At 32.3% G+C, this 72,089-nt stretch overlaps 7 protein-coding genes, 1 long non-coding RNA gene and 1 pseudogene across 9 annotated transcripts in view; 5 read left to right on the top strand and 4 right to left on the bottom strand.

Annotated features, from left to right (window-relative positions):
• Positions 1-3,898: 3,898 nt before the first annotated feature.
• On the bottom strand, positions 3,899-4,767 carry LOC146941085 (E3 ubiquitin-protein ligase RING1-like). Its single transcript, XM_085754873.1, has one exon. It carries the CDS (start codon positions 4,600-4,602, stop codon positions 4,123-4,125), a length of 480 nt encoding a protein of 159 aa, XP_085610999.1. The 5' UTR covers positions 4,603-4,767; the 3' UTR covers positions 3,899-4,122.
• Positions 4,768-17,568: 12,801 nt separating this feature from the next.
• Positions 17,569-38,601, top strand: LOC146941083 (uncharacterized). Its single transcript, XR_015032251.1, has 2 exons — positions 17,569-17,744; positions 38,179-38,601. It is a non-coding gene; the product is annotated as an uncharacterized LOC146941083 (long non-coding RNA).
• Positions 34,019-36,029, top strand: LOC146941084 (uncharacterized). Its single transcript, XM_085754872.1, has 3 exons — positions 34,019-34,118; positions 34,814-35,218; positions 35,311-36,029. The coding sequence occupies exons 2-3, from the start codon at positions 34,831-34,833 to the stop codon at positions 35,892-35,894; spliced, it is 972 nt and encodes a 323-aa protein (XP_085610998.1). The 5' UTR covers positions 34,019-34,118; positions 34,814-34,830; the 3' UTR covers positions 35,895-36,029.
• Positions 38,602-41,984: 3,383 nt separating the features above from the next.
• LOC146941082 (uncharacterized) lies at positions 41,985-45,539 on the top strand (annotated as a pseudogene). Its single transcript, XR_015032247.1, has 3 exons — positions 41,985-42,461; positions 43,068-43,227; positions 44,962-45,539. The product of XR_015032247.1 is annotated as an uncharacterized LOC146941082 (transcript).
• Positions 45,540-46,560: 1,021 nt separating this feature from the next.
• LOC146941081 (short-chain dehydrogenase RED1-like) lies at positions 46,561-48,457 on the top strand. Its single transcript, XM_085754870.1, has 3 exons — positions 46,561-47,155; positions 47,678-47,837; positions 48,058-48,457. The coding sequence occupies exons 1-3, from the start codon at positions 46,798-46,800 to the stop codon at positions 48,389-48,391; spliced, it is 852 nt and encodes a 283-aa protein (XP_085610996.1). The 5' UTR covers positions 46,561-46,797; the 3' UTR covers positions 48,392-48,457.
• Positions 48,458-49,669: 1,212 nt separating this feature from the next.
• On the bottom strand, positions 49,670-54,014 carry LOC146941080 (uncharacterized). The gene is made up of 7 exons (XM_085754869.1): positions 53,706-54,014; positions 52,644-52,891; positions 52,249-52,428; positions 51,955-52,111; positions 51,726-51,868; positions 51,571-51,606; positions 49,670-50,926 (listed from the first exon to the last, which is right to left on the bottom strand). The coding sequence occupies exons 1-7, from the start codon at positions 53,785-53,787 to the stop codon at positions 50,171-50,173; spliced, it is 1,602 nt and encodes a 533-aa protein (XP_085610995.1). The 5' UTR covers positions 53,788-54,014; the 3' UTR covers positions 49,670-50,170.
• A 1,482-nt stretch (positions 54,015-55,496) lies between these two features.
• Positions 55,497-59,286, bottom strand: LOC146941078 (uncharacterized). Its single transcript, XM_085754868.1, has 5 exons — positions 58,902-59,286; positions 57,230-58,610; positions 56,931-57,125; positions 56,349-56,500; positions 55,497-56,233 (listed from the first exon to the last, which is right to left on the bottom strand). The coding sequence occupies exons 2-5, from the start codon at positions 57,435-57,437 to the stop codon at positions 55,775-55,777; spliced, it is 1,014 nt and encodes a 337-aa protein (XP_085610994.1). The 5' UTR covers positions 57,438-58,610; positions 58,902-59,286; the 3' UTR covers positions 55,497-55,774.
• LOC146941079 (uncharacterized) lies at positions 57,512-58,572 on the bottom strand. The gene is made up of 2 exons (XM_085749926.1): positions 58,342-58,572; positions 57,512-58,237 (listed from the first exon to the last, which is right to left on the bottom strand). Exons 1-2 carry the CDS (start codon positions 58,570-58,572, stop codon positions 57,512-57,514), a joined length of 957 nt encoding a protein of 318 aa, XP_085606052.1.
• A 12,763-nt stretch (positions 59,287-72,049) lies between the features above and the next one.
• The window catches only part of CSI1 (binding protein), a 10,908-nt gene continuing 10,868 nt past the window's right edge, over positions 72,050-72,089 (top strand). The window contains 1 exon segment of the mRNA XM_085754867.1: positions 72,050-72,089. This exon segment is cut by the window's right edge and continues 148 nt beyond it. The gene's annotated coding sequence lies outside the window, so the exon portion shown is untranslated.

The raw sequence follows: 72,089 nt of genomic DNA, 5'->3' as shown, positions 1-72,089 counted from the left end.
AATTAAGCCTACTTTAAACTATGGCATGAGCCCGTATATTAAATTAATAGTTTAATTATGTGTGTTAAAATATGTATTTGATTTAATTAAATTAATTAACTGCGTTTTATAAAAGGTATTGATTTTAAATACTAGTTTGTTTTGAATGATAATTTTAAATAGTTTTAGTCTTTCAAAGTTCAATGTAATACTATTATAAAAAAGTTTAATGTAATACTCCATCCGTTTCAAAATATAAACAAAAGTGCGTCAAATAAAAATTGATGTATTTGGTTCAAAATTTAGTCCAAATACATCAATTTTTCTTCGACTCGGTTTTACTTAAATTTTGTGCAATGAAGTATTAACTTTTAAATTGTTGATAAAACTTTTAATATAATGACAACCTAACACCATGTGTGATCTCTGATGAATTCAAACCATGACTCTTTAGTGTATGTTTAAAATATCGGTAGATGTGACAAAAATGGATCGACAGAGACTTGGTTTGAAAAAATTAAATTACCGTCATGGAAATGGTTATTTAACAAGCTGCAAAGGTTCATCTACACTTTCAATCAATGGTCTTTAAACCCCTGGAATGTTTGGGAATAAAGATGGCATAATGGGGGAGCCTTGGTATCGGAAAAAGTAGAAAATGTTGCATCGAAGTTGTCTTGGTGGGAGCTGGTGCTTGGATTTCTTATTTCACATATTGGTAGTTCATCATGAGAGGCATTTTTTTTTGTTCATCGCCGAATCGGTGTTAATCAATCTACATCACGGTTGGGCTTGAATTGTGAATTAAGCATTGTTTTTGTGTGTTCTATGTGTGCTTCGGGTGCAGAGTTATTGGCTTGGGCATTTGTTAATTTAGCGACGGGGGTGACTGATTTTTGAGTAATATTACTTCATTACCTCAATCTCAAATTCATTTGTGCTTTTTCATCATTTTATCATCAATTGTGATTCGTTTATTAGCAAGAGTTGAGCATTTTGTTAGGTATTTTTGAGGGCGAATTATGAGTAGTAGTAATAGTTCATTGTCATATATCTTAAGCTATCTTTGTTCTGTTTGTTTAACTTTGGGTGTAACTAGCCTCAAATGTATAGGTTGTTGGTGTGGTTGTAAGTGGAGTTTGGGTGATTGGTGCCTCAAACATTTTCACTTAGCTTTGTAATTCATTTTGGTGGTACCGATGATACCTTGTCATCATAATAAAAACTTGCTTGGCTCTTTTTTTTGGTAGAATGTGTGAAATTTATAGTGACACGGCCGCAAATCTCACTCCACGCTTTCAATCGTATGCAAAATGGGCATGTACCGTGGTCCCAATTTCCAACATAAATTCCTTAAAAAATATCAACAATCAATAAAAAACCACCGATGTATCGTTTCAATGCACATGACTACGACATATGTGACCATGAATTAAAACGGGAACATATTCTTTGAGTAGGTTAAAAAACACGTTCCTTCCTTATTATATTACCGAGTAAGGATATTTGTACAACGATTTTTTGACAACTTTTAAGACAATTTTTTTCTTATAGATAGAGAAAATAAAGTGGGAGAGTAAGAACATAATGTGAGTCAATAATTATGTTGTCAATGGTTGTGTTTGCAACACAACTCTCTCTCGAAAAAGAATTCAAATTTGAAATCATTTGTTTGAGAAGTAAAAAATATCATATGTTCTGCCATCATCGACTTGAGTATTAGTTTAAAATTGTATGCCGTAATAATATTTTGGCATGTTTATTGAAGATCAAAGATCCTAATTACGGTGGATTTGAAAGAAAAAAATATAATATTTTGGCATGTTTATTGAAGATCAAAGATCCTAATTACGGTGTATTTGAAAGAAAAAAATATATTTGAAATATTTTTCTATCTCATATTATTTGTCACTTTTAAATATTGATACATTATCTTTTTTTAATAATACTTTCATTTATTTTAAATTGTTTTTTCATCTATTGACTACACTCTAGTGAATTTTTTTCTCTTGCATTTTTATAGGTGTGATTTAATCTTAACACATTTTTTTGTTTTAGAATTTAACATAATGAAGGCAAAATTACATAAATAGTCCCTTAACTTAATTTCAGTATAATGTTTTAGTCATTTATTTTTTTGTCCCATTTTCGTCCTTTATCTTTTTAAAACATTACACATTTAACCTTTAAGTGATTTACGTTACATGTTCCGTTAAAAAAACCCACTCGTTATCTTTTTCCATCTTCTTCATCCTTCATCCTCCAAGCACGAACTTGTAACGGAAAACTCAAACTCGAAAATTGCAATCAATGGCTCCATCACGCACACGAACTCACACACCCAATCTTTTTCCGGTTCCTTTGTCTCCGGCCAACGTGAATGTTTAAAAATCTATAGTTAGAACGATGACGAGAATGAGTCACGGTAAAGGAAGAAATTTTGGGTTGTAGCAATTTTTCCAAATGAAAAAATCAATTTCAATTTGATCTCGATTTTGTTCATAATTCCATCTAATTCGATGGATAAAAACAACAAAACTTTCAACCGTAAAAGATTCAGCCATTTGGGTCGGTGTTGGTGGCAGCATCTCGCCTCCTTCGCCGGAGGATGACCGACGCCGCATGTACAAGATTCTTTAGAGATGAAATAGTAAACAATAATGAGAAAAAAATTGAAATGAAATCAAAATCTTATCGAAATAATACAAATTGTATTGAATTTCTTGGTATTCTTGTCACCACTTATGGTTGTTTGCAAGCAAAATCAAAATCTACCATTTTTATAAAAAAATTGAAATCTGCAATTTTTTAATTAAAGAAAGTCATAATCTTCAATCATTTTCCAGTGAAGTTTTGTTTAAAAGAATAATATGAATTGGTGTTTTTGTTAACGAAGTGTAACAGAAAACAAACGTTGAAACAATTTAAAAAGATAAAGGATGAAAAACAATTTAAAAAGATAAAGGATGAAAACGGGACAAAAAAAAACATAAAGGACTAAAACGTTACTTAAAATTAAGTTAAGGGACTGTTTATGTAATTTTGCCCATAATTAACCATTTAAATATCACTTATAGTTAAACAAGAAATACCACATTGTGTCTATAGATTGTCGAATATACGTCCTCGTGAGCTTAATTCGGTTGGAAGAAACAATGCATAAAATATGTAAGATCCAGAGTTCGAACCCCGGCCACCACAAAAAAAAAAAGATCGTCGAATATACATGTTGGACACATTTATCCTTTGAGCTAACTTAATTTAACAAGTCATATATCAATAACAAAAATATTTTATGGACACCACATTTTCATAATTCTTCGGTTGTGGCAAATGGTTAATTGCATACAAAAGTATGATTGTTTCGGTTAAGAGTATATGGTTAATTCAATTCATGTAGTTTTTTTTTACCAGCATTAAATTTATGCAGTTGAATTAAGCACGGTCCTCATGAGCTTAAATTCGGTTGGTAGGGACAATGTATAATATATGTAAGGTCCCGGTTCAAACCTCGACCACCACAAAAAAAACACAATTTTGGGTGTGAATTGAATTATGAAGTATTATTTTTTGTCAAATAGTCTACCGACTAAAATTCACCTTTTTAGATGAATAAATGAGGTGTACCGAGGATTAAATCCCGGTCTCTACATATTACAATGTATTGTTCATGCAAACTGATTCTCATAGGAACAATTGAATTAACAATTTACTCAACTGAATTAATTATATTTTTTAGCATGATTAATCAGGTATCGTATGTATGGTATGTATGATTTATATACAAAAGGGGATGACCATGTATCATTGCTATATCAATAAACACATGCTTATATAACATTAACAGTGAAAGATACGGTCAGATCCGTAATAATTTAAATACTTGTTTTATGATATTTCTCTTTAGAAGAATGCTCTGTTCTACAAAATAATGTTCCTTAATTAATTAATAAAGATATATTGTATCATCATCCTATATAGGTACAAAAAGAACAGGGAATTGAACCCAGAAAAAGGAAGAACAAGCCCCATTTTACAAAAAAAAAAAAAAAAAAGAATAGAACTAATTGTAGAGAGAAAACTAACAAATTTTTTACATAACTAGCTAGCTACATAAATCTTAATCAGAGACAAATTTGAATTTCAGACATATCTACGCAAGTGACTGTTATTACCACCACGTAACAAGAACAACACATAAGGAAGATTTTCATCATTCCCTTCAATATTACTCTGTTGATTTCGTTGCTGACGATGTTTTAACACAACATTATCTGGTAAAACTTGTTCCCTACAAAGTGGACATGTAGCAAAATAATCTTGCAACCATTTATCCAAACAATCCTTATGAAATGTGTGTTTGCATTTCAACCTCCGAACCTTCTCTCCTTCTTCGAATTCGCATAAGCAAACACTACAATCCCCGTGGGAATTCAACTTTTTGTTGTAACGAATCGTAGGGTTCTTTTCTTCGATGAATTTGATGTATTGGCGAGTTGTGATTGATTGTGTATCTGATGTTAGTTTCCAAATGAAGATGATAAGTTCTACTAACACGAATATTAGCAAGACTGCAATTTTGTTGCATAGTTTTTGGAAGACCTTGGAGATATCAACTGTCATGGTAGCTATGCCTAATATGAGAGATCTCAATTATTCAATCTTTATATATTATTATTATTATATAATAATATATATAATCTAACATACCATGTGTTTAGGTGCAGCCTAACAATGTACTATATATATATGTAGTGAAGTGGATGGAAAACTAAGGAAAATGATGTTTTTGCCTTGGCTGCTTCAAAATGTACAAGACCTACCAATTGCGTTGATTTATATGATTACCAAATTTCTTTTTTCCTCTTAATTAACTTTGGAATTTTTCTGATAAATGTAATATGCACGGTTCATGCATCCCCACAATAATTAAAAAACTAAAACACACGTTGGTTTGTGGTAGTATATAATTAATACGGTAAAAAATTCCATATACATGCAAATATTCAACCATATATATCATCATATAAATATATGTATAGGTTTTTAAATTATTATAAAGACAATGACCGTTTAGAAAATATTTGCTAAAGTACGATAATATTTGCTAAAGCACGATGGCTGTTCAACCAAATTGTGAAGTAGGCAAATATTGTACACTAGTGTAGTCAATAGTGTAGTCAGTCAAAGGAAGTGGACGGTATTATATTGGAAGAATATGCGCTCTTTGCTGATGGCCAACTTTGACTAAGAAAAACGAAACATCGAGGATCATGATTCATGATTCATGTACGCTATTTCTATTTTTTATAACTAATTCCCGATGCTTGAATAAATACAAAATTTTCAAGAGGAGTATTTAATAGACAACTTATAGGACAACCATAATCTATTAAGAAAAAGTAGGTATTTGCACGAAAACTAAAGCGATAGAGAGATAAAATAAAATATAATATGAATATGAGAGAGAAAGTTGTCCAAAAGTTGTCATAAAATGGATGTTCAAATATTATTTCTCAATTTTCAATGGTTAAAATTTTAGAATTTCAAAATACTTAACGTAGGAGGGCTGCAGGGGTACGATGATAGGACTAACACAAATAAAAATCACAATTTTTAAAAACCTTGAAAAACACAAAACACTTGTAGACAATATTTAAAAGAAATTGTGCCTGCAATTTGCATCCGGTGTTCCACCTTGAAAAAATGAATAAACCAATGAATAAGTTACTCTTCCTAAATACACACCCCATATATATCACTTTAAACATACCAATGAATAACTTAAATCGTTGGGAATTTTAATTATCTATCATTGATATTTAAAAAATATTTATTGAGACAAATCAAACAACATTTATTAAATTTAGAGTGTGATCCTTCTCAAAGTCTCATGTTTGATTCTTCTTCGGTGTCAATTTATGCGAGTTTGTTTATCTTCTTCTTCAAAAAAAAAGTAAAAATAGATTGTTTGAATAACATACTTGTAAAATTGTGGCATATGTTTAGAAACGAGAGAGTATCACACTATACATGGTGAAACTACCGGGAGAGTATCACAATATTACTTCATCTCCACTTTAGTCGTTAAACTATAAAATATAATGTGATCGCTAAAGTCGGTCTTAAGATTTTTTACGTTCGAATGAGTTAATAAAGTCGTGTCTTTTAATTATTCGAATATTATTGTTATTGTATCTTTTGTTGCAAAAGATTCATTCATAATCAAAGGTTCTTTAAAAATATTTTCAATCAAAACGAGTTAATTTTTATTTATTTATATAGTACTAACTAGTAATTAAAAAATAATTTTGGTGTCCTACTTAAAAGAAATTTGTGTCTGCATTATGCATTCAACTATACTACTAATAAAACAATATTTAAAAGAAATTGTGCCTGCATTATTATGCATTAAGTGTTGCTCCTTACCCGAAAGATAATAAACCATTAATTTAGTGTTTGTTGGATAAATGCGTGTGTAAGAGTTTCATATTAAATGGAAAAATGAAAGTTAAACTTTATACGAGTAAGAGAATCCATAAAGTTTATATTTTAAGTTAAGAAGTTGCGTCAAATTCTCTTTTATTTGGTTACTTTTGACCCAATGCAATGATCCTCCGATCCTCTTTTATGATTCAATAGTGGTATCAAAGTCCGGTTGGTTCGATTTGTGCATTTTAAATGGAGGAAAATGAAGAGAGAAGTATGATTAAGCTCAATTCTACTAATAAACACTCTGGAAGACTCTCATGGAAGAATTGTTAAATACTTGTATGATCTTATTTAGGGGGAACAACTAAACCCAATCATAAGTTTGATGCCGACTAGAAGAAGATGAATAGAATGACGATTGCTATTTTCAGACACTCGTTGAATTAAAGTGTGTGTGTTCACATTCAAAAAGTTGGAATAACATCTTTTTAGTGCTTTGACTCTTCACTATCATTGATCATCACATACTCATGTGGAGGATATATCAGATAAACTTGGAGCCTCTTTAACTGAATCATCATGATGAGGTACATGGTTATTAGATACATTTTTGTCATCTAAATGTATGCCTCCGATCGATTAAAGTTTCCTTAGGAGGTTTAGACACTCAATTTAACTTCTAACATTAGATGTTAGTTTGTCAACTTCATCAAAATCTTTAATTGTTTGGTTAATTTTCAAAAAATACCACATCACAACTTTTGATAAATTATTATTGATCATTAAGCAAATATTTATAAATAATTTTTTTTAAGAAAGTAAGCTAAATTAGTCCATCCAAATTGACACCGTAAGGAATTGAACCCGGAACCTTAAAGAGGAGCACACTTCCAAGTCCCAAGCCAAATACCACCAGGCATTAGATTTTGTATTATGTGTTAAATAACAAATTTGTCATTCTTTTGTAAAAAAAAAATTATCATATTTAAGCTATTATTGTAAAAAAAAAAATTTAATTATATATCATTCTCGTGAAAAAGATATCATATGAAATCATATTTTCATTTTATTAGTCTATTATTTTATTTTTTAAAAGGGAAAAGAGAATTTTTTACTAATATATATAGTCTCCATGGTAATTATTTTAATTAGAAATATGTGCAACATTGCCTATGACAATGCTAGGGTGTTCAAATAGTTTTTAAAACTGAATCATACTGTATTAAACTATATTTTAAACTGAACAATATAGCTTTGAACTAAATCATGCTTTTCAAAAACAATTTTAAGATTGGACTAAATCACTATAACCAAACTTCAAAACCACATTTTATTTCGAAACTAAATGCCAATCCCCAATCACAATTAAGAATTCTACATCCCTAACCTTAGAAACAAAGAACCCTAAACCAAATTTTCAATGGAGATAGGAGGGGGATAGAGATGGGAGGAAGAGAGGCTGGCAATTTTTGAAAAACCAAAAAATAAATTTTAAAGCCAATTTTAAAACTCATTCATGATATTAAATCAATTTATAAATGTAAATCGGTTTTGAACCATTTTTAAATTGCATTGTAATTGATTAAAAAGTCTTATCCTTTGTGCACACCCTAAGTTGACTTGATTTCCTAGTCTTTAGCGTGACAATGACATAAAATATATACTATCCAATCAAATCTTAGATAAGTTGCCCTAGTAGGGATATCCATTGTTGTAGAATTCATTTATAATGGCCATATCTTTATATAATACAAAAGGATACTTCTATGAGCATAAGTACACGTGGCGCCTCATTTTGCTTCTACCATTTAATGCTCCTCAAACAAATTTTTTGCAATGCATTAGACCTTTGATCAAGAAAGTTGACTTAATTGTGTATTATGTATCCATTGCATTTAATATTTTTATCAACCAATTAGAATGGATCATGACTCATAATTTTTTTCTTAACCAATCAAAATAGATCATGACTCATTTATATTTTATGAGCCAATCAAAATTGATCTTGACATGATTTTTTTCCTATATATAGACAATTTTTTTTTCATTATCTTCATCTACCATCTTCCTCTCATAAAATAAAAGACATTTTGTGTCCATAGTTTAGGTTTCGAGTATACTTTTTATGATTGCTTTTCATTCTGGTTGTATTTATGTGCTTTTTGTTATAACATGTTGGTGTGAAAATTTTGTATTTAGTTTTCCTTCATTTTTTTTATCCAGTTCCTTTTTTTTCTCTTCTTCTAATTAACTATTTGCATTTTCGGGGTAACAAAATTCATGCTATTGTATGAAGAAATATGATCTATAAATTTGAGATGGATTTGAAGGAAGGAAGGGTCTACTTTGATATTGCGCTACAAATCTTGGATCTTATCAAACAACGAAACATGACTACAAACAAAATTTTTAGTTTAACACAAAAATGAAATTATGCGGAGTGAATAGTGTACCTTCGGATATTTCGGTTCGTATATTGATTTGGTGTTTCTTATTATGTCATTTATATGTATAATACTTTTATTTTGTTCGGATTAGTTTGTTCATCACAACATTATTTTCGATCTTAAAGAGGTATCTTTATATAATACAAAAGGATACTTCTATGAGCATAAGTACACGTGGCGCCTCATTTTGCTTCCACCATTTAATGCTCCTCAAACAAATTTTTTGCAATGCATTAGACCTTTGATCAAGAAAGTTGACTTAATTGTGTATTATGTATCCATTGCATTTAATATTTTTATCAACCAATTAGAATGGATCATGACTCATAATTTTTTTTCTTAACCAATCAAAATAGATCATGACTCATTTATATTTTATGAGCCAATCAAAATTGATCTTGACATGATTTTTTTCCTATATATAGACAATTTTTTTTTTCATTATCTTCATCTACCATCTTCCTCTCATAAAATAAAAGACATTTTGTGTCCATAATTTAGGTTTCGAGTATACTTTTTATGATTGTTTTTCATTCTGGTTGTATTTATGTGCTTTTTGTTATAACATGTTGGTGTGAAAATTTTGTATTTAGTTTTCCTTCATTTTTTTTATCCAGCTCCTTTTTTTTTTCTCTTCTTCTAATTAACTATTTGCATTTTCGGGGTAACAAAATTCATGCTATTGTATGAAGAAATATGATCTATAAATTTGAGAAGGATTTGAAGGAAGGAAAGGTCTACTTTGATATTGCGCTACAAATCTTGGATCTTATCAAACAACGAAACATGACTACAAACAAAATTTTTAGTTTAACACAAAAATGAAATTATGCGGAGTGAATAGTGTACCTTCGTATATTTCGGTTCGAGATATTGATTTGGTGTTTCTTATTATGTCATTTATATGTATAATACTTTTATTTTGTTCGGATTAGTTTTTTCATCACAACATTATTTTCGATCTTAAAGAGGTAGTACAATCTATTTGGAGGCTTTGATAAACTTTTTTTTTTAAAGAATGAGGCTTTGATAAACTTGATCATTTGTTATTTACACAAGTACAAAAAAGAAACCATTTTTAGAAAACTCCAATATTGTTTTAAACAATTATAAATTTGAAACAATTAATTGGACTCAAAGTGGTTAATGAGTTCTACTAAAGGATGAATTATTTAAGAAAAATAACTTTTGTTAAGACTTTAATTTCCTCTTTGCTCGAATTACCCGGGTCCTTTTCCTCTGGGACCGGAGGGTTAACCCCAACAACAAAAAAAAAAATTAGATTTTTTCCACTATATTTTTAAACAAGTCTATGAATAACAAGATAAATGATACACATAAATGTATCAATTAATCATGCAAGATAAATGTCTTTTGTTACTAAATGATTAATGATACACATAAATGCATCAATCATGCAAGATAAATATGGAAGCTATTTGTTTGACCAAATAAATGAAGGATATTATTATGAATGTGTTATGAATAATTGAAAAAGACATTTGTACACCCTCCGGTCACTAATATAAGCAAAAGTTTGATTTTTAGATTCATTCATTAAATGATGTATGTAGTCTTTATTATAGACTACATACGTCATTTAATGAATTAATCTAAAAATTAAACCTTTGTTTATATTAGTGACCGGAGGGTGTACTTTATATGTGTCATCACTTATATTATAAGTCATTCAAATGTTAACATATGTCAATGATAATTTCCAAGCCAAACAGATTCAAACACTTTAAAAAGGAACAGGATGTAAAAAAAAAAATTAGCATTTATCTACAATATTCTTTTCTTTTTTTTTTCGAATATTACAAGTTTTTTTTATGGTATATCAATGTATGCAACAAAATAATAGTAAATGCAAAAAAAATTATATATATAATCAAAACCGTGTATATTAATGTATATGCTCTTTGCTAAAACCATTTATTATTATTGAATGAATATGCATGTTTTTTTTTTGCTAATGAAATTTTTATTTTGTTTTTTGTTACCGCTAACGAATGAATATGCATGTTTGAACCCAAAAAAGTAGTATAGAATATGAATGACCTAGACATTTAAGAAAAAAATCGTATACTATCTATAAAAATGAATGAAATGAGCTTTCAAAACCTCTATAAAGGTAGTATTATAAAAATAGAAATGATAGCAACACACACTTTTCAACATACCTTTTTTATTGTTTGCAATTCGCACATGTTCCACCAAATCATGTGAGACCCATATAAATTTGGTGGAACTCAAGTGAGTTTTAACCAATCAAAAGAGTGTGTTAAAAAATGTAATGTGTGTTACTAGCATTCCTCATTATGCAAAAGAAATGAAATTATTTTCCATGAAAACCGGTAAAGGTTATTGTCCCCTTTTTCTTATTTGATTTCTTCAATTTAATTGCAATCAACATTTGGTCTTCACAGCTTTTTTGCCAATCATAGACATTGATAAAATCAAGTGTACGTATTTTCCAAATGGAAAGGAATTATTTAGGAAAAACCTTGCATTGAATTATATCATCGAATAAAAGTTGAAAATTAATATATTTTAATGTATATGTTAATTGTGGGTGTTTACTAATTTGTTAAATAAATGTCTTTCAAGTGGTACTAACATGTTTTCCTAATTCAACTTTCAATTTATGGATTTCTCCCATTTAGTATCAAAAACATATATACTTACTCAATGAAGACTTGGTTCAATTGTCGTGAGTTTAGTTTTCACCGCTAACGTGAAAACTTCTTGATGGGTGGTACGTAAGTATCTCGATTAGAGCTCAATAAATCTCAAAATCTATCCTAATTCAGATGAGCCCTTGGAGTCCGACTCACTAAACTTTCACTTATAAAAAATAAATAAATTAAAAATAACAAGTTTTCTTTGTGAGAAAAACATCCGCAATGCAAAATATATTCTTTTATTTTTTTTCAAATGTATTTGGTAGTTTTGAATATGTCCACCAACATGCATATTTTTCTTTTGGTGAATTTTAATGGAATGCTTACTAACAAGTATATATACATCATCATTCATAAAAAATAAATAATACACATCATCGTAAATATAGATATTTTCTTCGGTTTGATGTAAATATGATTTATTTTCAATTTAAATAACTGAATAAGTATACCACTTCTTTTTACGATCACACCCCTTAATTAAGGGAATGTTTAATATGACGTTTCTTTTTACCATTTCTTTTTTACTTAATTAAAAAAATATCACATCATTTAAAATGTTAAATAAATATGTAATTTATCAGGCTCAAGTAACACATCAATATTTTTCCATGGTTACTTTCCGGCAAATAGCCAAATATCAAAAGTCTTCTCATGGATAATCACATTAGGCTAAGAGTAACCACAAAGATGAAATTGGCACCACATCTCCGTCCTAATCTTTAACGCACTAGGTATATAAGTCATCTCATTTATATGTTTCTCACCACATACTCTTGCATCCAATATGAAGTTTTAACTCATATATGACATATTAAGTTATTAACATATCTCCTTTACGTGTGAGACTTTGTACATTTGTAATCCGGTATAACCAAATAAGATTGGAGAAAACATAACATGCTATAAAAGTGGGTTGATGGTGATTTAATGGATGAATGTTTTTATTCTTTTCATTCATGAGAAGAGAGAAAGTAAATTAGAAAAAGATAGAAGACAAAAAGCAATTCAAACATGAGAGAGATGATAAGAAAAAAAGAAATGTTTGTGCTTTGTCTATGAGAGTATATAGAATAGAGTGAATTCCTGGTGATTTACGAGTTTGTTGAAGGAGTTCGAAATTTTTTAGTATATGTTTTACCAAAAAATTAAACTAAATAAAAAAGTCACATTGTTTTAATAATAAATACAACAACCCTTTATTTTGTCAAATTAGCAGTAACACATGCAATTTTTCATTGTCAAATCCAACCAAAGATCAAAAGTGAATGAATTTGAAATAATAGATGTTAAATAAAAGATATAGCATGAAAGTGAATAACAGCCAATAGCTAAAATTTAAGATAAAAAATTAACAAATGTCATCCAATACCTAACAAAGTAGTTTATCATAATTTTGGGATAATGTTCGAATTTCAGATGAGCCTACATTGAGTTAGATCACCATATTAGGTCAAAAGAAACCATATAAGTGAGATTGCCACACCACATCTTCACAAAAAATCTTAAGTCATTAAGTATATGTGTCATCTCACTTATATGTTGTTCAAAATCTACTATTTTATCCAATGTAGAACGTCAACTCACACTTGATACATTAACATATGTTAATCAAGTGTATGACTATCCACATCCGTAAATATGTGACATAGTCAAATAAGGTCAATCGTAGGCACATCATGTTCAAAAAGGTAGTTTGATAGTGATTTCATGGAGGCAAATTTATGTTTATTTATTTCATGATAATAGAGAAAGGAAATTAAAAAGAAAAAATAGAATACGAAAAAAGAATTTGAACTTGATAAAAATGATTAGGAAAAAAATATATGTAGCATGCTTTATCCGAAAAATTATTGGGAATAAACTGAGTTGCCGGTAATTGTATGGGTTTGTTGAAGGGGTTGAAGATTTTTGGGTAATTATTTTACCAAAAAATTAGACTTAATTAACAAAGCGTCACGTCATTTTCAAATGTCTAATAAGCATGTGCTTTGTCAACTAACATAACACATCTGCATTTTTCCATTGTAACATCCCTCTAAAGACCAAATGTAAAGTAATTTTAAATGATAAAGGTTGAATATAAAATGGCATGAGAGCGAATGACATCCAAAAACTATATTTAAGTTAAAAAATAAATAAACAAATGACATCTAAACACCAACAAAATAGTTCATCTTAATGTTGGGACAATCACACAATGGAGATTGACACCACATATCGACTTAAAATATCTAATGAGCTTATGAGTATGCATTTTTTTCAACTCAGCATAACACTTCTACATTTTTCAATTCTTAGATCCCACCAAAGACTAAAAGTAAAATGGTTTGAAATAATAGATATTGATTAAAAAAAACATCATCAAAGCAAATGACATCCCTAAACTATAAATTTTAAGATGAAAAAATTTAATAAATGATATCCAAAACTAACTAAATAGTTCATCATAATATGTGTCTTCGAGGGAGCCTATTTTTTTTTTTTTATATATATAATCAGTTTAGGCTAAGATCAACCACAAAAGTAAGATTCACACCACATCTTCATCTAAAATCTTAAGACATTATGTACATAAGTTATCTCACTTATATTTTCCTCACCATCTACCATTGAATTCAATGTGAAACTTTAACTCACATATGACACATTAACATCTCTCTTAAATGTGAGACTTTTTGCATGTGTAATATGGTGACATATCCAAATTATAAGGACAACCGAGACCTAACATGAAAAAGGAATTTTTTACATGAGATAGATGTCAAGGAAAACATGTAAGGGGTGTGTGCTTTAACCTTTAAAGTATAGCAAATGGATTGAGTTGCTTGCAATTTTGTAGGTATGTTGAAGGATTAGGAGATTTTGGGGTAATTACTTTACGAAAAAAATAGACTCAATTAAAAAACGTCACATCATTTTAAAATTTCTAATAGGTATATATTTTCGTAAACTCAAAATAATACATTTATCTTTTTTCATTATCAGAATTCACAAAAGACCAAAGTCAAAGAGTTTGAAATAAGGAATGCCGAATAAAAAAACAATGAGCGTGAATGAAATTCAATAACTAAAATTTAAGATAAAAAAGTTAAACAAATGACATATAAAAACTAACAAAACAGTTCATCATGATTTTGGGACTTCTAGGGGATTATGCATAGAGTTTGATCACCATCTTAGATTAAGAGAAACCTCACAAGTGAGATTGATATCATATCTTCGTCCAAAACTTTTAGGCATCGTGAGTCATCTCACTTATATGATGTTCAAAATCTATTATTCCATCCAATACAGAACTTTAATACACATTTGATAAATTATCATTCAACTATCCACATCCGTAATTACATGACGTATTTAAATATGGTCAATTGAAATCACAAAATGTTCAAAAAAATTAGTTGGCAGTGGTTTCATGGAGAGGGGTTTATGTTTCTTTCTTCCATGAGAAGAAATAAAGAAAATTAAAAGCAAAAAAAATCAAAAAAGGAATTAAAACACAAGGGAAGATAGGCAAAGGAAAATAAGTATTGTGCATTTTTTTTTTGTGAGAGTATAGAGAATATTGTGAGTTCTTGGTTATTTTATGGGTTGGTCGAAGGAGTCCGAGATTTTTGGGTAATTATTTTACCAAAAAATTAGATTCAATTAAACAAACGTCACATGATTTTTTTTAAGGAAAACGTTACATGATTTTAAATTGTCTAATAAATATATATTTTTGTCAACTCAAAGATAACACAACGACAATTTACCATTTTCACCTGCTACAAAAGTCCAAAAGTGAATAAATTAAAATAATAGACGTTGAATGAAAAAAAAAACATATGGAAGAGAATGCCATATAAAAACTAAACTTTAAGATGAAAATAAACAAATGATATCCAAAAACTAAAAAACCGGTTAATAACAATATTGTGATTTTCGCATAATCCTACATTGAGTTTGATCATCTCAACATACAAAGATAATCCAAACACGTGAGTTTGACACCACATCTTAACCTAAACCTTCGTAAATTATGTATATGGATCATATCACTTATATGTTGCTCAACATCTACTCTCACATCCAATGTGAAACTTTAGCTCACAATCGGCACATTAACATATCTCACTTAAGTATAAGACTCTCCGCAAACCGACATTTGTCACCGGGATTCACCCATGCTTCATTCGCAAAGTCGAACCGAGTTATAATATCATCATTGAACCTTATGGAAAGAGCCAACACTGGTGTTAATCTACTCATTAGACATAGAGCAACCACATAAATGAGAATAATACATCTTCATCCAATGTTTTAATTACGACGAAATTCTAGCCCGTGCTTGGCACGGGTGTCCATACTAGTAATAAAAATAAATAAAGGAGGATAATATAAACTATGCGATATAATTATATAAGTGTCAGGTTGAATTTCTCAACAAAAAAAGTGTCAGATTGAAAGATAAGCTCCTATTAAACTCATTGTTTCGCCATTGTAAGGCTTTGCTAACATATAATTGGTGGCTAAATTCCATTATGCAACTCCTTTTTTATTTTATGATAATCTATCAGTCCATTAGTGCTTAACTTTTGGAAAAATTAATTAATTGTAATACTAAATCTAAATTAGCATATTCCACAATTAGTGGTTGTTAAGTAAACTTTCCTTCCTTCAAAAAAGAAAAGTAAACTGTTCGCATTGTGCATACCGCATACTACTACCCCATCTTTAAGATGAGATCACGCATGTCTCTTCTTAAAGAGATATATAAATGTAAAAACATGAGATATAAAAGTAGATGGACGATTAGCATAGAAAATGACTCTTTTTTTTGTTGAGGAAGCATAGAAAATGACTTGAATTTTAGTTTAGAGGCAGTGTATATGTGTAATGGGTACGTAGTGATATGTAAATATTTAAGACAAGGAAACTAAAGGACCCATACTTTTTATGTAGAACCAATATCTTGACCCAAGGACACGAAACTGAGTAGAAATAATGTTTGGCTGCAAATTCAATGCCCAAATAATGGTTTACTTATAATACTAGATTTTGTTAATATACACATTATAGAGTGATAAATTAATCTCTTTCATATCAATCCTGCATCCGCCTTGCATGTGAATGTACCTAAATTACTTGGAATTTGATGGTTACAAAGATAGTATAACATGATTTTAATGCGTACGTCTTTTTAATTTTACTCTTTCATTTAAAATATTTTATCATTTCTGTAATATGTACGTCTTTCCACTAATGTACACATACTGATTAGGGTTTTGGCCCTTTTTTTGTACCCGAAAAAAAAAAATCAAATTAAAATCACAAGAAAACACCTCTGTGGGCATTGGATTTGATATACTACACACTTCAATCAATGTCAAGGCCATTCCAATATAAGTTATTCGCAAATAATTTAATAAGCAGCAAGCAACATATAGTATGTCCGAGCCTGCAATGCCACTCCTCCCACTCAAGGAATCAAAGCTGACTTGTCATCTTAGCATCAATAATATTAATTGATGATTTAATTTATATGTTAAGATAGCAATTAACACCTTTAGTTAACCATGAAGCCCATTTCAGACATTTTATAATTGTATTAATATCCACTTCTTCTGTGCTCTAAACCGGTCACCATATTAATGTATATATTTGTGTGGTGTATATGTGTTTGTGTATAATACAAACTGTAACATATATTTAGTTAACGGTTTGAACACATGATGCTGCACGCACAAACCAAATTTTAATTTCCATAATATACTATGGCACTATGGCAACAAGACATTATATTTTTTTGCTCAATGAATTAAATAAACACCAATGCATGCATGGTTGTAAAGCAAAGCCACAAACCATATCAACATTAAATAGTAACATTAATTAACGTACTGCATGTTCCACATACTGATCACTACAGTATCTACTTGCAATCCCAACTCCTATAAATTCCATCTTTGGGAACACTATTTTGGCAGAGCATTTAGTTCAATTCAGTCTAATTATTATAATTAATTATCAGTTAAGTAACTATAACATGTCTTCAATTGGTGCACGTTCAGCTGAAATTTTTGTTATGCAGAAGAGGCTGAAGGAAAAGATGAAAATAATGGAAGAGGAAAGAGTAAGAAAGGGAGAGGTAAGTGGTGATAATCAAAATAGAAAGGTGCATGCAAGTTCAAGTTCTAGTACTATTGGTAAGAATAAGGTGCACCCAGGAGTTGCACCCAATTCAGCATAATGATAACTAAAGATCAGCCTCTCACAAAAAAAAATAGTTTTTTCTTTTTGCTCTTTCTTTTCTATACCTGTTTTGTATGATCAAGTTTAATGGTTTGTTTGTATAATAAAGCTTGTTTAGTTACTATGAGAATGAGAAAATACTACTATCATTTATGATGTGGTATATCTCGATCAGTAGCTTGTAACGTGTCACAAATTTGAATCAGTGTGTCTATTTCACAGAACAACAAAGGGGACTTTGTTATACATTTTTATCCTCTTGTAGGTGATTTAATTTCGTTGATAGTTTGTATGTAAAATAATCAAGGATCATTTGCATATTACGGTTTATATTTGTTATGATAAACTCCATGATATAACTATCACTAAATTAGTCTCATTTAATCACCAATAATGCATCTGCATGTCTGTTGTTCTAAAAAAAATCATTATTTCTCTTATCTTAGGTAAATAAGGGTACAATTATAAATCAAATAGTTTAAGTAAATGGAGTGATGAAATTTAAAGAAGTAAGTTGTAACCAAAAAAAATAATAATTAAAAGAAGTAAGTTATCCCAAAAGTTTGTATCCCCTATGAAAATGAAAATACCAAATTAGATGAATGATGACAAAATTGTTCATAAAATAGTTTAAATGGCTAGAGTTTGGAGAAGAAATAGGATGTGCCGGAAGTTGGTGTCATCTTATATACAAGTATAGAAAATTAATTTTTTTATTAAAAAAAATAGATAATTATAAATAAAAATTTAAATGAGATCATTACTTTCAATGTCATTCAACACATATTTTACTAACAACATATTGGTTTGAAAAGATTTGGACTCAAATTTCTTAAAATAAGGTCTTGAAATTGATTGAATGTTGTGAATGGAAAAATTATGGTTGAGAGGGGAGATCCCACCAAAAAATTGTCAGCTAGGTTCTCCGACGGTCATTAATCATTAGCATAGTTGTATAAAAAATCAACACATATTTTTGAGATATAAAAATAGAGAATGTATTATGTGCAATTTACATGAGGTATAAAATTAAATTCATAAATATTTTTATTAAATAATTACCTATCATTTTTATATACTAATTTAATTATTTAAACAATGAATTTTGAATATTAATTTAGTACCAGATACGCAAAGTTTTGCAGTCACTAATTGTCAACACTCAACATATTATTAAGAGTTGCATCCTTATATATATGACCCATTCACTCACAATTAAAGAGTCTTAAACACATGACCCCTTTATATAATCTATATACTTTTGCTTTCGTCCTTCACCCTTTACTTTTACTTGCTCATATGTAAGTATTTCATTAAAGACTCGAACATTTTTATATACTGTTTGTATTTTCTTGCTCATATCCTTACAATTTCAGTCGATTTACTTTTGTCAATATTTAAAGCTCTATCTTCTATATTATTTTTTTGAGGGACTCTATCTTCTATTTTATGTGTGTGTATATGTATGTTTGCTAAACTTCATATATATTGATTGTTGATCAAGGACAACATTTTAAATATCGGTAAAAGTTTTAAAGATCGCAATCCTTGAAAAATTATGGATATTCACTATCAAAAGTGGTATATGCAACATTTATCATAATCGTATTGTGGTCGTGACAACATCAAAAATCTTGATGTTGTAGCCTTAACTGAAATTGCATATCTATATTTTAAACCTTGATTAAGGATATGCTTTCTTGGAAAAAATGATATTTTTTTCTAACACTTAGTCATTCAACACGTTGGTCTATGTAGTACTGGACTCTCTAAAAATAAAGTCTCAAATTTGAATTTTGTGATTGAAAAAATTATAGTTGAAAGGGGAAACCCCGCGAAAAATGTTGTCAACTAAGTTCTCCTACGGAGATTAATTATCAGTAAAGTTGTATACGAAAACCAAAATGTATTTTTTACATATAAAAAACATAGAATATTTTATATGAAATTTATATGAGTAAAAATATTAAATTCATTCCTTCAAGAGAAAAATTAAATTCATAAATATTTTTATTGAATAATTACCTATTATTTTCATATACTAATATTCCTATTTAAATAATGGGTTTTTTATTTTTTAGTATTAAATTAATAATACGCGCAAAAAATTATGCATTGTCATTGCCACTCATTATCAACAGTTAATGTACATTGCATATCCTTATCTCACTCTCTCACAATTAAACAGTCATGTCCAGGAATACATAACCCTCTTTATATATCATATTTGCTCTTTCTTGCTCATTGCCCTATACTTCTTTAGAGAGACTGAGACGAGGTATATGCTCATTTAATCCTTACAATTTATGTCATTTTACTTTTATATGCTTAAAGATTTATCTTTTATTTCATTTGTGTGTATTTTTATTTTTTTTGAGAGAATTTCATTTGTGTGTATGTGTGTTTGCTCATCTCCATATTGATTGTTGAACAAAAATATATTTTAAATAGTGGTCATAGTTTTAAGATCAAAATCCATGAAAAATTGTGGGTATTCAAAAGTGGTAGTTGCAATATTTATCACAATCTTCATGCGATCACGACAACATAAAAAATCTCGATGTTGCAACCTAGACCGCAGTTGCAGATCTATATTTGAAACCTTTATTAAAGTTATATTTTCTTAGGAGTAGTCTACCTGAATTTTTCTCTTTATTTATTTTTAAAATGAAGTATATTTATTCTGGTTATAAATTGAGATTAACTCGTATACAATCATCAAAATAAATTAATTTTATATTGGAATCGAATTAGAGTCTTTTATTTGGCACTGCATATTATTAATTTTAAGATTTAGTTATAAGAGAGATGAACATTTCATTATAGTAGATTCTTATTGATTGATTTACATCAACATAACATCTCCTTATAAATATTTGTAGCAAATATTTTACGTAGTACATAATATTAAGTCTAATCTCAAATTTTTTATATTTGATTTGATTTAATTTTACATTTTATAGTTATTCTTCTTTCTCCTCTATTTTGCAGTGTACTAGCCATGGCAACATTACAAGCAAATATACAACGAATTCGAAATGGATGCATAACTACTCTTTTGGCTTGCCAAACATGTGCATTAATCTTAATGGACTATGATGTTAGACAAACATCAACATTGTTGAGTTTTGGGCATTTTTCAATAAACCTTGCATTACACCTTAATTGTCTCCTACATGCAACTTTTTGTTGTGTTGAAGGATTTGTGTGGCCTCTTGCAAGAGACACTCTTGTTGTTCGAATCTCCAAGCGTTCTTTTGTCTTTGCCCTACCTGGTCTTTTATACGGCCTTCAATTTCCTACGAGTTGCCAACCAGAACTCATAAATACCTTTGTTGAGGTGGTTATCCAATTTGCTCATTACAAGGATATTAGTAATAATGGACAAGGTAAAGTACTTTCTTCATGATTTTCTTTTGTCTCTAATTTTGTTTTGGTCTTTTAAGGTTTGAGAACGCATGTTAGGAAGTAATACTCCTTCGGTCTAGCAACTTTTGACTAAATTATGTATATGGTCTCAATTATAGACCATGTACATCATTTATTCAATTAACCTAAAAATTGAAAAGTTGTTTATAATTGAGATCAGGTGGAGTAGACTAAGATTACATTTAGACAATTTTATCCTTCATTCATTTAGTAAAAGTAAAATACTACATTTTATGCATGCTTTAAATATTGTTTTTGTAAAAATTGAGGTAGCAAAATTATTGTGTCTTGATTTCTTAAAACTATCGAATTTTTTGAACAAATATAAAACGAAAATTAAATGACTAAAGATTATGAACGAATGATGTACTATATGTTCTATTGAATTGAATTACTCCATTCAAATTTTTTGCAAGAAATTACTCCATTCGTTTAGTTTAATTTAATTTCATCTCTCGTCGATTTCATATACTCTCTCCGGTCCTAAATGTAAGAGAATAATTTTTTTCAGGTTCATTCTATTGAATAATTAAGTTATATAGACTATAATACTCTTAATGTATACATTTAGTTCAAACACACAACTCTCTCTCTCTCTCTCTCTCTCTCTCTCTCTCTCTCTCTCTCTCTCTCTCTCTCTCTCTCTCTCTCTCTCTCTCTCTTGTCTCTTACGCACGCAGACGATGTCTTTATATTTTATTGACCTAATGTCAAATAAATTTGTCTAAATTTATTTCCTTGTACTAGCAAAAAAAAATTATGCAATTTAAATTTATGAATAAAGAAAACAGCATATTATATATATACCCCCCACAAAAAAGAGTATGTATATTTCCACTATTTAGAACACGATTAAGTTTGTTTATATTTTATCTTAAGCAAGTTAAATCCTACTATATATGTTAGCAATTTTCATCAATCCCCGATTATTTAATACTCCCTCCGGTCTCAAATGTAAGAAAATATTCTTTTTTAGGTTCATAGATTAATGAATGTATCTTACATATAATATAGACTATGTACATTAATTACTCAATGAACCTAAAAAAAGAATTTTTTCTTACATATGAGACCGGAGGGAGTATACATGTATCATTATAGCTAACTTTTGATATGATTGGTTACAGGGTACTTAGTAGAGGATAAAGAACCAAACATATGGAACAAGGTGCGTCCAAATATTGAAGCATTGGCAGATGAAACCCTGAAGAGACTAGGTCATTTACCAGGGAGGTCTCGTTTTATGTTACCAGACCTAATAAATGCATGCAGCATAAGGGCTACTCGCATGTCAAGATCTACCAAACAGCTTATAGAGGGCATGAAAATTGGTACATTGGCAAATACGTTTGTCAAATTCATTCATCCATCTAATAATGCTCATGATGATGATCAAGGTAGTGCATATGCTTCTGTGCGTGCATTTAGTTTCTTCGTTGATTGTGCTGAAATTGCTTGGTTGCAAGGTCATGGTTATGTGGTGAATGAAGAGCCTCTTCATGTTTTTTATCATGACACTGATTTCAAACTTTGGGAATTTACTAAAGATGGTTTTTTGGCTTTTATGCGTATCTTGAGATCAAGTGTTGCAATTAAAAACAAAGAGGAGCTTTTGAATTTGAATATAGCGCCAATAAGAAAGGGAAAGAGATCATTCAGGTTTCCAAGGGTGAACTGGGAAGGTATTTTAAACAATATGAGAAAGGGAAAGAGGTCGGTGAGGTCTCCAAGGGTAAACTGGGAAGGGATTAATGTATGTGATCTTCCATGAGACTTCATATAGCATGAAGATTAATTACATGGATTAGATTCTCATATATATATATTCTATATTATGCAATAAAGTGTTGCAAGAATTTGTTGCAGCTACTGTCTAAACATTTTTCTTGTAACTTCAAAGTTTTCATTCACCTCCAACCTATAAAATATCAACAATTATATTTGAATATCCTTAAGTCTCATACACTCATTCAACACTTTTTTTTTCTTTCTGCATCTCTCTTTTTCTATCACATCATCAACTTTGCACATCTTAAGGTGCATAGACTTTCCACCAAACAATATTAATAAAACATGCCAACTTTTACAAGGGATGACAATCAGTCATATAGTAGTTTTAACATCATTTAGGATCTATTTTAGAGTCTTTTGGCATAGTATCTATGGTTTTAGTTGACTTTTTGTAAATAAACCGACACATACACATGGGAGAGTAAAATGAAAAACAAAGCCTTGGAACAAGTCAATTCACATAAAACAGACAACTCATTGATTGTGCTATACTTTTTACAAGAGTATCACAGTGATTTCTTTAGGTATGGTCACTACGAATGTTTCGGTGAGGCGAAATGGGATAGAGGATGAACAAATTTAACTATTATAAGAAGCATGATGCGTGCTATGAGCCATGCGCCACGCCATCATAAGGAAAAATGAAGTGGTCAAGTATTGTCCATGACATGATGTGCATAAGGTTGTGTACGTCGCGCATCTACTATTTCAGAGAATTAGAGAATTTCTCGCTTATAAATAGAGAGGTCTTGCCTCACTTGAAAAACACGCTATGTCGAGGAGAAGAAGGCAAAATATTGATTTATGAAGGATATCAAAGATCGGAGGCATCCCAGAGGCGAGGAATTGATTATGGGGGTGTATATGGTCAAATGTATAAAAAGGCCCCAACAAACTTAAGGCCAGTAGCTTTTTTTTTTTTTTTTTTAAGAAACTACTTTAAAAGACCCCAAACCCTAATAGACTTAAGTCTAGTTGACCGTCAACCTTTTTTTTTGGAATTTCATTTTGCACGCTACTCACTTCTCAATCGCCTTCAAAACTTATTTGTTGTATTTTAGATTTTATAGATTTTTACTAGTTTTTTCAAAACAGTAACATAAACTATTAAAATAAAAATTTAAAGAGACATAATACAAATTGTCAAAAATTGAACACATTTTATTATTTGGTATCCTTAACTAGTGCTCCGAGGGCACCGATCACATGACCCATCTTTATATAATCTTTTTTGTGTTTAGAATATCATGAGTAGCTAAACTCTTATAGTTAGGTCATGTAGATAACGTCCCTCGTCGTGTCCTACTTGAACCAAGTAATATTTTGAGTACCTTTAAATGCAATTATTCTATTTGGTTTTATTTAAATATAGTTTGTTCTTAATGCTTTATATGGATAAAAAATTATGTGATATGTTTCTATTAAACAAATGTGATATGAAGCTATATTGCTCATTACATCTTTTTTATATAAATAAAAATAATACATTTTGAAATACGGGTCGGTCGACCCATCGGGCCGTGTAGACCACTTGCTAATTGGGTCGGGTTCAATTTTGGTAGCCCATGAATCAAGTGGGCCGACCCTCTCGTGGCCTATTTATATGAGCTAGTTCACCGGACCGATGCGGGTTTGGGAGGGTTGGTCCAATTAACGGATCTACTCACGCCTTTTACAAGGTTTATCTCTCGGTTTGCTCAACGCGCCCTCCCTTTTTACAAGTTGTTGAGGAAAGAGACCAATTTCAAATAGTCAAGAGAATGCGAGGAAGCGTTCGCCAAACTAAAGCAATTATTGTCTCAACTCGTCGATTTTGACTCAACCCAACCAAAATGAGATCTTGTTCCTCTACATTTCAGGTCGCCGCATAAATAGTCGGTGCGGCCCTCGTCATCGAACAAAAGTTGGTTAACTTCATCATGAAGGTTTTCCAAGGGTCAAAGACACACTCCCAATAGATAGAGAAAGTAGCCTTGGATTTGGTAACGACGTCCAAGAAACTTAGGCAATACTACGCTTGACGACATCATAGTACACTTGGTTTTTTTTCCATTAAAACTCTTGGTGAACCCGAACCTAGAATTAGTCCGATCCGCCTCAAAAGCAAAAGGGGACTTCGGGCAAGACAAAAGGACTCTAATTGCAACCGATATTGGATCGACACTGTCTACTTTCATCGGTTAATCTTAGCAACCTCAAAGATTAGCATGGAAAGTCATTGTCATTTAACATGACCCCTTTTGTACCTCCTTCAAAAGGTAATGAGGTCTCCAAGATTAACCGACGACAGTCGACAAACGATGTGGGTAACCTCATACCGCCGTCATTCATGTGACAAATGATCGTCGATAATAGAGCGCAAAGAAGACAAATGTGAGGAGTGAAGAGGATAAAAAAATGTGTGAGAGAAATGAATGTGAACATTTCCTTTTATTGTCATGGAGAACTTCGTAGTATCCGTAATGTACTCGATTTTCGCTAGTTTTATTTTATTATTTATTTGTGTGTGTTATATGTGTTTATATGTGATTATTTGCTTTTGTGTGTATTTTGGTTGGGATTCGTAGAATTCGGTGTTAGAAGGGTATTTTAGTCATTTTGGACTTGGGGGCATTTTGGTCATTTTGATAGTAGGGGTAATCTTGTAATTTAGTTGAGGATTATTTTTAGTACTTAGTGAGAGTTATTATTTCACCAAGTTACTAGAGAGTGTAGTAATTATTTTATTTACCGATAAGTTACCGTTAGTGAAGTAAGTTACCGTTAGTGATATACTATACCGTTAAGTGAGTAGTAACATTTCTTGAGGTTAGAATAGAAATGGGTTAGGCCCATTAATGTTTGTGAGATAAGCCCAATTGGATAGAACATATATAAACTCTAGTTGTTGGTAAAGATGAGGTTTTACAAACATTTATCATTTCATTTCATTTGAGAAGAGAAGAGATAGAGGCTAGAGAGAAGAACAAGAACAAGGGTTAGAGGCAAGAGGTGATTCATCATCTAGGAGCTAAATTGAGGCTTGGGTTAGAGAATCTTGGTGTTAGAGGTAAGAGGGTTAGAATTCAACCATAATTCATAACTTTTCATTTCTACCCATTTTATGAAATTGATGAATTGAATCTAATTGTTGTAAATTCGTGCATGATTATTGTTGTTATGTTAGAGAACATGATTTGTATGATAATTGCATGTTAGTATGTGAGTTAACATGTCTAAATGCATAGTTGTTGGTGCTTTGTGTTCTTGAGCCAATTTGATGAAAAATGAAGTTGTAGTGATGATTTGTGCATGAATTTGTGTTCATTAGTTGTTGTTGATGATTGTTGAACCGTTGGAACCAAATTATTATGATTGGAATTGTTGTTTATGGATTTGGGAAGAGATTTGTGGTTGTGTTGGTGTTTTGAGAAAATTTTATGATTTTGGTGAAATGAGTCAAATTGTTGTTTCTAATGCATGATTCATGTTTGTTTAAGTGTATTGAACCTATTTTGACCCATAAACATTTTCTCGAAACGTGTTTTGGGAGTTGGGGATTTGAAAAATGGGATTTTGGGTGAAAAATGTGTGAAAATCAGAATCGTCGAAGAAATTCGTCGAATTTCGCTAATAAACAATCGTTCGGAGTTTTTCGCCGATAGCGAAAATTGAGCTAATAGCCCAGATTACGCTAATAGCGAAATTGCCCGTAAACAGACTTTTCGTTTTGTTCGTTTTGAGCTTTTGGGGACCAATCCAATACTTCTAAAATGTTTTTTTGGACTTAATTAACCTCTCGTTTACACCTTTAATCCTACCGTAACATGATTTGATTTGGTTTGGACTCGAATTTGTGAAATTGTCTAACTTTGGTAAAAACGGTCCAAACGTCGATCTTTCCGTAAACTCGTTTTCTCTCGGAGATTGAAGTAGGATTAGAGTTGTATAATGTTTATATGATTTCTAAAAATGGTTACGATTGGTTCCATCAAGTTTGAACTTGTTTTGCTTTGACAATGAGAGTTTTTGTGAAAAGTGATAAGGTGAGACGAAATTTGAGTTTTTCATGAATTCATCGTATTTGGCCGATGAAATGCTTATGTAACCTCTACTGCACATATATGTGACTTGTGAGAATACGTGGCATAGGCAATTGAGCTTGTCTACTTGGTTTTGACTTAAATGCTCAATTACTTGAATTATTTTGACTTCGAGAGACGAATTGATTAAAAATGATTTTTGAGAGCCTATTCCTTATCAACCTTTTTATGAATGGATTAATATGATTATGAGAGGATGTATGAATGGTTGTTGAGTAAGGAATATGATGTTTGTGATCATATGTTGTATTTGTTCCTTTATTTGATTTGTGAGGAATTATGTGGAAATGTGGCAACTATATGTTGATTTATGTGAAGGTGATTGTTGGTGTATTTATGTGACAACTACATATTGCTTGTGAATGTGTTGGTGATAGTATATATGTTATGTGGTGGATTGTTGTTGATTGCATATATACAAGTATTGTTGATGTTGAGGTGAATTGTTTGTGTGAACATATGCATTGTAGTTGAGTCATATGTTCATGCATACATGACTGATGGTGTTAGATTTTATATCCAATTGAGGTGATTACGATGTTTTTGTTGCATCGAAGGTGACGACCTGGAGGTGTTTTGGTACCACATGCATCTAGATGAGTCTAGAGTCATTGCATAAATTGTTGGTAAATTGAATTGTATTGAGATGTGCTTGATGGTTGCATTTCTAATTGTAATGGTGAATTGAATTGTTAATTGTTAATTGTCAAGGTGAATTTGTAATATGTGTATGATACACTTATTAATATGAACTTGGAATGATGGTAATGAATGATATGAATGTTGTGAATACTTGTGAGTATGTGTATAATTTGTTAATCTTCATACTTGAATGTATCTTTCATTTCCAATGTTCTTATTATTTCTTTTTGGATTATGATGATGTAATGCTAACCCTCGGTTGGTTTACCACCTACCTTTCGTATGGACGGGTAGATGGAGTGCGGGATGCTTAGTTGTTTGCTTGATGATGCCGAGGAGCGGAGTTCCTCTTTATATGCAAGTGTCTAGATTAGGGCTCGATCTAGGGTAGTTCTTGCATGTTGGTTTTTATTTTTGGACTTATGTATTTTGGAGTTGAGTTGGTACTTGTTATTTGAGATTTGGAGATTACATTTGTATCATGTTGAGATTTGAAGATGTTTAAGAATTATATGTATGTTCCGCTGCTATGTTATGTAAACATGATCTTTATGCATGTATCAATTGTGGTTTATTCGAAGACGTAGCATCTATTTCTAGAATATGTTTGTATATTCGCGCGTTTTACCGCTTATTAGAAATAGGGTGTTACAGTATCCATTGTCAAGGCAATCAAGACAAACTATGAATGGTCGAAGCATTAGATTGCAATTATATACCCTTATTTTAGAGTTATGGAAGAGTCAAACATTGATTGTCAAAGTGTCGATTTCCAAGGTACTAGTGACACGACACGTGAGGGCATTCAAGACAACCTCTCGAATGGTCGAAGCGTTAGATTGCAATTATATACCCTTATTTTTCAGTTATGGAAGAGTCAAACGTTGATAAATGGATAAAGTTGTCAAAGTGTCGATTTCCAAGGTACTAGTGACATGACACATGAAAGGATGATGTTCCCAAGGCGGTTGCAAAAATCTAGAACTCCGCAAAGGCTCGCCTACTTCTACCGCCCAAGAGTGGGATGAGAAGAAGGTTCGTAACATCATCTACTCTAGACAGAACAACAACCGCCTACCACAAGTTAGATGGACTACAAGCACCCGCATTTGTATCCACGCTCCGACCTCAATAAGCGACGAAAATGACAACTAAACTCGCAATAACAGACAAGATGGCATGAGAAACCTAGAAAACATGTGAACAGTCCGACAATAAAAGACTTTCATCGATCTTCTAGTACATGCCTTCACTTAAATCCCTCAAATAATAGCTTAGAGGGCAAGTGTTCCGAGCATGGGTTGAAGCTCATTGTCCGATAAGTTCCAAAGGGTTTCTCCTATAAGGAATCTAGGGGGATATGGTATCCAAGTGAACGCATCCACAAGAAGACAAGATAAGAAGCTCACAACATAGAAGAACAGGGACCAAGGTGAACAATCGACAAGTTTTGTGGCGCAAGAAGATGCGAGCTCACGTGAAAAACCAAGACATATTTTACCAACATGTTGGTTTGGATAGAACTAGACTCAAATCTATTACAATAAAGTCTAGAATTCGGATGTTGTGAATGAAAAAATTGTCATTGACAAGAGAGACTCCACATAAAGTTGTCAACTAGGTACTCGACGAAGATTATTCATGAGCAGATTTGTATAATAAAATCAACACATATATTTGACATAAAACCAAAGAGTATATTATTTGCATTTTATATGAGGTATAATATCAAATTCATAAATATTATTCTTTCTAAAAAAATTATTAAATAATTACCAATTATTTTCATATGCCGGTTTTCTCATTTAAATTATGAATTTTTATATTTTTAATATTATTTTAACGCCGAGCACAAAAAGATATGCAATGACTAATTGCCAGCTCATTATTGACAGCTACAACCTTATATAACTCATGCGCGATTAAACGATCTTGTCCATAAATACATGAACCCCGTTTATATAATCTAGGGAAAATACAATAACCTCCCTTGAGGTATGCTCTTACGTCACAAATACCCCCTCTATTTTACAAAAAAGCATAAGCCTCCATCTGCCAAGACGTCGTTAAGCTACCGTTAAAAGAAAACTAAACACATGTCTTCATGGTTTCATTATTTGCTTCTAGATCGGAATTATTTTGAACCAATTTCCTTCCAATTTATTCGAAAAGCCTTTCACCACAAAAAAGCTCATTGCCATCAAGTGGTTCACCCACCTACCAAATTGTCTCTTCCGCCATAAAATGAAAGTGAACATTCTTTTCTTCTACCAATATCTTGCTGGTACGTTGCATCACAACCAGCAAGTGTTCTTCCTCAATTACTGGGCCAAAGAAAAAATCACCACAACCAAACCGTAAAATCAAATGAAAAAGGGAGAAAGGGTGCCCATTCTTTACAATAGAAATGCAGAGAAAATAAGTCTCTGTTTGACGATGACCAACAAACCACGACAATCACAATGACCTCCAAGTGCACTGTTAACGTTATTAATTCATATTCTCCGTTGAACTCGCCATAGTTTATGAAAATGATATTTTTCTATCCACAGTTACATTGGGGAAAACCAATATCATAAATTGATGACCCACAAAATTGAAAATAAAAAATGCAGTAACTGGTTTTTTGGAGCAATTCACTTCTTCGTCGTTCTAATATTATTCTCAATTAGTTCACCACCAACTTAATTTTCCAGTTCTTTTTATTCACTGCTCAAAAACTTGGTTTTAAGAAGTTACTAATCTACAAATACATGATTAATATAGATAGATTTTTGTCCTATAAAAAAAGGATAGATTTTTGTAAAACCTTGATGGAAATCGTCAGTGAAGCAACCTACAATACGAGGAGCAAGTAACCTTAGGAAGAAGATAACCCTGCATTTTCTTTATTCCTGATTTAATGGAGGAAAGATTACTTCCTGATTTGCTTAACTCTGTGAGTTACTATTTGGAACGTTAAGTTTGGAGGGAAGTGATTGTCCATTGTTTGAACAATTAAGGGAGGTAAATGTCTAGTTTGAAAATAGAGGGGGTCTAGGCGTCATTTAGAGAGACCTCGGGGAGGTCATTGTAATTTTCCCTATAATCTATATACTCTTTCTTGCTCTTTTGATCATATTTCTTTAGGGTGTGTTTGAAACAACAGATAGATTAAGGAAAGAAAGCACATGGGATAGAAAGTATATCGAGAATCTTGTTTCCATGGTTTGGTTCCATTGTCACATCGGAAAGAAAGTCTGATTTTGGTGGAGCCCACACTCTAAAACTTTTCCTCCCCACCATGCGAAGAAACACGGGAATACATGCATTATTACAAAATTACTATTGCTTTGAAGCATTTTAATATAGGGCCATCTTAACTTGTGCCCTTAGGCACAAGTTAAGGAACTTAAAATAGAATTAAGTAATAAATTTTATGTTGAAAAGATAACTTTTGAAACTTTCAAGACTTTGAATGCTCAATTTCCGAGAAAAACTTCTACTTTTGGTTACTTAACTTATGCCCCAAGGGCACAAGTTAACATTTCCCTTTAATATATTATCAACATTATTATTTTTTTGTTTTTAATTATTATGCTTCCCTCACCTGTCACTTCACTCTCCCATTTTCATTCTAGTTTACAATATAATATACATATAAATTACTTGTTTTTAATAATGTTACTTATTTATATGTCTATAAATTATATATATAAATATTATATCTATTATGTAGGGATGTTTATGTCAATTTACTAACTATATAGCTATCTCTCCTTTCACTTTCTTCTCACCATTACTCAAACCAAACAACTAGAAAATCATCTCACTTTCTATCCACTTTCATTCTTTTTACATTCTTTCCTTTTACTTTCTTTCCTTTCACTTTCTCTTCTAATCCAAACGCACCCTTAGAGACCGAAACGAGGTACATATTCATCTAATCCTTACAATTTTAATCTATTTATTTTGTTAATATTTATCTTTTATTTCATTTGTGGGTGTATATGTTTGTTTGCTAAACTCAGATTGTTGATCAAGGCCGGCGTTTTAAATAGTGGGCACGAATTTAAAGATCGCAATCCTTGAGAAATGTGGATAAAGACGGTCAAAAGTGGTAGACAACATTTATCATATTCTTATTGTGATTGTGACAACATATAATTAGTGATGATGTAGTCTGGAGTGCAATCCCAGATCTATATTTGAAACCTTGATTAATGATATATTTCTTAGTAGTAGTCTACCTTATTTTTTTTTATTATTATTCAAAATCAAATTGATTCATTCTGGTCATAAATAGATGCGGGCTTAGGTGAAAACCAGCACATATTTTACCAACATATTCTCCGCCACTATTATTATAAATTTCTACTTTTTAGATTCATTCAATAAATGATGTATGTTGTCTATATTGTAGACCACATACATCATTTATCGAATGAACCTAAAAGTCAAAATTTGTTTATAATAAATGGAGGAAAGTATTGGTTTAGGTAGAACTAGACTCAAATCTATTACAATAAGGTCTAGAACTGGGATGTTGTGAATGAAACAACTGTCATTAACAGGGGAGACTCCACATAAAGTTGTCAACTAGGTACTCCGACGTAGATTATTCATGAGCAGATTTGTATAATAAAATCAACACATATATTTGACATAAAACCATAGAGTGTATTATTTGCATTTTATATGAGGTATAATATCAAATCCATAAATATTATTCTTTTTGAAAATTTTATTAAATAATTACCATTTATCTTCATATACTGATTTTCTCATTTAAATTATGAATTTTTATATTTTTAATATTATTTTGGTCCCGTAATATGAGCGAATTCCGGTTTTAGTCACGTAAAAAAATAATTTAAATTCTATCCCTATTATTTCAGATTCTTCCACTTTTGGCCCCTCATTTAAACATGTCAGCAGAATTTGTCAATGTTTCATGCTGACTAGATATTTTTTTCATTTTTTGTGTAGTTAATTTATCCCACGTAGCTTTTTTTCTTATTAATTTTAAATAAAATAAAATTGAAATAGGAAAAAAGTTTAAAATTGCAAAATTATTATTCAATTCATCTTCTCTATCAGGTTCAACACAAACCCAACCCAGAACTTTTTTCTCTGCAAATTTATCCACCAAGGCTTTAAAGTTTAAACTCATAAAAACTCAATTCAATTTCTCACTCAGAACCATAACCCCTCACGTTCAGACAACAACAACGACATCACCCCCACAAATCAACGCAATCACATCGACAAAATCTGTCGCGCCGAAGCTCGTCACAAATCTGTCCAGAACTTGAGTAATTGACAAGAACATAAGAAAATTTAAAAATAGAAAGAGAAGGAGGAGAATAAAAACACAAAAAATACAAGAAAACACATTCTGAACTGTTAAAATAACAAGAACAAAACAAGCTCTAAACCCATATCTCTTTAACCCAAATTCATAAATCTTCAAAACAACAAACCCATATTACTTTAACAATTAGATACAGAAAAATCTTCAACGCAGACAATGTAAAATATTTTGCGAATCTGATTCAAAGTTTGATGCGAATCTTATGCGAATCTGAAAACAGTTAGGGTTTAAAATTAAAGTTTGGGGCTTTTGATTTAATCATAAATTTTCAAAGTGAGATGGTGGTGGCGACCAGAATGGTGGTAGTGACTGATGAGGGAGGGTGTGGTGGTGATTGATTGATGAGGGAGATATCACGGTGGAGGGAGAGAGATGGGAAAGAGGAACAGAGATATGACAGTGCAGTGAGGGTGAAAGAGATGGAGAACAAGGGTAAGTCAATGGTGGTGTGATGAAGACTGATGTGATGAACGGTGGTGGACAGAGATGGTGGTCAGAGGTGAAGAAAGAAGGAGGGAGAAGATGAAGATCGGCTAGAGAGAAAATGTGAGGAATGAGAGATTAAAAATGTTTTTGCTTTTAAATTTATTTTTTTTAATTTCTATTTTAGAATTTTTAAATAATGGAAATAATTATAAATTCCCGGTGAAATAAAAAAATATTAAAATTACACACAGTGTGACATGTGGTTAGATTCGCCGACATGTTTAAATGATGACCAAAAGTGGAAGAATCTCAAATGATAAGGCATAATCTATTTTTTTTTACAGGGACTAAAATCGAATTCACTCATATTACAGGTGACCAAAAGCGATATTAACCTTTATTTTAATGCCAGGCACAAAAAATTATGCAATGACTAATTGCCAGCTCATTGTTGATAGCTACAACCTTATATCACTCACGCGCAATTGAACGATCGTGTCCATAAATACATGAACCCCGTTTATATAATCTATATACTCTTTTTTTCCTCACCTTTATATAATTTATATACTCTTTCTTGCTCTTTTGCTCGTATTTCTTTCGAGACTGAAACAAGGTACATATTCATCTAATCCTTACAATTTTAATCTATTTATTTTGTCAATATTTCTCTTTTATTTCATTTGTGTGTGTATATGTCTATTTGTTAAACTCTAATTGTTGATCAAGGCTGGCGTTTTAAATAGTGGGCACAAATTTAAAGATCGCAATCCTTGAGAAATGTGGATGATGACAGTCAAAAGTGGTAGACAACATTTATCATAGTCTTATTGTGATTGTGACAACATAAAAATAGCGATGATGTAGTCTAGAGTGCGATCCCGCATCTATATTTAAAACCTTGATTAATGATATATTTCTTAGTAGTAGTCTACCTTAATTTTTTTATTATTATTTAAAGTCAAATTATTCATTATGGTCATACATAAAGATTAATTTGTGTACATCATCAATATAAATTAATTTATACTGATATCGATGAAAGTCTTTGATTTTGGCACTTATTTTAATATTATGATTTAATTATTAGAGAAACTAATATGTCAAAATATTAGATTCCCCTTAAACACATATGTAAAATTGGTTTACATCGACGCAATGTCTCCTTTAAAATTTTATAAATATTTATAGAAATGATTTTCCATAGTACAAACTCTAATCTCAATTTTTCATAATTGTTTTGATTTGATTCAATTTTATATTTAATTTATTATTTGATCTACTCTAATATTGTTCAAATTTTCTTACTAGAACATCTTTTGTAAGCCATGTCAACATTACAAGAAAATATACAACAAATTCGAAATGGATGCATAACAACTCTTTTGGCATGCCAAGCAAGTGCATTAATCTTGATGGACTATGATGTTGGACAAACATCAACATCGTTGAGTTTCGGGCAGTTTGCAATAAACCTTGCATTACACCTTAATTGTCTCCTACATGCAACTTTTTGTTGTGTTGAAGGATTTGTGTGGCCTCTTGCAAGAGACACTCTTGTTGTTCGAATCTCCAAGCGTTCTTTTGTCTTTGCCCTACCTGGTCTTTTATACGGCCTTCAATTCCCTACGAGTTGCCAACCACAACTCATAAGTACCTTTGTTGAGGCATTTATCCAATTTGCTCATTATAAAGATATTAATGATAATGGATCAGGTAAAATACTTTCTTCCATTTGTTTAGTTTAATTTAATTTCATCTCTGATTTCATAATAAATTTATATAACTTTTGATATGATTGGTTACAGGGTACTTAGTAGAGGATAATGAACCAAACATATGGAACAAGGTGCGTCCAAATATTGAAGCATTGGCAGATGAAACCCTGAAGAGACTAGGCCATTTACCAGGGAGGTCTCGTTTTATGTTACCAGACCTAATAAATGCATGCCTCATAAGGGCTACTCGCATGTCGGTATCTACCAAACAGCTTATAGAGGGCATGAAAATTGGTACATTGGCAAATACGTTTGTCAAATTCATTCATCCATCTAATAATGCTCATGATGATGATCAAGGTAGTGCATATGCTTCTGTGCGTGCATTTAGTGTCTTCGTTGATTGTGTTGAAATTGCTTGTTTGCAAGCTCGTGGTCATGTGGTGAATGAAGAGCATCTTGATCTTGTTTGTTATCATGACACTGATTTCAAACTTTGGGAATTTACTAAAGAGGGTTTTTTAGCTTTTATGCGTATATTGAGATCAAAACGCAAAGAGGAGGAGCTTTTGAATGTAAGTGATCAGGCAAAAAATAAAGGGAAAATGACATTGAGGCCTCGAAAGGGTAAATTGGGAAAGGATTTTAAACAAAATAAAAAATCGAGAAATTAACGAGATTCTCGTATATTCTCTATTATGCAATAATACATTGCAAGAAGTTGTGGTTGTTGTGACTAAACAATTTTCTTGTAAACTCCTTTGAGGTAATCTCAATATTATATAAAATAAATATATATTTGTTGTTAATTATGTTAGTAAGGTAATTTAGCTTCTTAAAGTCGGGTGGTATTAGTTTGGGATACGGGAATATGTTCCTCCTTAAAGTTTTAGGTTCGATTCTCTCCAAGTACTAATTTGGATGAAATCATTTAGCTTCTTAAAGAAAATTATGTTAGTAAGATCATGCAATATTATAATTTAAAGATATACATATAGAAGTTGATATAGATGATTTGGAATTTGTTTGGTCGGAGGGTGAATGAGAAGGGAAGAAGTATTTTAAATTTTATTGTTTTAGTTATTTTTTTTTCGAGGAGAGAATATTTGTTTTAATTATGACTTGAATATTATTTACCGTGAAAAACGTAATTTTACAATTTCGCTCAATTAAAATCACTATACTCATGGTCGAATCAAACAGAAAGCATTTTAACGGGTCTTATGTTTAGTGTGATTCATAATTGGTGGATCGGCCAAACTCTTCTCATGTGTCTTTCTCTATCCTAATCAAAATCGACATACCTTAGAGAAATTGGACAACTATCTAAAATATATATGCATAGTGCCCACATACTCAAATCTCCCCATTTCACTTGTCATTGTTGTGAGATCATCAACCTATCCAAGTAAATTTCCTATTTGGTTGATATATTTCCTATTTGGTTGGATTCATGTAAATTTCCTCTCCATCAAGAATAAGTCTACCAGGTCTATTGATTTGAGGAACAAGTTAAACACACGAGCATCTTCAAAACATTTCATTGTCATTTTATTTTAGGATTTGAAAGGATTTTATTGAGTTGCACTTAAATTCTTAACATATACCTTTAGGACGACAAAAGTTACCATTTCCTTTGGCTTAATTCATTCTAACAAATTTGGCTTATAAGATGAGGATATTGTGTTCATTTATAAACTCATGCCCATACCCTCTCTTTACCTAATGTGGGACTCTTTAACACACATCTTTCACGCTCATGACCGAACATTTCATAGGTGACCTAAAAGCGGTAATTTTGGCATGTGATCCAACATATCTTAGATAGGCTCTGTAATCATATTAGGTTTTTATATTGGGTCTAACTCGTCTTTTGAAAATCGACTTACAAGACAAGGATTGCACTCATTTATAAATTCATGATCAAGTCATCTTTTATTTAATGCAAGACTCTTTAACAACTAATAGGTTCTAGTCTGGTTTATGGTTTTGTGGAATTTTTTTGTTATGTTTCTTGTAAATGGATTTGAATATCACTTCTACTCTTAACTTAAATTGTAAAAAAAAGTTAAAAAAGTATAAAAAATAAAATAAAATAAAATATGCCCTCATTTTTCAAAGCTAAATAGTCATCAAAAGAATAACATCATCGATATATACATGTACATGAAAAAAATTCTAATCACAAGAAAACACTTCTTCCACCCGGTGGATCAAAGCTGACTTGTCATCTTAGCATCAATAATATTAATTAATGATTTCTATAATGTTGGGATAGCAATTAGCACCTTTAATTAACCATGATGAAGCCCACTTCAGTCATTTTATAATTGTATTAACAACCACTTCCTCTATGCTCTAAACCGACCACCATATTAATGTATATATATTTGTGTGGTGTATATGTGTTTGTGTATAATACAAACTGTGACATATATTTAGTTAACGGTTTGAACACATGATGCTGCACGCACAGACCAAATTTTAATTTCCATAATACATGGCACTCTGACAACAGTACATTCTATTTTTAGTTCAATTAATTAAATAAACACCAATGCATGGTTGTAAAGCAAAACCACAAACCATAACAACATTAATTAGTGACATTAATTAACGTGACTGCTTGTTCCACATACTGATCACTATCTACCATACCTCCAATTCCAACCCCTATAAATTCCATCTTTGGGAACACTAGTTTGGCAGATCACATTTCATAACTAGTTCAAATTCAGTCTAATTATTATTATAATAATTAAGCACTAGTATTAGTCAAATAATTAATATAACATGTCTTCAATTGGTGCACGTTCAGCTGAAATTTTTGTTATGCAGAAGAGGCTGAAGGAAAAGATGAAAATAATGGAAGAGGAAAGAGTAAGAAAGGGAGTGGTAAGTGGTGATGATCAAAATAGAAAGGTGCAGGCAAGTTCTTGTACTATTGGAAAGAATAAGGTGCATCCAGGAGTTGCACCCAATTCAGCATAATGATAACTAAAGAGCCTCTCACAAAAAAAAAAACAATTACAGTTTCTACTTGTTTCTCTCTTTCTATCTATACCTTTTTAGTATGATCAAAGTTTAAACGTTTCATCCTTCAAAAAAGAAGTTTAAATGTTTGTTTGTCTAATAAAGCTTGTTTAGTTACTTTATGGAAGTGAGAAAATACAGTCATTTATGATTTGGGATCTCAGTAGCTTGTAACATATCTCAAATTTGAATCAGTGTATCTACTTCAACATAACAAAGGGGTAGACTTTGTATTGAATTTGGACTTTCTACAGTTGTAGGCTTGTAGCACCGTTCTGTAATTGTAAAGGGTATAATTTCCTTTGTAATTTGTATCTATAATAATAATAATAATAATAATAATAATAATAATAATAATAATAATAATAATAATAATAATAATAATAATAATAATAATAATAATAATAATAATAATAATAATAATAATAATAATAATAATAATAATAATAATAATAATAATAATAATAATAATAATAATAATAATAATAATAATAATAATAATAATAATAATAATGATAATAATAATAATAATAATAATAATAATAATAATGATAATGATAATAATAATAATAATAATAATAATAATAATAATAATAATAATAATAATAATAATAATAATAATAATAATAATAATAATAATAATAATAATAATAATAATAATAATAATAATAATAATAATAATAATAATAATAATAATAATAATAATAATAATAATAATAATAATAATAATAATAATAATAATAATAATAATAATAATAATAATAATAATAATAATAATAATAATAATAATAATAATAATAATAATAATAATAATAATAATAATAATAATAATAATAATAATAATAATAATAATAATAATAATAATAATAATAATAATAATAATAATAATAATAATAATAATAATAATAATAATAATAATAATAATAATAATAATAATAATAATAATAATAATAATAATAATAATAATAATAATAATAATAATAATAATAATAATAATAATAATAATAATAAAGGTCATTTCCATATTACTTCCATAGTCCCACAATGATTGATCAATTTGGCCGCTTCATACATATTAAAAAAATATAATATAGAGAACATTAGATTCATTGAATAGTTGATGTATCTGATCTATATTCTAAACCGGGTACATCAATTATTTATGAATCTAAAAAATCAATTGTTTCTTATCAATAGGATCGGAAGGAGTCCATTAGAGATTACCTCATCCTTAGGCTTGTATTCCATTGGCAAAAGAAAGGAATAGGATTTGGAATGTTCTTTGTAGTGATGAACTCCAATGATTCTATGCATATTTTGAATCAATCTTCATTCGCTTATTTTTAAATCATTCATCTTACAAGATCCAAAAACACTTTTAAATTGCATAACTTAGGAGAAAAATGTAGTCTTGAGATTCAAAAGTCCTTATGGTTTCGATACTCATATTATTATGATGGCAATCTCATACACTTATATGGGTCTCGTTATTTTATAAAAGACTCATTTATAGAGTATTAAACCCACATTAAGTTTACCAATAAAATAGAAAAAAGAGTGTTCCCAACACTCTTATATGTTCCATTAGATTAACAAACCATCCATACAAATATATGCAGAATAATTTGGACCTAGCCAGAAACCCACAATCATACTTTATTATATAATCTCTCAAAAAAAAAACTTTATTATATAAAGATCCAAAATTCATACCAAAGTTTTGGAATCTAATTAGATAAACTAACGAACTCATTCATAATCACTTCCTAGATCAACAAGGGAATATAATGTTGAAAATAAATCCTAAGTTTCATTAGAAACATGTGTTTTTTTATTTAAAATAAAGAAAACATATGTTATTGTTAATACAATAAACATTAGTTTCTCTAAAATGTGAAGAAGAAGAAAAAATATTCCACCCATCGAACAAAAATAAATTGTTGTGAATTCGGACTCAAAATCACACCAACACAACTATGATGTGTGGAGCAAATGAAAGTAGTAACCAATATCAAAGTAAACACAAGCAAAGAAGAAGAATAATAAGAACACCTAGATCTAATCTAGGAATCAAAGTGAAAAGCTCAAAACCACAAGCAAAAGATAAATAGAGACGGGGAAACAAACACATCAAGAAATGTTTACCCAGTTTGGTCCAACTTAACCTACTCGGGGGAGAGATTGATCTCTCTAATCAACTATCAATGAGTTATTACAAAGAGATACAAATGAGTTACAACAAATTAGCTTCAACAAGCTCACAAAGAACAAACCTAATTTTTACCTATTTTCCCAATCTCACCAAAGAACAAGACACTCAATGATTTTCACTCACCCAAGGTTTTTACAATGTTTCTCAACCCAAGAGAACCCTAATCAAAGATCTTCAACCGAAAGTTACCTCCTTTGATTTCCCAAGTTTTTCTCTCTTGAAGCCCTCTCTAAAATATGAATTGAAACGCTTATATAGTGCCCCGATACCGTTAAAATTGTGTCACGATTCCTTGCGTTCAACCCAAAGTACACAGATCTTATCCACAAAATCGTGTCACGATTTGGCTTCAGAGCAACCTTGCATTATGCACGAAAAATCGTGTCACGGTTCTTACAATTCCAAAAATCCAATTTTGAGACACATTCAACATAAATGATCAATCTTTTCCTCAAAATAGAAAAATATATATGATCAATCCGACCTACATTGAGTTTTATTTATCAAAATGTCCTAGTTTGATGGAGCTTTTTCTTCTCTTTTTTTATGTAGTGTTGCCATGCCACCTTATATGGTGTGACATCATATTATTTTTATTTTTATTTTCTACAGACGTTTTTAGCTTTTTTAAATGTTCTTGAATGACACTAATTTGAACAACAACAAAAAAAAAAATGACACTAATTTGATTCCTGCTAAAACCATTTTGTTCAAATATTTTGAATAAAATTAATATAGGGAGATTAGTCACTTTAGTCCCCGAATAGGAAAGGAATAGCCACTTTAGTCCCCGAATGCAGAGAAATTGCAAAACAATCCCCGAATGTAGACTCGTTAGTCAATTTAGTCCCCGAATTCAGACTCCGTTAGTCAATTTAGTCCCCGAATGTAGACTTCGTTAGTCACTTTAGTCCCCGAAATTGACCAACAAAGTCTACATTCGTGACCGTTCGCAATTTCTCTCGCATTCGGGGAATAAAGTGACTACTCATTTTCCATTCGGGATTAAAGTGACTAATTTCCCATTAATATAATAGAGAATAATTAAAACGTCCTTAAAAAAGTGAGTTGAAAAAGTGTGCAAAAAATAATAATATAATATGATATTAGATCATAGCGAGGTGTCGTGACACGATTTGTGTACTTTGTAAGTTTTAATGACTTTATACTCCCATGATATCATAAACCTAAATTTTGAGGTTGCTTAAACTTGATTTTAATCTACATGCCATTATTATAATCAAAAATTAAAATTTTAGATTCATTTATTAAATGATGTATGTGGTTTATAATATACATCATTAATTGAATGAATGTAAAATTTTAGATTCGTTTATTAAATGATGTACGTGGTTTATAATATTTGTTTATGTAACAAAAACATAAAGACAAAATCCAATTGAAATTTTTTTAACAAAAACAAAGAATTAGTTTGAAATATTGATAGAGTTAAGAACGAGAACAAATATTGGGTCAAAAAAAACATTAATATTGGGTCCATATTAATATTAGTGGTATCCGAAGATTAATGTGTGTGTATCCTTTCCTACAGGCTATGCTAGCTAGACTTGGCTGGTCCACAAATGAAGAAGTTTAAAACCCATTGTTACATTCACAAACAACAACACCCTATACACAATGGAGAAGATCAACAGCGATGTTCAAGAAGATTCAAAACCAGTGGTTCTCATCACAGGTTGCAGCGGAGGAGGTATAGGTAACGCGCTTGCACGCTCCTTCGCAGCTAACAGCTGCAAAGTGGTTGCAACCAGCAGGTCACGTTCAACCATGGCGGATTTGGATCAAGACCCTAAATTCTTTCTTCAAGAACTCGATGTGCAGTCCGATGAAAGCGTGAACAGAGTTGTGAATAATGTTCTAGATAAATTTGGTCGCATCGATGTTCTTGTAAATAACGCTGGTGTTCTTTGTGTGGGCCCACTTGCTGAAGTTCCGCTCTCTGCAATCCAAAACACGTTTGATACTAACGTATTTGGTTGGTAATTCTTTTTATAAACACAAAAAAAAAAAGAAGAATTTAGAAGAAAAAAATTAATATTATTGATTTATTGCTTAACTTGATTCTTAATTCTAGTTTTGTTTGTTGGATTGATGTTGGTTTGAAGTTGAAAAGTAGTTGTCTGGCTTTTTGGAGAGATTTTTGTGTTCTTTTGAAGAATGAGAATGGGTTTGATGCTCAAAAAGGGAATGATCTCTGTAGCAGCGCAGACAATTCTGTTTGAAGGCGTGTCCCGGTGCCCAACATGTGTCAGTGTTCGACACTGACATTACATTGAATTATGTTATTTTCTCAAAATTTAATCGGTAGTGCCAGTATCCGAGTATTTGTGCTTCATAGGGAATGATACAATTTTTATATTAAACTTTGAGTTTTGTGTATTCAGTTCATTTATGTTGGTATGGCCCAAAACAAAAGAAACTTCAATGTCATTTTGTACTGCAAAACATGAATTTGTCGTTGTCTAGTATTACTAATACCAAGTACAATTGGGTGTAAACAAAGGTTTTTGTATTTATCAATGTTGTTAATAGGTTTTAGTTTTTGAGTATTGCTTCTAAATATCACTCCATACATGTGCAGGAACCATGAGAATGGTCCAGGCTGTAGTTCCTCACATGGCAACTAGGAAACAGGGAAAGATTGTTAACGTTGGAAGTGTTGCTGGGTTGGCATCTGGACCTTGGAATGGTGCTTACAGTGCTTCTAAAGCTGCTATTCATGCTTTGACAGATACATTAAGGTTTTTTTTTTCAAACTTGTTTTAATTTTGGATAAGTTGTTCATGTTTGAATCAAATGAACCATATGGAAGTTATAGAAATCTGCTTGTTTTGATAGAGATTTTTGCTTTGTTGTGGTGTACGTGAAGGAAACCTTGGTTTAACGGTGTTACAGTTACTATACCATGTCAACAGAAATCACTAGGGGTGGGCATGGTTTGGTTTATGAAGAAAACTGAACCGAACCGAATTGTTGAAATAGTTTGGGAAAACCGAACCGTTTAAGGTTTGGAACGAACCGAACCAAACTGAACCAAACTTATGGTTCGGTTAACCATTTTATTACCTACGAACTGAACCAAAAACAATATTTTGAACCGAAATGTATTTTTTGGTTCTTTTGTGAATTTAATTGTGTTTTTTTGTCCTTTTTTAATGTAATTGCATGATATTCGAAGATTTTTGCAACACTTGGTTGTTTACAAATGTTGTGATGGAATTTGAGGCACTTGGAGTTCTTAATCTATATTGGGCACAATATAGGAAGCTGACTACAGAAGTTTGATGTACCTGTTTTCATGTTTAATTGGACTGTGCTTAGTCGGTAGTATAATAGATTTCTACCTATTGATTGGCTAAAAAAGAAGTATATGGTGAAAACGTTTTTCTTTTATGTGATTATCAACAAAGCCTATGAAGAAGATAAAAGAAAAGGGAAGTATAATGTTTTAATGAGTTTTAATGTTATTTTGTAGCTAAGCTGTTTTAGTTTGTTCATACTTTTTCTCTTTCAGACTTGGGAGTAAATCAAAACATTTCAGTTCATATGCACTGATTTTCAACTGCATTGAGCCAAAGTATACTGCATAAAAAAAAACTCTATAGAAATGTATAAATAATATTATTGTTATGCTTACACCGAACTGGACTAAACATGTACTTAATAATTGAAAATGTATAAATAATATTATTGCTATGCAGACAGCTCTAAGTAGTAATCTCAGTATCAGTCCTAAAATGAACAGAACGCGTGTTATCAAACTGCCTAGAAACATGGTTAATGGTTCAGTTCTGAAAAGTTAATTGAGTTTATTAACGGTTCGGTTCGGTTAGTTAACCGTTATCAAAATAATGGATCGGTTCAAGAATTGGTGAAATGGTTCGGTTAATTTTGGTCCAATTCGGTTTGGTTCTTGGTTAATTTTGCCCACCCCTAGAAATCACTGGTTTAAGTTGTAGAATCAGTCTCTTAGTGTCAGATTTCACTTTTGCTATGTATATGCATGCTTTTAGAGATAGTCTGATCCGGATCAATGTGTTAATTTGATGAAAGTGTAATCTAGCGGAGTTTGGTAAGCCCTACACAGTACTTTATGAGTAAAGTCCAAGTGAACATTGCAAAAAACAAATACTGAAATGAAATAGTTCATGATGGAGACTAAAATGTCTCTAAAAATTATCTTAAGAAAGACTAATTTGACATATATTTAACATTTTTCAAAAAAGTTAGATGCCTTTCACTTTCAAGGACTAAACTAGTATGCGTTGTTTAGAAGTATCAGATTGAGGCTCTACTGGTACTATATTCATATTCATATTAGGTATTACAGTACTAAGGCCAAGTTTTGGTGGATGCAACAATACACCATTTGGGATTTGGTGGCTGGACTCTGCCATTATTTAATTTTGTAGTTGCTTGCCAAATTGACTTTTTTCCTTTATGTCTTACATGTTGTTGTTATTTTCAACAAACAGATTGGAACTTGGAAATTTTGGAATTGATGTTGTGAATGTTCTCCCTGGAGCTGTGAAGTCAAATATTGGAAATTCCGGCATAGCCATCTACAACCGCATGCCGGAGTGGAAACTATTCAAACCATTTGAAGCGGCAATCCGAGAGAGAGCTCTATTTTCTCAGGGGTCAAGATCAACCCTTACAGACGAGTTTGCTAAACGCACCGTAGCTGCTGTCCTTAGGAAGAAACCACCTGCATGGTTCTCGTATGGCCATTATTCTACTGTCATGGCTGTTATGTACCATTTACCTCTCTGTGTTAGAGACTTTCTTTTAAGAAAGCAATGAAATGTTGATCTACACCCGTGCTGTCTATCTTTATGGAGATCTCAATCAATAAATTGTACTCCACTTTGATAGGAGATAATATCGGGGAATGTCTTGTTAGGGCTTTCAATTGTAATATTTGACTCGAATAAGATTTAACCCATGATGTTGCAACTTCATTGTCCTCCTAAATTTATCATTCTTTGTACATAAATCAGATATTATTTTATTTTGTGCATTGGTTAATATAAAATCAATTATTATTTCTTCAGTAGGCTTCCTCTTTCAGAGACTTTGATGATGGCTTCAGACATCTTTCCAATCTTCCAATTCACAAACTGGATAATATTGATGGCAATATAACATGTACGGATTAAGGAGGGTAAGTTGATTTTTCGATAGCTGAGTACGTAATCAGTTATGGTGATGAAAGTGAAGGTTGTTCAGCCAAACACAGTTAAAATCTAGGAAGCTTATCAAAAAGAGGTGTGTGGAATGAGTAACATAACGAGTCGTATAACGTGGAGAAAAACATAGGATATGTAGAATGAGTAACATAACGAGTTGTATAACGTGGAGAAAAACATAGGATATGACACGTCACGTGTGTAGAGTAACGCTCAAGCATGGTACAATCTTTTTAGGTCCAGATTGAATCTAATAGGACTTAGGCTCTGAAACAATTGTGTATAAACACCACTTGTTAATTTCATTTTAAACATACTCAATCAATCAAACAACAAAATTTCCTCACATTTGATCTATATTTTTTCCTTCTAGTTTTTACTTTCTTAATATTTTATTTCTCAATTTTTTTTGTCGCATTTAACATTCTCTAGAGAAACTCTCGCAAGTGAAGGACGATAGTTCATTCCTCAAGGTAATCACGTTGAGAACAAATTATATGACTGTTGATGACTTAATAAAATGAGATTGCTCAAAAAAGTTGGTTCATTCCTCTAGTTCTTAAATGTTTTAGTCGAATACTCAATTAACTTTCAAGTTATTCTAGTTCTCAAAAATCCTTTGTCACGCTTATTATTTCTCATTTATCTTTTCCTTCATCAAATTTTTATCATTTGTTCTGTTGCCCAACTAGATTCACCATTGATAACAACTCCACGCCAGAAGCTTCTCCAAGAACTACCCTACGGGCTATGGTACACTTGAATGGTCGCTCTGGAGGACGCCATCTATACTAATCTATCCTGGTCATCGCCTACTTGAATGTATGGTTAAAATTACCATCCTTTGTACATAAATCAATTATGTTAGTTTTTAAAAAATAAATTGATTGTTAATGTTATGCATGATTGGTCATCAATTCAATTGTGTCCTAGTCAAGTCATTATTCCTATTAAAATGCGATTACATGGTGACCATCACCTATTTTCGGTGCTTCATAGCTGGTGAACCAATAACATCTGGTTTTTAACGGGTCACTATAGCAATGCTACACTTTGGCTGGTCCACATATGATATGAAGAAGCTTAAAACCCATTGTTACAGTTACCAACAACATCTACACAATGGAGAAGATCAACAGCAATGATCAAGAAGACTCAAAACTGGTGGTTCTCATCACAGGTTGCAGTGGAGGAGGTATTGGTAACGCGCTTGCACGCTCCTTCGCAGCCAACAGCTGCAATGTGGTTGCAACCAGCAGGTCACGTTCTACAATGGCGGATTTGGATCAAGATCCTAGATTCTTCCTTCAAGAACTCAATGTTCAGTCCGATGAAAGCGCGAGCAGAGTTGTGGATACTGTTTTGAATAAATTTGGTCGCATAGATGTTCTTGTTAATAACGCTGGTGTTCCTTGTACGGGCCCACTTGCTGAGGTTCCTCTCCCTGCAATCCAAAACACGTTTGATACTAACGTCTTTGGTTGGTAATTCTTTTTATAAACACAAATAAATAAAAATTGTTTTTTTAATTGGGAATAATTATGTACCGTAAGGCAGGCGTGTCCCGATGTCGAGACGTGTCGGTGTTCGACACCCTCACGACACCGACATTATTACTTTGAATTATGTCATTTTCTCAACAAACAAAAATATTGGTGTCAACGTGTCGCATTCTAGTGTCTATATTCGTGCTTCATAGGGAATGATAGAATTTTTATGTTAGACTTGGAATTTTGTGTGTTTCAGTGCATTTATGTTTGTATGGTCCAAAACAAAAGAACTTCAAGGTCATTTTTTACTACTTCATGAATATGTCGCTGTCTAGTTATGTTAGTAGTACACTAGTACCAGGTACAATTGGGTGTAAACAAAGGTGTTTGTATTTATCAATGTTGTTAATAGGTTTTAGTTTTTGGTTTTGTGGAATTTTTCTGTTCTGTTTCTTTGTAAATTGATAATTTGATTTGAGTATCGCTTCTACTATCACTGCATACATGTGCAGGTTCCATGAGAATGATCCAGGCTGTGGTTCCTCACATGGCAACTAGGAAACAGGGAAAGATTGTTAACGTTGGAAGTGTTACTGCGTTAGCCTCTGGACCTTGGGGCGGTACTTATAGTGCTTCTAAAGCTGCACTTCATGCTTTGACAGATACATTGAGGTTTTCTTTTCCTATCTTCAAACTTATTTTAATTTTTGATATGTGGTTCATGTATGCATCAAATCAAATCAACAAGATGGAAGTTAGAGAAATCCGCTTGTTTCGATAGAAATCGTTGCTTTGGTTTTGTACACGAACAATACGCCATTTAGAATCTAGTGGCTGGACTCTGCCAATCTGACCTTTATAGCTTATAATTGTTGTTATTTTCAACATACAGATTAGAACTTGGACATTTTGGAATTGATGTTGTGAGTGTTGTCCCTGGAGCTGTGAAGTCAAATATGGGAAATTCCGGCATAGCCATCTACAACCGCATGCCAGAGTGGAAACTGTTCAAACCATTTGAAGCAGTAATCCGAGAGAGAGCTCTACTGTCTCGGAGGTTAAAACAAACCCCTACAGACGAGTTTGCTAAACACACCGTAGCTGCTATCCTAAGAAAGAAACCACCTGCATGGTTCTCTTATGGCAATTATTCTACTGTCATGGCTATTATGTACTATTTACCTCTCTGTGTTAGAGACTTTCTTTTGAAGAAAGCAATGAAATAATTATCTACACTCGTGCTGTCCATCTTTATGGTGATCTCAATCAATAAATTGTACTCCACTTTTGAATGTCTGGCTAAATTTATCATTCTTTGTACATAAATCAGTAAATATTTTACTTTTTGCATTGGTTAGTTTTTTTAAAAAATAAAATAAAACCAATTATTATTTCCTGAGTAAGCTTCCTCATTCAGAGACTTTGATGGTGGCTTCAGACCTCTTTTCAGTCTTCCAATTAACAAACTGGATAATATTGATGGCAGTATAATAACATGTTCGGATTAAGGACGAAAAAAACATTATTTTTTTAAAACTAACCTAATTGATTTATGTACAAAGGATGGTAAATTGAACCATAAATTCAAGGAAGCTTAAAAAGTAAATTGAATGTTAATGTTATGCATGATTGGTCATCAATTCAGTTGTGCCTCAGTCAAGTCATTATTTCTACATTAAGCCTCCTTTTTCAGAACCTTGATGGTGGCATCGGACCTCTTTTCCAGTCTTCCAATTTACAAATTGGATTAAGGAGAAAATAACATATACACTGCCAACCGTGACGTGATGTATTTAAAATTAAACTGAGAAGTAGTTGTGTGTGTACTGCAAAAAGATGAATTGTGTGATATGATTAGCCAATTTTATGCAAAGACATTTACTATAAAAAGATTCCTATTAAAATGTGTTTACATGGTGACCATCACCTTTTTTCGGAGCTTCATCACCGGTAAACCAATAACATCCGGTTGTTAACGAGTCACTATACCAAATGTGATTCTCTCAATCGATTTTTTTTTTGAGGGAATAGTATGAAGATCTTGACCATTGATCTCCATATTATCAATGATTAAGATCTACCATTAATCTTGACTATTGATCATGTAGAGATAAATGGTTAAGATGTTCATATTATTCTCAGTTTTTTTTTCCAATTAAGAGGATCCATTTCCCGCTATACCAAAATTTATGGTAAGGGTAACATTTTTATATATAAAAAAATGAACACGTAAAAAATTTGGTGTTTGGCAAATCAAGGCATATGGTGTGAAGCAAAGTTTTACGGAACATATTATCTGAATTTGTCATACAAATCAGTAAAAGATTTTTTTACAAACAGTAAAAGATAGTATTATCAACTGTTGATTAACATAAATATACCCTTCACCTTATTTTAATCTTAACGGGCTCTTTATGTTTTTTTGTGAAATCAATGATAAAATTTTGATTGGGAGGTTGATGAGAAAAGAGGGCTTTTTAAAGGTAAAGTGAGAAGAAAAGGGATGATGAAGAGAGAATCATCTCTCACCTTACATGGAAGTTTATTCTTCTTATTAAGATACTCCCTAATATGAGCAACTCAAAATAAATTGAGAAAGAACATTGGAGGGATTTTAAAATATCTCCAAATGCTTTCACTCTCTATAACACTCTCAAAACAAATATAGTCAAAAGTCGTTCCCTCCACTCCTCTCCTCTTCATAAATACTATTTTAAATAAGGTGAAATTTTTTCCTCACTTTCCCTCCCCCCACCCCGCACACTTCTCCCAAAGTCTTCCCCTCTGTTTTCCTTCAATCTCTGAAACAGAGCATCACATTCAACCCACTTGGTATTCAGATTCTGGGTAAGCCAGTTTCCTTTCACTTCCCGGGCAACATGTAGTCTTGCTTCCATACGTTTATGAACTTTGTTCCAAGTATACCATTGCATAAAAATGAAATTCTGAATCTCCAGAATTTGCTTGTTACAACAAAGGCCAGCTACAGTATACCACATGGAATGTCAATGATTACCATAGTACATCATTCCTGATGGCTGAAGAGGCCGGAAACTAGGAGGTGCTGGAGCGTATTGTGTTAATGGTACTGGTTGTTGCTGTGTTATTTGCAGCGTCTGATTTGTAAAAGTTGGTACTGGTTGTTGCTGTGTTATGTGCAGTGTCTGATTCGTAAAAGTTGGTACTGGTTGTTGCTGTGTTATTTGTGGTGTCTGATTAGTAAAAGGCGGTGGTGGTGGAACTGGCTGTAAAGGTGGGATGCTGCCATAACCATATGGAGAGATAACCCCTCCAGTTGACTGCACATATTGCCCTCCATTTGACTGCACATACTGCTGGGGCGATGGATTGCAATATAGGGGATATTGACCTTGCAACGCAGGGGCTGCATTGTGCATAGTTGGTTGAGTTACCAAAACTGAAGGATATGGATGGTTTGACACAGCAGTCATCTGTTGTGCTGACATGTAGACATGAGCATCTGAACTTGGCATTGATATCATAGGTTTTGATGTGGACTCGGACGTTAGACCAACACTCTTTGCCTCTTCTGCGGCAAATGTTGAGAGAACAGAACTCATGATCAATTGGGATGATGATGAAGCTGTAAGCTTATCTGCAACTTCAGCGGCAATTGCTGCAGCTGACTTTTTAGTTGCTGCTTCTGATTGGGAAGTTTTAATTGATGCATTCTGTGAAGAATCTTCGTTATCAAGTCGGTTTTGCATGTTGCTAGCCTCTTCTATTTGTGCTTGTGCAACCTAAAGATTAATAATCAGATAAGTTTAAATTTGTCAGCGTTTTTATAAGCCAAAACATATCCAAGATTTAATAATGAAAGTGCACACAAGTAATAAATAGCACCAGGCACAAAACAAGAACTCATTTAATTTGAGTTAGGATTATAGAGCTTCCACCAACTAATTCTCCAACCAAAACTGCCTTTCACTTTATAAATAGAGCTAATTACACTGAACTCAACGAACCCAAGCAAATACTTTCTCAAGGTTCAGAAATTATACTCCCTATTTGAATTTTCATACGGCAAAAAATACCCTACTGTTTATATTTGTTGAGACAACTAACTAATCCACGGAAGAAAAAGAAAGACCTATAAGGGAGGTGTTTGTTTATGCTTCATAAAGTTTAAGGAAGGGAGGATCAGTATAATTTGTTCTATACATGTTTTTACAACAAATGATACTTGGAACTGCAGTGAGCTCGCCATATATCAAATTAGAACTTCTAGAAGAGATATATAGAAGAGGTACCATTAGATAAATAATTAAGTGGTAAGAAACCCAAATATATGATGAATGCACATCACATTCTCATAGGGACAATAAATTAGTCAAAATATGACAGCCTTCTGGGAAAAGAATCATTCATGAATAGTACATTTTACCTGCATCTGCGTACGAACATTCTCCAGATCCGATTCCTAACACAAATACCAAAAACAGTAGAAAGAAGATAAGCATTTAAGAAAAACCAAAAACACATTACATCAGTCACAAATGCAAACGCACACTTATTGAGCACAAGGGCTTAACAACATACCTGTTCGTGCAAAGCTTCTTTTAACTGAGATACTAGGGCTACTCTATTTTCTTCAACTAATTTAAGTTTTTCTATGCAATATTTCAATAGACTTTGTTGCTCCTCGAGCTCCTTTCTCAAAGTTTTACGCTTAGGATCCTTAGCTGAAAAAGAAGAAAGAAAAAAAAAACTATATTAGAATTGCAACTTCCAAGATCCAGGTGTTACTTCTCTTCAGTTGTATGCTTACCAGTGGCACATGCAATATCAACATCTTTCTCTATCTTCCTTACAAGCTGCACAGCAGACTTGCATTTACTCATCTCTGCATCTTCATTGGCCTGTTCACCGAGCACCAAATGAAATGCAGACACTATTTTTTCTGTTGTTCCTCCGATGGACAATTTCTGGCACCATACAACGTCATGAAAGTAAGATTGTGAAATAAACATAGCAAATCACTTTTAAGGATATAATCATCTAGCATCAATTCAACGATTAGTAATAAAAAAAGGGGGAGAAGCAGAGTGGAACTTAGTCTCACCGATTTGATAGAGCGAGAATCCCTTTTCAAAATTTTTACAGAATCCCTTTTCATAATTCTTGCAGAACGTGGTCTTTTTTTGCTGAATTCCAATGGCGGAGGAGAACCCTCTCCAAGCATTGCATCCTTAAGGTTTGGTACTCGAGACCCAAACACATTCCTTTGCTCCCATACTTCAAACTATAGTAAGATAAGAACCAAAATAAATCAATATTTATTCAAACCACACGATCAGGATTTATACGTCATATCTGAAGTTTTAGCCCATGCATGAATAATTAACAGCGACAATTTCATATTATTTTCACGCCCCACTTTCCTGTTGTTTATCGACACATACGTATTCACTTGAAAATTGGAAATATTTACACCAAACACTATAAAAGGGGGCTTACCAGTCTAGATACTGCACGCTTTCCACGATCATCATCTTTCGCAATAACATCTTTAAGTGCTGCAGGAAGAACCTTCCAGAATTCAATCACAAATTCCTTTCCGTTACGCTTGCTGTTCTGCAGGATGTCATTTGCAAGCCACAAAAGGGGGATTCTATGAATCATATCTGATTTGTCAAATTGGTTTTTCCATGTCGCAACAACTTGTTCTGCATTGCTCCGGTGAAATATACACCAATGTGATAAAGCTATATCAAAAGTTAAAGACGACAAGCTACTTCGCACCAACAAGTAGTAAACACAACAACAAAAGCCTCTTTCAGTAGCTAGTATATATCAGCTACACAGGTTAACACACATACAACAACAACAACAACAACAACAACCAAGTTTTTCCTACTAAGTCTGCAGAAAAACCAAACTGTTCTTAAAATAACAAAACAAAGCTCGTGTCCTAAGGCTGAGTAAAAAAAGGCACCGCCAAGACATACAGAAACAAATTAATATAGATAAGTATTCCCTTGAGCACCTAAAAACATAATCAAGTCCTAAAAAATCCCAAGAGTATCAAATTCACAAAGTAATTCTGAATAAAGCAATGCTATATATGCCTAAATTGTTTACCAAAGTAACCTATCAAAGCATTGCTATATACGTAGCTCCTCATGCAATCATAGATAACACAAACTCTCTTTATCTGTGTGTTGCTGCTTAAATTTATTTTATTTTTGGCAACTCGGTATCCAGCCCGAGGACTAGGACTGACTAATATGGGGGACCAATCCCACCGCCCACTAGTGGGGCCCAATTGAAGCACCTGGGAGATTTGAATCTGTAAGAGCACACCCTAGGTGACTGCCTAATTTTAATTATTTGGAGCATACATAACCACATATACCAATTGAGCTAAACAATGCAAAAAAAATTAACAAAGCACCATCATTCAGCAACTAAAAAAATTAATGAAGTTCATGATGCAAGAAAAAGAACTATATGTAAATTGCCAGATCCTGAAATTTCCAAATCCAGAAACAAAAAACAGAGAAGAAAAAAAAAGGATACTTTCAATGCACTGCTGAGTACTATTAAGCTTGGCGAGTTTATCCGCAAGTATCGCCTCCTTGAACTGATTTTTCGTGCTCATCTCTTTCCCTTCAACGGAACCGAAACCCTAGTGCCCTGTGAAGCCAATTTATCGAAAACGAAGAAAGTAACGCTTCGATTTTGGAACTATAAACCCTAAAACAGAATTGGGAGAAAAAAAACGAGGTTCAATATCGAATTCGGTGATAGTAGAAGAGAGGGAAAAAATTGAGGTGTGAATGAGTTGTGTATAAGAAAAGAAGAAAGGTGAGTTATTTGTGAAGGCGCGGGGAAGACATAGTACGGTACTGTACACCCCTAATAGCAATTTTTTTGATACCTAAATAAATCCATAATAGTAAATAAAATCTTTTAATATTTAAAATTCATCTCTTTTAACAAAAAAATATATACTTTTTTTTAATAAAAAAAATGTACTAATTCAATCTCTTTTTTTTTTGACAAAACTAATTCAATCTCTTATACTTTGTATTTTTGGTATTTATAAAGTAAATTGTTAAAGTTTATGTTTAATGGGGATTTTTTTTTCTTTACCAGGATAAGTAAGTTATTTTTATGATAATGTAAATATTATAAAATTAAAATTGTTATTATATAATAAATATATCGCACAATCAAACGGTTCTCACTCATCTAAAGTGAACAACTCACTTTAGAGTATGAAGATAGTAGCATCAGTTGTCAATTAACAAATCGGTTTATTTAGAGGATCCAAATCTAAAATCTCAACCAAACATAATTGAAAAAGGAATTCTTAAAAAAAAAATAATAATAATAATAATTGAAAAAGGAAAATGTGAACAAATGTTTATGAGACACCCTTTAAGCATCCAAAGTGACAACATTTTATGAAAGTTTGTGTATTTATTGCATTGAAAATTGAAATCTTTATTTTTTTAAAATAATAATTTCTTCATTTTTTTTTGTGGTGACGGGGGTTTGAATCTAGAAATTTCGTATATATTATGTATTGTCTTTTACCAACCGAGTTAGTTCTCACGAATGAATAATTTCTTCGTTGGGAATACTTAAAAGTGCCCCAGGAGAGAGAGAGAAAAAAAAACTGATTAACTGTACCCAAAAATAAATAAAAAATTGATCAACGAACACAAACATACGGTGTTTCAGCTAGTAGCCTAGCCCTTGTATTAGCAAAGAGTCAGCCTTTTTTGTTCAGCTTAAAAAACATGTCTACAAACATAGGATCAATGTCACTCTCCATAAATGTAAGGGCAGGTGAAAACCGTAACTTCAATGAGTTTTAACTACCAAAGCTCTTTCAGTCAGAAGAAAAAACACCCTAAGCTCTCCTTTTTAAGTCCAGAAAGGTTTTTTTTCAACGACCAGGAAGCTATTTCCACTAGGTATACTTTCTCTTGAAGAAAAAAATCTTAATACGTGTGTGTGACTGGAGGGACGAAGGAGTACCGCAACATAGTATTCTTTTTGTTATTTTCATTGGCGTCCATATATGTTATTTTTGTATCAATGCAGAGAATACTCGGTACATTAGAAAAATTGACAAGTAACTGGTAAATTTGTCATCAAGCCCCTGCAAAGATATACCATGAGCTGGTGCATGTGATTATCGATTGAAACATAAGGTTTGAAGAACCGGTACACTGTACACACTCGACCAACAGAGGAGCAAATTTGACATTATACAAATGAAAACATGCATCAACAAACAAAAATCAATCACATGCCATTGACAGAATGATCCCGCGATTCAGTTCCACAGAAGGAGAATGAGCATAAGCTAGTGTCAATTTTTTTCCATCAAAGTCTAAAATATTTAGGAAAAGGTACAGTAAAACCAATACAAACAGCAGGGAAAATATATCCACCCAAGTGGCTCTTAGTTATGAAGTTCTAACACTAACAAAGAAAATTAAGTCTCAAATGACAATTACACTAGCAGACCAGCCAAGATGCACTCAAAGCTTCCACAATACCACTAACTAGCACAATGGGCATATTATGAAAGCTTCAAGCAACCAGATGCAAATTGCAGGCTAATTAATTGCCTACTGCCTCGTACTCTTACCCTGAGCCGCAAGTTTCGCAGCAACTTGCTCTTCTGACAAAGGTAAATAATAGATCCGAGGAGTTGCAGTGGTTTTACGGAAGAGATCATCCAGAGTGACAATAGGTGGGTCCACTTTCTCAGGAAGGGGTGGTGGCGATGGAAGGCGTTCCCTAGCAACTGGTGGGGGCCTTACCAATGGTGGCGGAGGTGGGAGAGTGACTGGAAGATGTTGCTCCCTGTGCTGACGAGGGGAAGCCTCTGGCTGTGAAGAGGGTGGTGCGGGAGGAACTATTGGAGCACTGTTGACAGCAGGAGTAGGAGTGGGAGGAGCTTCTAACTTCATTTTCACTTCTTCAGGATCAACAAACTCAGCAATTAAGAGCCGCCCACCATTTGTAGGCCATTGCAAATTATACACGGCATTTCGTGTTTCAATGGCCTCTTCAGTGGACGAGTACTGCATCACCAAAAAAAATAGAAGATTACTTAGAAGTTAGAATCATATGATAAATGTAATAGCATACATTGGAATTTACAGTAACAGGAAGGGAGTGAGATAAGAACTGACTTACAGTAACATAGCAATGAGTCTTTATTTGGTCCATCCAGAAACTGCTAACACTCCCAGTTTTCCCAAGAAGTTCTTGCACAGCTTTTAGGGTAAATGGACGAAGGAACTGATCAATCCTGAGGGAATTTGTTGCGGCTCTTCGAGATGGTGGAACTGCCAAAAGAAACGTTTAGACTCAAAACGCAAGAGACAGAAAACACAAACACACACTAATCCCGGCAACAAAGTAAAATCTATAAAATAAGGATACTGTACATTACAGACAGAAATACAGCTGTACGAATACATACAACCAGCGCCAACAACTAAACCTTATCTTCGCTTAGTAAATGCATACAATCATGGAAAATCGACTAATAAAAGATGTGCACAAAATGTATCTTCAAAAAGCAATTAAGAGTATACGATATGCACAAGATGTACATTGTGAAGTGTCCAAAATTAAAGTGCCAGGAATTCATTTGTTTAATAGTTCAAGATACAGCGTAGGAATTGAAAATTAACATTCAGTAATACAACACTTGTTATAGGAGTATCGGTTCTTCATAGATTTTCCGCAATTTTTATATCCATGTCAACTTACCAATGCGTTCTTTAGGTGTATCATCAGTTGCAGATGAATTAGACCTAGATAAGTTGCGCTTCAGAGTAATTTGCCCGTCCTTGGGTGTAGTAGCAGATCTGGGAGTAGTGCTTTGCAGATCTGCTCCTTTAACTGCCTCAGTGTTCCACCTGCGTTGCCTTTTTGCAGGCTCATTGTTCCCAACTAATGTTTGTTCTGTAACAAAAATTCCAATCATTGTATATTTTCTTGCTTGCCCTTGTACGTACAGAAAAAACATAAGATAAAAAGTATTTCGGTATAAAAAAATATATGCGTACCAGGATACTTTCGCTTCTCAGTCAAGGAAACAGTACTAATGTTCATATCTTGGTGGGTATCACTATTTCTTGCGGATACACCATCTCCCACAACTATTGGTTTGCTTTGCTCCTTCCCCATAAGGACTTCGTTATTCTCAACTTTGTCACTAAGTTCATCATTAAACTTAGAATCATATTGCCTAATCTCAGGCAAGTCCTCTTCCATAGAATCATCACCAGAACTTCTGTCCAAGTTCACCTTTTCTGGATACCCTACATCATCACTACTATTGGTTTTGTTCAACTCTGGACTCGTAACATTGTTGTTATTTTCTTCACCAGATGGCTTTTTTCATGCAGCCCTCCAACATCCACTGAATGTGATTCATCATAAACAGGTACATCATTTCTGGATGATGGTTCTTCCACCATCTCTGGCCTAACATTATCTTGTTCTAATTTGACATTATTAGCAATTATAGTATCCTTTAGTTCATTCTTTTGATTAATTGACACAGAATCAGTAGAAAAAGAATCAGATTTTACTTGAGTCCCTAAACTAGGGTTGACCTCAGATACCTGGTTTTCTGGAGCGGAAGAGTTGGGCATGAGATCGTCACATGGGGGCTTTGTGTCAGACTCCAGTTGGGGCTTTGAGTCCTCACTATCCAGCTGCGCCTTTGATTCCTCATTCCCTAGCTTGATTGCCGAATCCTCATTATTCTTCTCAGAACTACAAGAATCCTGACCGCCGACTACTACTTCTGTTGATACAGTCTCGGTGACCACAGTCTCGGTTACCGTAACAGTGGTCTCCACATTAGAAGGATGGGCAACAGCCTCCTCTCCCGCGTTAGCAGATTCCACATGTTCACCTTCTAGATCCATTGCTGACACACTATTATTAGCGTCAACTGGGTCAGTGACACCATCCTGGTCAACATTCTTAATACCGTCATTATCCAAAACCTCTGGAACCTTCGCTACATTATCCGTTTCAAATGGTTCGACTACACCACTATTCCCCTGTTCAGAAGCTTGAATTGTACCAGCGTCCACATTAATAGTCTTGGAATCTTTTACCTCATCAACTTGAGTGTCCAAACCGTTAACCTCATCCTTCTTCGAACCCTCGGCAGCCTCCTGTTCGGGGAAGCCTCAGCAGCCTCCTGTTCCTTTTTGCGGGCAGCCTCAGCAGCCTCCCTTTCCTCGCGAAGGGCTTCATCCAAACGATTAATTAAATCTTCCTTCAAACCTTTGGTAGCCAACTTCCTTCTTTTCAGTTCCTCTTTCAGCTCTGTAACCTTCCACTTATCGATAGGCTTATCATCCAAAATCGGGTATTTTGAATTCGATGACATTGTAAACAGAATATAATGGACAAAACACCTTCCTTAACCTGAATTCAGACATTAAATTCATTCAATAAAAACAGGGTTCGGCATTAAATTGAAAACAAACAACAGGATACGACATTAAATAGCATGAAACTAAAATAAATGTGTAAAACAACCTAGGACACACAAATTATTTATTCAAATTACAACCTTGTTATATTATTTTGGTCACACAAATATACCGAAATTGAAAGCAGCAGATCCAAGACAACCCAATAATTTCAAATAACAATTGTTAATAATGAAATGGAAAAATATACATATGTAAATAAAAAGGATTAATTTTTACTCACAGTGATGATAATTTGTGGAGAATCGAGAAAATTGCGTGGCTTTGTATACCGAAACCCTAATTGGAGAAGAAAACGATTACCGAAGATGGAGAAACAGAAAAAAGCGTCGAAAATTAGAGCCACGAACAACGAAATCGAATGCACCCAAATTGATTTACTCCTGAAAACACTGAAGAAGAACAATGACGAAAAAAAATAACAAAAAGAAACGAAAAACGAGAAATTAAAGGGAAGAATGAGAAAACGGTTTATCGAAAACAATGATGAGAGAAAAAGATTGAGATTTAAGGGAGTGTGTGAAATTGGTTTTGTGAAGATTTTCTAGGGCTTCATTGTTTTTGTGTTATTTTTATTTTTGTGTTTTGATTTTTAGGGTTCGTGTTATGTTATGTGATGATGCCTTACCTGAAGTAATACCGGATGGGGTCTCGTTTCCGCTGCAGTTAGCAACATAGATTTGGTACTTGTTATTCCGATAATACCCTCTAACACGTGGCTATAAGTTGCTGGATAATTTTTCAAGTAACATACAAAAGATTCTTAGAGCATCCATCCTAAACAAAAAAGTCTTTAAATGGGTTTTACGTTTTATGCACGGGAGTAGTTTATAAATAAAAGTACTTGTTAGAGATTTTTTTTTTTTGAAGCATACTTGTTAAAGATTTAATGACTTCAAAAATGCTGGAAAAAAAAGTTTAACATGTGTATTTAGAAAATAAATAAAAAGAAACCGAAGAAAAGAAAGAATCGCATGAATTTGAGATTGTGGGACCAATTTTTATTTACTTTGTTCTATTTTAATTGTGGGTTTCGTTAGTTTATGAAGGGAGATAATTCTTATATAGTTGTTGGTAACTAATAGACACCCGTTTTTTTCTTTCTTCAATGGGGTCCCGAACAGGTTGAGGTCTTTATTAAGTTAAAGACTCCTTATTGGAGATGCTCTTAGAGCACTTAGGTTTTGTTTGGATTACAAAAGAAAGTGAGATGAAAGATTGTAAGAGGAAATATTGTTAAAGGAAAGAAAATAAGAAGAAAGTGAATAGAAAGTGAGATGATTATTTTAGTGTTTGGTATGAGTGAAAGTGAATAGAAAGTGAAAGGAAAGAAAGAGTTATGTTTTGTGAATGACATTATTGTCCTTACATAAAAATGATATATATTAATTCCATAAACCACACTTTTTTTTAATATACAAATGCAATTAAACGTAAGAATTTTATTTCCATTTTTTCTATTCTTATATAGTTAAATGTCCACGTTGAAATGCATTTGCGATTTTTTTTTTTATAATCATGGATTTGCATTATAGAGAGCCAAAAAAAATTATGGAGCATATTGCTTTTCAACTTTGATGTACAAGAGATTGAGGCATTTATGTAATTTCAATTAAAATAGTGGTTTCTCCAAACTTTCCGTCCATCACAAGGTACATAAACAATTTGGTTGTGGGACCCACTGTCGAATCCATTCTCCCCGTTTTAAGGTTACTCCAAACAAAGGAAGGATTATAAATCCCGCTACTTTCTATCCTTACTTGATCTTTCCTTATACTTTCATGGGAAACAAACAGACCCTTAGTTAAACAAAAGGACTCAAAAGCACTGTCCAAGGTCACGCATTTGCTTGGCAACTTCGCATGATAGGTTACCTACTCCTCTTAAACCCGTTATATCGAAAGGTGTTAGTTGACTAGGAGAATGTTGTTTGCGTGTTTTGTGGACGACCGGTGAGTCGCTGTATCATCTTTTTGTCACTCGTTCTCGCGACTCTTTCAATTTGGTATGATATTTCTAAGTGGTTAAGGTGGAAGTTAGTTCTTCATCACAACATCGTATGTCATTTTGAGAGTTGTGGGGTTGGAGAATAGGAAGAGAGGCAATTTGGGTTTGTTGTTGATTTGGCTTCGTTGTTGTGTGAACGGTATAGATCTCTCTCAATGATATAATATTTGCTTCGAGGAACTCCGATTATCGAGTCATTAATGGATCGGGGGAAGTTCTCCTCTTGGAAGTGGTTTCGGGAAAGAGTATTGGTAGCCTCTCGCTCCTTTTACGAGTGGGAGGTGTAGCCTATCATGTGCTAGTGTCGGTAGGGTGTGTGGTGGTTGTGGGTCCGGACCCTAAGTGTGTTGGTGTAGTTAGCCGGTTGTGCTTGCTTGACTCATCGTGGTGGTTCTCGCCATTTGTTTTCCTAGGTGCGGTGTTTCTATGTGGGACCTCTTATTCTGGGTTTTTGGTTTTTTGGTGTTTCGTAGGTAATATTCTCTTCATGTAGAGTGAGTAGTGTTTGTTTTTGCCTCGCACCTTTGGATTGGTGTTTTGTAGTTGTTTTTCTCATATGTTTGTACCTTTGGATATATCATGCCATTTAAAAAGAAATACTTCGTTAAACAAAAGATAAAGGTTTAATTGCCTTTTCGAGGCGGTCTATGTGTCCGGATTTGTTCTATTTATCCACTTCTACTTAATTTATTCAAATTATTAAAGAGTGTCTTTGGAACATCATTTAGGGAAATTAATATATAAATGTTGTATTAGAAAATGGTGAAAATGTATATCCACCTTTTTGAAAGCAAAAAATTTGTCGTTATCAATAAAAAAGTTTTACTCTTGGTTTATTACATTGAAAGAGATAGACATAGATGAAATATTAGTGGAATTCACTTAGAAAACACAAGTTTACTAATTTATCATCAATGTTTATTTGTCTCGTAAGATGGTAAATAAATGGAGCAAACTCATACTCCAATCTTTTATGTTGGTAAATCAAGTGTATCATTTGCGTCCAACTACAAAGACTAACCCTCTCAGTAGTAACTAAGATCTATTTAAAGAGTTGGCATCTCCCAATAAATGTTTTTCCATACATTGGTCAAGGATCAAACCTCGTGGTAACCGCATTAAGGAGAATGGTGACATCTTGCTTATCCGTGGCATGATTTTTGCTTAAAATAATACTCCCTCTCGTCTCACAATTATTGTCTCTTTAGCATTTTCTCTATTTCTCAAAATAATTGTCACTTTACAATATCAATGCAACATTTATTAGTTTTTTCCACTATTATACCCTTATTTAATGAATTTCATCCAACTTAACTACTCCACCAACTACAATTAATAAGGGTGTTTTAGTAAATGCTACCGATTTTACCATTGAAATCAACACAATTAATCATTTCTTTAATAATCATGCACAAACCTTAAACGACTAATATTGTGAGACGGAGGGAGTATATTTTACCCCGATCATTGCTCTTACGTACAATCCACCTCCACGATTAAAGCGAGGTATCACCCTCATCTCGATAGTTCACCATCTCTATCTATCGATACGTGGCACTCCTCCGCCATCACATATAACACCTCACTATCGTTAGAATACATATGTTCTTTACCGAAAGAGGTTTGCGACTTGAATCGAACAATTTATTTTTTGTGCAAGATTTCGAGTTAACATCCCAATTTGTGGAACTCTAACTCAACAAAAAAATTGTTACATCTAACTCAAAAAATAAATTGTTGAGTTAGAGTTCCACAAATTGGGTCTTTGTTACATGCATAAAAAAATTATAAATGTGAACTTTATGATGTCCTAAATCATGAATAGTCTATTGTTACTTAAGGTGGAAAACAATGAGACAAATAGTTTAATTCAAACTATAAATTGGGTTATGTGTTAGGCTTTCGTAATGATTTATTAGCTAAGCTATGAAATAATCGTTGATAAATACAATAATACATCACAGATGTGTCTTATTTAGGATTTATTAATTAACATTGTTACCACATCATATATTTAATGAATATAGAACAACGAGTTAAAAAAAAAAAAACTAAGTGCAAAATAAATGACATATTTGAATAATGTATCCCTACAAAATATCAACGTAATTTATGTAGTTTTTTTCCCTCACTCAATCATTAAAATACGGTGTATTAATTTCTCTCTATAATTTTTTCTTTAAAACAAGAAACTTGTATTCTCGGTGTATAGCTTCACAAAGACATGCATCAAATTTGCTAAAGTGAATCACCTACCAAAACACTCATTCCAATGCGCCACTTAAAAGTAATTCATTGAGTTGATTTTAATGTAAAAATCAATATCATCTATTAAAATAGCCTTGTTTTTAGTGAAATAGTTAAATTGAATGAACTTCAATAAATAAAAGTATAATAATGAAAAATAATAATAATAAATGTTGCATTAGTATTCTAAAGTGACAATTATTTTGAGACAGAGAAAAAATGGTAGAGTAACAAATAAAATGAGACGGAAGGAGTAGCTCGGTAGTGTTAAATCATCCGCATCAAATATCATTTTTATACGACCTTCATATAATCCCTTGTCTTTTACATTAAAGAATGTGGTTATTGTTGTATGATACGTGAAAAAGTTACTTTTATGATCATGATACAATTCTATTATTAATTTAGAAGTTTAATACAACCAATTGGCATGTCTAGTGGCGTTGGTCGTATGATGAATATTATCATTTGATGGATTGTAACAAAATGGTAGATACCGGTTATAACATTTTATTGTATTTAGAGATGATCATGAGTGATATATCTTGTAAAATTCAAGAGACACTCCTATAAATAGGAGTGATATGTCTTGAGTGATAACATTTTAATGTTGCATTAGTATTTTAAAGTGACACTCCATTTGTTCCCTTAGGGTCACCTACAAACTCGTACTCGAACATGATATCTAAAAAGATAAAGGTGTTTCATGTACGGTGACTCACATGCCCATATACAACGATTCTCAAGGGTCATTATTTTATTAACTCAAGATAGTATTCATATTCTAAGATGTTCAATTTAAGAGATCATAGTTTGAGTCCATATTTATTCTCTTTTCTACTATACAATTTTTATGTGGAGCTCCACATGGTTTGATGCATCTAAACTATAAGTTTGAGTCCTTATGGAAATTTTCCTAGTTAAATTGTTGCAAGACAAAAGTTAAAGTAACCAAGAAATGCTATGTCGTGTTCCCAAAATTTCATACGCAATCTCATTTTTATTATTAAAAAGATCAAGTGATTCCAAATTTATCATGCCATATTGCATATTTTTCTAGTCAAATGATTGTAATATAAATCCAGTGATTAAACTTGAAGAAACAAAAATAAATTATTTAGAACTTCTCCATACGAGTCCTAGATGAAAATTCGATAATGCGTGTTTTGTACGGAGTATGAAGGATGTACCTTACTTTTTTTTATAAGTAGTGCACTCACACGCACACATGTATACTAACGATATGTTTGTGTGCGCGCGCGCGTGTGTGTGACATATATGCTAAGTTGAATATTTTCTCGATTATTTTGGCGAACACAAAATTTATTATGATTTTACTTGGTCAAAATCATGCAAGATCTATGGAAGCCGGGAAGTATGCGAAGTCAATCATTTTGTGCCTCTTTGCATATGGCTTAATACGATGTCTAAATAAATTTCTACAGGTTCAAAACACCATACTCCCAACGATGCTTATTTTAATGGTGACAATATCACTTTGTTTTCCTATTTGTTGGGTGATGCTTCAAAAGTCAAGACTAGGGAAGAGAGGTGTGGCCATAGAAAATTGTGTATTGTATTAGATAAATGTTTACATTACTATCAATATATGTCAAGTTGCCGTCGTTGAGCAAAAATTCTTGAAAGGGCTTTTCTAAGAAAAATGCATACGCCGATATTTTAATTTTTATCTATCATATTGTATTTTGTATAATTTTTTATTTACATGCAATAATCTTGACTGTAGAGGAATTTCTAACCTATACAATCATATTTTTTATTTTATTTTTTTGATCGAATAATTGTAAGAAAAATTCAACAATTAAATTTGAATAAACTATAATAAATTATTTGGAACTTCTCAAGACAAGCTATAAGATGAAAGTTCAATAGTGTTTGCCCCGTGCAAATTTTGAAGGTTATGACAACATTTTATTATCAATAGCTTACAAATGCACGCACGAGTACGCTCACACACACATACAAGGAGAATGAGTTGATCACGTTGGAATGGTGAGAACACTCATCAACATTTAGATAAAAAATAATGATATATATTAAAAGTCTTACATGTGCATCACCATATTCTATCGCTTTTATGAACTCATTCCACTTTTAATCTTCTCCCACAAAGCCATTCAACAACAACACTTTTATTTAACCTTAGTTTCTCCCACAAAAGGTCAAGGATGTCACCATACTTGAAGACAAAAGCACTCTTTAGAATTGTTGTTAACTCGGCGCTCAAATCTCTAAGACTCCCCAAATTTGGGAGCTCGACTTTCAATGATAGAGTTCTTCTTTTCTCGGAGCCCATGTTCAATTTATTAGACATTTGCAACACAATTTTAGCCTTTTCATCTCCCTTAAACAAACTTGCATATCAAGAAAATGATTTCATGTATCCGGATGCAATGCGTGTATGCTTTGTATGAGTATGGATAATTGGGAAACAAAAATTAAAGGGAAGGCTCCCTATGAGGGCTTAGTTCTATTTGCTTTCTATATCGTGGTTCTCACTAAGGATAGTTCTATGGTTTTTTGAGTTAGGAGTACCTAGAGTCATGGAGGCATCTCGGAATTTTGCCATAATAACGGGTTAACCATTGTGCGACAACCTTCCAATAGTGCGTCTCTTCTAGGTGGGGTTTATACTAACCAAAACGAGATGTCTACCTCAAAAGCCAATACAAACACCAAGGTTCGAAGAGGTTCTAAGAAGAAATTCCTTAGAGTTAGGGGTCCAATTCGGAATTTCGCCATAATAATGGGTCAACCATTATACGGACGACCTTTCAAGGAAGAGGACCATCTTTAAGTGGGGTCTTCATATTGACTAAATGATATGTCTATCTCGAAAGCCAATACTACGCAAACCACCATCCTAAACCCAGGTTTTTCAAGCTCATATGTAGAGCTCCACTCAAAAGTGTTTTGAACAAAGACGACCCCAATACAATAGCACAATAATATAAATGCAAAAAAATAAAGCGAAAATAAAATAAAGCAAATAAGTTTAAGGATAAACAAAAAACGGCAAGCAAAGGAACTAACACTAAAAGCTAAACTAACTAACTAGGTTTGATTCTCTAAATGTACCCAAAATTTCATACTTAATCTCATTTTTATTATTAAAAAGATTAAGTGATTCCAAATTTATCATGCCATATTGCGTATTTTTCTAGTTAAATGATTGTAATATATATTCAATGATTAAACTTGAAGAAACAAAATTAAATCATTTAGAACTTCCCCATACGAGTTCTAGATGAAAATTCGATAATGCGTGCTTTGTATGGAGTATGAAGGTTGTACTTTACTTTTTTTTATAAGTAGCGCCTCTCGCACACACACATGTATACTCACAATATGTGTGTGTGTGTGTGTGTGTGACATAGATAGCAAAAATTCTTGAAAGAGTTTTTCTAAGAAAAGTGCATATGCTTATATTTTTATTTTTATCTATCATACTGTATTTTATATAATTTTTTTATTTACATGCAATAATCTTGATCGTAGAGGAATTTCTAACCTCTACAATCATATATTTTTTTCTTCGATCATAATAATTGTAAGATAAATTCAACGATCAAATTTGAATAAACTATAATAAATTATTTGGAACTTCTCAAGACAAGCTATAAGATGAAAGTTCAATAGTGTTTGTCATGTGTGAAGTTTGAAGGTTATGACAAACTTTTATTATCAATAACTCACAAATGCACGCACACGCGCGCACACACACTTACAAAGTGAGAATGAGTTTATTACGTTAGAATGGCGAGAACACTCATCAACATTTAGATAAAAAATAATGATATATATTAAAAGTCTTACATGTGTCTCACCATATTCTATCAATTTTCATGAACTCATTCCACTCGTTCATCTTCTCCCATAAAGCCATTCAACAACAACACTTTCATTTAACCTTAGTTTCTCCCACAAGAGGTCAAGGATGTCACCATACTCGAAGACAAAAGCACTCTTTGGAATTTTTGTTGACTCGACGCTCAAATCTCGAAGACTTTCCAAGTTTGGGAGCTCGACTTTCCATGACAAAGTTCTTCTTTTCTCGGATCCCATGTTCAATTTGTTAGACACTTGCAACACAATTCTAGCCTTTGCATATCCCTTAAACAAACTTGCATATCAAGAAAATGATTTCATGCATGTGGATGCAATGCATGTATGCTTTTTATGAGTATGGATAATTGGGAAACAAAAATTAAAGGGAAGGCTCCCTATGAGGGCTTAGTTCTATTTGCTTTCTATATTAGGGTTCTCACTAAGGATAGTTCTATGGTTTTTTGAGTTAGGAGTACCTAGAGTCATGGAGGCATCTCAGTAATTTTGCCATAATAACGGGTTAACCATTATACGACAACCTTCCACGAGTGCGTCTCTTCTAGGTGGGGTTTGTAATAATCAAACGGAGACGTCTACCTCGAAAGCCAATACAAACACCAAGATTAAAAGAGGTTATAAGAAGAAAGTCCTTAGAGTTAGGTGTCCAATTCAGAATTTTGCCATAACAATGGGTTAACCATTATACAAACGACCTTTCAACAAAGAGGACCATCTCTAAGCGAGGTCTTCATGTTGACTAAACAATATGTCTATCTCAAAAACCAATACTACGCAAACCACCATCCTAAGGTTTTTTAAGCTCGGGTGTAGAGCTCCATTCAAAAGTGTTTTGAATAGCACGACCCAAATACAATAGCACCATAACATAAATGCAAAAAAATGAATAAAGCAAAAATAAAATAAAGCAAATAAGATCAAGGATAAACAAAAGCGGCAAGCAAAGGGACTAACACTAAAAGCTAAACTAACTAACTAGGTTTGATTCTCTAAATGTTCCTAGCGAAGTCGCCAGCTAAAGCGGCGGGAAAAATGCGCGGACGTAAAGCGCTCGTTAAATTGTAAAGTCGCCACCGAAGTTTTATTTTTGGAAAGGGGAACGTCGATAAACCCTTTCGAGAACGAGAACAAGGTCATTTCGACCAAAACGAGAACGTCGATAAACCCTTTTTGATTAAACAAGTTTTTTTACGTAATTTATCTCCTTTATCTCTTTGCTTTTATACATTTTTTATAGTTCGGTAGCTCAAAAAACATTCAACACCGGACTTCGTACTTCACAGCTTCTCACTATTTGAGTACTTAACATAATTTCTTCCTCAACATAATCGTTTGAAGAAAATAAACATAGTTAAAAGCTAATAACCAATAATTAAGCTAACTTTTAAGTTCAACAACACATACTAATCAATTAATTTTATGCTTTTAATAATACAATACAATGACTCAAAGCATCATTATATTCCATGTCAACATCATTTTTAGTTGCCACGATAGTAAATACAAGCCATCACAACATTTTTAAATAAGAAACACTAATGAGGGACCATTTTAAAAGTTTTTTTTTAAATAAATTACATAAACATAACTTTTTTTATTTATTAAATAAAAATTTAGGATGATGATTTTTTTTTTGTGGTGGCCTGGATTCGAACCCCGGAGGACCTTGCATATATTATGCATTGTCCTTACCAACCGAACTAAGCTCACGGGGACATTTAGGATGATGATCTGATGTCACAATCTAAAATAGAGAAGATTTTCGGATAATAAAAGGCATAAAAAAGTATCCGCATTTACATCTCTTTTAAAACGAGTAAATAGTCACTTTAGTCCCCGAATTTGCACCTCGCCGTCACATAGGTCCCTAACTCGGGATTAAATACAAACAAGTCCCCGACTCTACACTTCCGTTATCACTTTAGTCTCTGCCGTTAAAAAAAAGCTGTTAAGTGATGATGTGGCACGCCGACAAGGAGTATGACGTATCACGGGGACTAAAGTGAAAGTAAAAAATGGTCACTTTGGTCTCGAATCAAAAATCAATATCCTCAATTTATCGTTAGATCCCCGACCGTGTATACTTACCGTCGTTAGGTCCCCGAATCGAAAATCAATATCCTCAACTTACCGTTAGGTCTCGACCGTGTATACCACCGTCGCTTAGGTCCCCGACAAGAAACACGAAATTTCACTAAGATCCTTGACAGCTTGTTAGTTTAACATGCTACTTACCGACAACACTAATGTATTTGTGCTAAATACCAAAATATTATTATAACACTTATAAAAATGATTCCATAGTTTAATAACAAATATTTCCATAAACATAACTATTAATCAAAAGATTGCATCATATTTGGGCATATAATTCAACAAGTCATTACATAATGATTCAAGAAAATATTAAACAAAATATTGCACCACAGTTATGCTTATAATTTAGCAATTTCGGTACATAAATAAACTAACAAACATCACATAGTTGACCTCGGACACATAGTTTAACCATTAATATTTCTATGAAATAAGCATAAAATAAGCACTAATAAGTAGTTAAGGATTAATAAGCATAGGATAAAAAGTAACATGCTTTTTTTATAAGAAATACCGGAGGTAGTAATATATTATACCAAAATCTCATTTCTTGGTATGCAGACTCACTTAAATCAAATAAGCATTAATAGCAAACTTAAAGATGCATAGAACTCGGTGAAGACACTCGCTTCCGTAACTATCTTAAAGATAAAATCCCTTATATTTCTATGAAATCCAATATAGTTTAAGGGATATACAATTTGTTTTTTTAACTCGCAATTGCCTTTGTTTTAGTACTTTACAAGTCCCCGAATGTGTCCGATATTGTTAGTTTAAACTATGGAATCATTATAAGCACAACTATGTGTCCGAGGCCAACTATGTGATGTTTGTTAGTTTATTTATGCACCGAAATTGCTAAATTATAAGCACAACCGTGGTGCAATATTTTGTTTAATATTTTATTGAATCATTATGTAATGACTTGTTGAATTATATGCCCAAATATGGTGCAATCTTTTGATTACTATGGTTGACATTAATGACTTAATAGTGATGTTATGGAAACATTTGTTATTAAACTATGAAATCATTTTTATAAGCGTTATGATAATATTTTGGTATTTAGCACATATACCTTAGTGTTGTCGGTAAGTAGCATGTTAAACTAACAACTTGGCAAGGATGTTAGTGAAATTTCGTGTTTATTGTTAGGGATCTAACTGACGGTAAGTATACACAATCGGGGACGTAAGAGTAAGTGGAGGATATTGATTTTCGATTCAGTGGACCTAATCGACAAGTAAGTATACACGGTCAGGGATCTAACAAGAAATTGAGGATATTGATTTTTGATTCGGGACCAAAGTGACCATTTTTTACTTTCACTTTAGTCCCCGTGACACGTCACACTCCTTGTCGGCGTGCCACATCATCACTTAACAGCTTTTTTAAACGGCAGAGACTAAAGTGATAACGGAAGTGTAGAGTCGGGACTTGTTTGTATTTAATCCCGAGTCGTGACCTATGTCACAGGCCGAGGTGCAGAGTCGTGACTAAAGTGACTATTTGCTCCTTTTAAAACACCAACGCAACAATTTTATTTTTTTACAAGGACTACAATAAAAACATCTTGTACTATGGATCAAATGCATACTTAAACCCAATTTAGTTATAAAGAACGAGTGATGTGCAGTACTTTATAAAACTAAATAAGCAGAATTCCAATCATGGGGATAACAGCAAATGCTTATGGGGCAGCAAATGCATTTAACATGACTCGTTGGACACATATACTTTAGTTTTACTGCATTATAATATAATCTAATAACCTCATAATTTTGCCAGTTGCATTTCCAGCTAGTATGGCTCGTGCTGCCAATGCAAATAACACAATAATAATAGAATAATATTTGAACATGCAGCTAATTAATTTGTCTTTCACTTTAGAGTCCATTGTCCACCTCTCCCCCTTTATAATAAGACCAATTTTCTGTACAAGAAATACTAAGAACATTCTAATCATCTAACGTGCCTTATTAATTGTTCCCATTTGAAAAATCGAAGGATTCTTCTATCAGCTCTTCCAATGTGTAAAAGTAAAAATAACGAGAAAGAGCAACAATAATACACTGTACTTTTGTTTGCCAACTAAGCACAAAAGAACCGGAGATAGATCCATCCATGACATTATTGGCGGCGTGCTCGCAACTCACGGTCACAATCAAATCTTACCAGTTCAACTCAAGTGAAAATCATGTGATATGTAAGCCACTATAGTTTTTAATTGGAGGCTTTGTTTTTTCTTTTTCTTGCATTTGTATGTAAATATTTTTGAAGTGAAATAATCAAATTTAGTAAAAATAATATTATTGCGTCAATAAAAAAGTAAAAAATAATAATAATTAAAGTATCTATATTTATATGCTAAATAAATGAAACTTTTGAAATATGTTTGTTTTGTAGTTGCCACATAATGAACTTTAATGTCTCATAGTTGATGACATTTTTCGAGTTTGTATGTCAGGAATATGCATTCTTTAAAGAAAAAATAAAATTAGGAATCTCGCGTGTAGCTTTTTTTTTCTTTTGGACTTAGGGCCTCTTTTGTACCATTTTTTTAAATGTACAATTATATTAATAAAATCACTTAAATAATAAATAACAATATTTTTTTGGGTGTTAACTCTCCTATTTTTAAAGAAAGATGTTCGTTAATCTAAAATTCAAATTCGAGAGATAATTAAAAGCTAGCAAAATTTATTACTAGACTAGATACTTGAGTCGTTTAACAACAATATTTGGTTTAGTTTCGATCTTTGTGCGTATGAAAACATATTGTAGTAAATATCAATATTTCAAATGAATGTCAATTAACTCAAATTAGTCCACACATGTTCAAAAAATGTGACAATTTTCTTAAACCGAAATACCAAGCTACCGATTAAGTAATTGCACTCAAATAGTTAATGAAATTTATCAATAGGCAAATTATTCGACAAAATCCAAATTTAATTCCTAAACAAAACAATTACTATTGATCATGCTAAAAAAAGAAAGAAAAAGACATATTCGAAACCACCGTTAGTGAAAAACAGTGAGTGGTTAGGTAAATGTAATTTAGACACAAGAACCAGTTGTCACTTGGCGTGTCTGTCGGTGACTCAGTGGTGTTTGTCTGTAAGAATCACACGAAGCCTCTTCAACTCAATTAACAGCACACACTTTCCTTTCCTTTTTATGTCCATGAAAT

Source organism: Medicago sativa, chromosome 3 (genome assembly GCF_051527215.1).
Source record: "Medicago sativa cultivar Bolivia chromosome 3, Bolivia_mono, whole genome shotgun sequence".
Lineage (NCBI taxonomy): Eukaryota > Viridiplantae > Streptophyta > Magnoliopsida > Fabales > Fabaceae > Medicago > Medicago sativa.
This window is presented reverse-complemented; position numbering and strand designations above follow the sequence as displayed.

Bases quoted from the DNA above. Each gene is read 5' to 3' on its own strand.
- LOC146941085 (XM_085754873.1), bottom strand. From the start codon at position 4,602: ATGACAGTTGATATCTCCAAGGTCTTCCAAAAACTATGCAACAAAATT.
- LOC146941081 (XM_085754870.1), top strand. From the start codon at position 46,798: ATGGAGAAGATCAACAGCAATGATCAAGAAGACTCAAAACTGGTGGTT. The intron at 47,156-47,677 runs GTTGGTAATTCT...ATACATGTGCAG, and splicing joins GTTTGATACTAACGTCTTTG to GTTCCATGAGAATGATCCAG. The intron at 47,838-48,057 runs GTTTTCTTTTCC...TTCAACATACAG, and splicing joins GCTTTGACAGATACATTGAG to ATTAGAACTTGGACATTTTG.
- LOC146941080 (XM_085754869.1), bottom strand. From the start codon at position 53,787: ATGAGCACGAAAAATCAGTTCAAGGAGGCGATACTTGCGGATAAACTC. The intron at 52,892-53,705 runs GTATCCTTTTTT...CTTTTGATATAG, and splicing joins TACTCAGCAGTGCATTGAAA to CTTTATCACATTGGTGTATA. The intron at 50,927-51,570 runs GTAAAATGTACT...ATTAATCTTTAG, and splicing joins ATGTTCGTACGCAGATGCAG to GTTGCACAAGCACAAATAGA.
- LOC146941079 (XM_085749926.1), bottom strand. From the start codon at position 58,572: ATGTCATCGAATTCAAAATACCCGATTTTGGATGATAAGCCTATCGAT. The intron at 58,238-58,341 runs GTTCGAAGAAGG...GCTTCTGAACAG, and splicing joins CGAACAGGAGGCTGCCGAGG to GGGAATAGTGGTGTAGTCGA.
- LOC146941084 (XM_085754872.1), top strand. From the start codon at position 34,831: ATGTCAACATTACAAGAAAATATACAACAAATTCGAAATGGATGCATA. The intron at 35,219-35,310 runs GTAAAATACTTT...GATTGGTTACAG, and splicing joins TATTAATGATAATGGATCAG to GGTACTTAGTAGAGGATAAT.
- LOC146941078 (XM_085754868.1), bottom strand. From the start codon at position 57,437: ATGGAAGAGGACTTGCCTGAGATTAGGCAATATGATTCTAAGTTTAAT. The intron at 56,501-56,930 runs GTAAGTTGACAT...TTCTTTTGGCAG, and splicing joins TACACCTAAAGAACGCATTG to TTCCACCATCTCGAAGAGCC. The intron at 56,234-56,348 runs GTAAGTCAGTTC...TTGGTGATGCAG, and splicing joins AGACTCATTGCTATGTTACT to TACTCGTCCACTGAAGAGGC.